The 60948-nt window shown below is 45.8% G+C and overlaps 1 protein-coding gene, 1 long non-coding RNA gene and 1 pseudogene across 4 annotated transcripts; 2 read left to right on the forward strand and 1 right to left on the reverse strand.

Moving 5' to 3' along the window:
- The first annotated feature begins 1421 nt into the window (after positions 1-1421).
- Positions 1422-7070, forward strand: LOC311524211 (fibroleukin-like; annotated as a pseudogene). The gene is made up of 4 exons: positions 1422-1605; positions 4101-4201; positions 5853-5960; positions 6557-7070. The product of its transcript is annotated as a fibroleukin-like (transcript).
- Positions 7071-15245: 8175 nt separating this feature from the next.
- Positions 15246-28662, reverse strand: RPN1 (ribophorin I). The gene is made up of 10 exons (XM_084635352.1): positions 28386-28662; positions 25917-25981; positions 23804-24110; positions 22180-22389; positions 19578-19770; positions 19135-19234; positions 18699-18837; positions 18131-18250; positions 17356-17601; positions 15246-16035 (listed from the first exon to the last, which is right to left on the reverse strand). The coding sequence occupies exons 1-10, from the start codon at positions 28611-28613 to the stop codon at positions 15853-15855; spliced, it is 1791 nt and encodes a 596-aa protein (XP_084491478.1). The 5' UTR covers positions 28614-28662; the 3' UTR covers positions 15246-15852.
- Positions 28663-35266: 6604 nt separating this feature from the next.
- On the forward strand, positions 35267-60249 carry LOC311523089. 2 transcript variants are annotated; one of them, XR_014712259.1, is made up of 4 exons: positions 35267-35755; positions 51423-51543; positions 53664-53769; positions 60048-60249. It is a non-coding gene; the product is annotated as an uncharacterized lncRNA (long non-coding RNA). The 2 variants fall into 2 exon arrangements; XR_014712260.1 differs by lacking the exon at positions 35267-35755 and adding an exon at positions 42519-42656.
- The last annotated feature ends 699 nt before the right edge of the window (positions 60250-60948 follow it).

The following is a 60948-nucleotide window of genomic DNA, read 5'->3' on the forward strand; positions in this document are numbered from 1 at the left end:
TGGGTTGGGTGCTGCTCAGATACGTAGTGAAAAGAGAGTTCCTGTCCCCAAAGAGTTTGCAGTCTTTTGATCTCAGACTGGTTTCAGAGCTGGATGAAGATGGCTCCTGATGTCAGCCTCCCAGCCCTGAGCCTGCCGGACACCAGCCATTGCTGGAGATGCTCTTGGCCCAAGGATGATGGGGACATAAAACCATCGCAATGTTGGGTGGGAAGGGACCTCAAGAGGTCACCTAGTCCATCCCCCCACACTGTGGCATGACCTAGGCATGGAGGTGACCACATTCAGCTTGGAGCCAGCAGCTGAGTTCAGTGGGGGGAAGGAGGTTGCTTTGGGCATGTAGGATAAAGGGCAAGTTTGGGCATGTGCGCAGAAGCCACAAGCATCACCGTGGTAGGCATGGGAATGGCAGCTGCGCTCTGCAAGGAATGGGAGCAGCAGCTGGCATGGGGGTATCCCTGATATGCACTAGACAGAAGCAGCGGCTGGCACAGAAGCAGCAGCCCGTTCGCTTCACAGGACAGAAGCAGCCGCTGACATGGGAAAGGCGGCTTTGCTCCACATGGGATGGAGTGGGAGTGATGGCTGCAGGGCCGGTGGGATGGAAGCCTTGCTCCTGGTGGCGTGGGTGCCTGTGCTGAGGTTGGGGCCAGAGTTCACTGAGAGATCACAGCTCCTCGCACTCAGGCCATGGCTCTTGCGTTTGGATGCCTTCTGTTTTTCTTTACCACTGAGGCAAATTACAGCCCTTTCAAGTCAAGCCCTTCTGGTAGCAAAGTCTGCACGAGAGAAGCACTAATCATAGCAGCCCACTGGGGCTTGGCTCTAATTGCCTGTGAGATGCTAATCTGCTGGAGGGTCTCAAGTGCTCCTTTATCTAAGCCCTTCCTATCCCTCCCCCTTTCCTTCTGCCACTCTGCAATTCCCCTGGTGGATGCCTCCCAACTCCTCTCAGCCTCTTCATGCAATTTCTTTGAGCAGCCTGTAAGTGGAATTCCCAGCCCACAACAGTTTGTGTGCAGACAAGCAGAGACAGAAGGACCCCTGTTGCAGCTCCCACCCCAGTCTTGCAGGTTGTGTGTTTCTGGAGGCAGCAGCAGAAGTAGCAGAATGGAAATCTCTTTCCCCTCTAGCAAGTGCAAACAGCTGGTCTTCCTCCTGCTGCTGTTTCTAGAGCCAGGCAGACTGAGCTCAGGCAGCCCCGAGTGCAGCCAAAGGAAAGAACACCCCTCATTCTTGCAATCTCTGGTGGCCATCCTCCTTCTTGCCCAGAAGTGATGGACTGGGGAGCTGTAGGCTCTACTAGCTTGTGCTTGATGAGCAGCCAGCCCCGGAAGAAGTACAGGATGTCCCAGGGGAGCAGCAGATGGAATTCAGACAGGTCCAGAAGCAAACCAAGCTTGTCCAGGGCTAGGAACCCGATGGACTGGCTTAACTTGGTGGAAGCCAGCGTGGTGTCCATGGCCTCAAGGCTGCAGGAGGCGAGCAGGCTCAACCTGAGCTGCCTGGAGGAGAGACTCGATTCCTTGGTGGTCCTGCTACTGGGGATTCTGTCTAGCTGCAAGCTGTCCTACAGCGATTCTGTCCCAAAGATGTCTCTCCAAGGTGAGTGCATTTGGGCTCTCCACTTCCCCATTAGTTAGCTGCTCTTGTGCAAATAACAGCTAGTGGTATGACTGAGCTTCTGTTCCATTCAGCCAGTGCTGGGAGAGCAAAGATACGGGCACTTTTGGGTCTGATTCTACAAAACCTCATTGGTTTTGTTTGGGTAAAGCCAGTATTAGTCTCTGAACAACAGGAGTACAATCAGAGCAGAAGCTATTGGGACTTCAGACTCCTTCAGCATCCAAAGGCAGTCTGATCAGGAGGCACTGGGCCAGGCAGACCTACTGACCCTCTCCTATTATCTGTGTTCACTTTCGGCCTGCCTTTCTTTCTCCATCTTAATTTTTCCCTTCACTCCCCCTTCCCACTCTTTTTTAATTTTTTTTTTTGCATGACATTTTGCACTCCTCTTGCCTTTGATGTCCTGACATCCCATCACTTCATGTCCCTGGAAGAATTCCAGGTGGTCAGACGCCTTCATGAAGACAAATGTCTGAGAGTTTCACTACTGACATTTATAGCTATCAAGTTTTCTGATTATGTAAAGGGAATAATTCTCTCTCTCTCTAAGCCCCTAGCACAATCTCCCCACTGTTCTGCATTTCCTCAGCTCAGTACTCCACACACTGCCCTTCTCAGCAGACATCCTCACTTTTTATTAACCCAGAGCAAAGAAGAGACAGAGAGAGAGAGGGACAGAGGGGAAGAGGATAAAGGCAAGATGGTGCTATGAGCAATGAACTAGCTGCCCAGGAGGAACTAGACTTTTACTTCAGGAATTATTCTGAGCAAATGCTGGTAAACCCAGAAGAAAGCATTTAGAATAGAAGTAGTCTCTTGTCAGCCAGGTATCTGGAAATGCATGGCACCTACTGCCAGTGCTGGTCACAAATACATTTTCAAGAAGCTCAAATGTGTCAGAGAGGAGTTTTAAGGGGTTCCAGGAAGGATTCTGGGGCTGGACAGGGTCACTTGTGAGGAAAGATTAAATGAGCTGAGTATGACTGGTTGGCTAAGTGACAACCAGGGCAGGGAGTGGAACATAACTGACAGCTGGTATTTGAAGGCTTGAAACTCGAGGATGAAGAGGAATTGTTTAGGATGGGCCACAAAGTTATACCTAGCAGGAAATGGGCTGCAACTCAGCAAAGGAAAATTTCGGTTGAATATGGGGGAAATGACCTACTGGCAAAATCTACTAGGTTGTAAAATGGTCTTGCAAGGGAAGTGGTGGAAGCTCCTTCCCTGGAGACATTTCAAACTAGACTACTTGTGAGCCTGAAAAATGTACCACAGAGGATTCTGCATTGGCCCCTGGGACCTACTAGGGCTTTTTCACCATGAGTCATTTCTCAGATTCTTTGTGGAGGCAGATGTGTCTGTCTCTCTCTAGACACAGATTTGCAATCACTCTCTATGTATATTACACAGACACCTCTTCACTCTGCATGTAAATGATGACTGTAAGTCATCAGACTGGTTTGGTGCTGGGGATAGCTTTTCCTGTGACACATGCTTAAAATGCACAAATCAAAAATACGAACCACTAAAAGATGCCAGGTTCTTCATACAACGAACGCTGTCCATTTCCTTCAGCTCCAGCTGGAACACAGCATGCTGGGATGTATGTCATCTCTGCAGCCTGCACCTTTTCACTAAAGATGAGTAGTTGCCATTTGCCCGTATTAAGCTAGTTAAATGTGACCAGCCCTTGTGTATAGTTTGGTTACATCTGCTCTCGGGTATGGAAAATGAACCTCTTACTAGGTACTTATACCATGCCAAGTTCTCAGAAGATTTCCACTAACGGCTGGTTTTAAATGGCAAGCACAACACACGTGTAGCCAGATTTTTAGAAGTGTTCATCACCCCATCCCCATTGAGCACAATGGAGGTTTCCCCCAACCGCCACCTCCCACTTCATCTGCCCCCTTGCAAATAATGGGAGCAGATGGATGCTGAGCACTTCTGAAAATCTGGTCACTTCATTAGGTGCCTAAATGGGAGTGGAGTTCTTGAAAATCTGGCCCTTAATGCTTCATGTGAAGCGAGTTGGGGGTGTGTGTTGCAGTCCAGTAATGGGCAGGAGTCCATACCCCCCAAACCACCATCCCAGTTGGCATTCATTGGCAGCCCCAGGGGAGGCCAAGGGGGGCATGGATCATGGTCAGAGGGTGAACTCTAGCTCCACATTGCAGAGGCCCATCCAGCTGAGGGTACCCAGCTGGAAAGCATACAGCTGCTGCTGCTTCCCCTGCGTACTTCTGCAGGAGCCCCCAGCAGCTGCCCCCGCAGGCCCGTGCTGGCACACCATTTGCTTTAATAGGGAAAAACTGTCACAAACCAACTTTGCCGATGGTTGGTCAAAGCCCAGCCGGGCGCTGAGCTGCACTTGGACACATTCCCTCAGCCCGTGCAGCTCCGCTGGAGCTTCGGTTGCTGATGTTGAGGGATTTCTCCCTACTCGGCCCTCACTCAGTGGCTCTTGGTTTCAGCAAGCAGACACCGCAAGACACTGGAGACAAAGGAACAGCCACAGTTGGCACTGAAAGGGATGGGGCAGGTGGGAGCCCAAGGTAAGGAGATGATGTGCAAAGTAAGCCCCACGGAGACTCTGGGAACTACACTGCCTACCTAAACTACCCCCCATAATACCAGTTAGCTATGACATCCTCTGCTTCCTGCCCTAAACCACTGTGCAGTGTTCCTGTGTGCTGTTTATCAGCTGTCTCACTACACTCCAGAGGTGGCTGCATTTTAGTGGTGGATTAAATTATTCCTGTGTGTGTACAGTCCTTTGGGATAAAGTGTATCATATTAATTAGCGTTACTGAAACCTTTCTTTCCTGGGCAAGGTGGAGAGATACAGCCAGAGACGTTGCTATGTAAACCTTCCCTTTTATCCCCCAGAAGATATTTCAACTCCCCATTGCAAAACCAATGGGCCTAGCAGTTCATGGAGACTTTAGTCTGGGCATAGAAGACAATCTCCTTCCCTGGATACTCCATGCACCCAGTCCAGTCAGGGTGAGAGGAGAATCAATGGGTATAGTGACACCAGGGCAAATACTAATTCAGGCTATAAATTAAACTGAGTTTGGAGAGGCTTGTCCTAGTCCCCACTTGTCCACAGTAGAAAACCTGTGTGACCCAACTCTTAGTGTCTCTGAAGGAGCAGGCCATGAGCTGGAAGAGCTGGGGATACTGTGGACTGGAATCAAGGTGCATTGGCAGAGCTGTGGGGGGTCCCAGGACCAGAATAGCGAAGAGGGCTGCCGTTCAGGACTGAGGTGCATCAACAGAGCTGGGCTTGCTCCTAGAACTGGAATAGCTCAGTCACTGAAGTGGCCAGGAGGGAACTTAGGAGCTTTCACAAGCCAGGAGAGAGGGGAGGGGAGAAAGAACCGAGGGGTATGAACAGTGGGGTTTTACAGTAAAGTAGATGAGTCCAATGGCTGCTGCTTTTGCAGATTTAGGAAGAGAACGCAAGGCTGAGGAGCCACCAACACCTCTGGGTAAATATAGGGCCAGCCGCTTTGTCCCTCCACCTTGTGTTGAGTGGAGTGAGTGACCTCCTCACAGCACATGTCAGATCTGAGAGCACTTAAACCCAGAAACTACCCCTATGGCTTCAGTCTGAATTGAGCAGAGCAGAGGCCAGGTCTGGTGATCTGAGCGCAAAACTGAAACCAGGAACTTGTGGGTTCCACTCTCAGCTTTGACACTGCCTCCCTTCGCAACCTTAGGCAAGTCACTTCCCCTCTCCGTGCCAGTTTCCCATTTATAAAGTGGGGGTGATAATATTTTTGTGCATCTCAGGGTGTGTGAGGGTAAATTAGTTAACTTTTGCAGAGCCCTGTGGGCCTCATCACCATTTACTGCAGAACTCGCTAAGGGGGAGGGGCTGTAGGGAGGAAATCTCCCTAAGGTTCCTCTTGTGGTGTTACTCCCACATCATTCAGTCATGTGTGGCTGCCCCCAGCGCCTGCAGAGCGGCTCCAACTGTGCCTCCCTGCTGGCTCTGGGGGCTCTGTGTCCCTTTCTGCTCCCTGGCACCATGGCTGAACAGAGACATGATAGAGCCATGTTTCCAGACCTCCCCCACCCCCAGTTCCTCACAGGATCCCCATAGAAACATGAAAGGGCTTTGCCAAAAAGGTAACGCATCAAACACTGTAGCCTTTTCACTGCAAGGCCTTGTGAGTTATTGGTCTCTATGTTGGCTGCTCCTACTGGACTCCTCTAAGAAGTTAGAGCAGACATTCCCTCAGGACTGTGCTGAGACCCACAAGCAAAGGACCCAGGGCAGTGGGATCTGCACCATCCAGCCCATCCCACTCCAGCATCCTTTCGAGGTAAGAGCACCAGCTGCTGGGCTGGGCTGGGTCTCACTGGATTATTGCGATAGTGCCACGCACCCAGGCCGTGCCAGGTGCCCAAAATCACCAGGCTCACAGGGCACAGGATGGATCCTGTGCACAGGGATGCTCCATACTCTCAGCCCTCCCCACCTCTTCTTGTGGGAGCATTTGGTCGTTTGTCCTGAGCTGGAATCCTGCAGCCTCTGCTCTGTCTTTGTGGCATCTCACACTTCGTGTTCAATCGCATTTCATTACACGAGGCCTACACCGGGACACCTGGCAGCTTTGCCCTCCAGAGTGCCGAGCTTCCCAGACTGGGAGCAGCACTGAGGCAGCCGTGAGGTCTGTTCCTGAGGGAGGGAGTTTGGGGATGCAGCCTGCTCTGTGGAGAGAGTGAACCCAGGTTAGGAGCAGTACTCAGGGAAGTGAGCTGCCTTCTGCCAGCCTTAGCGTGAAGGGGATCTCACTGTGTCCTGGGGCCTCTGTGGAGGGATAGCAATCCCAGAGGAAGTGCTTCCCTCCCTGACTGTGATAGGAAGGTGTTAGGCTCCTGCTGCTGCTGCGTAACCTGCCATCCCCTCCCACTGCAGGCGTACTGTGACATGGTGACCGATGGAGATGGCTGGACTGTGTTCCAGTGCCAGCAGGATGGCTCCCTGGACTTTACCCGCACCTGGCAAGAGTACAGGCTGGGATTTGGTAGCTGGCAGGGTGAGTCCTGGCTGGGCAACAAGCAACGGCACAGCCTGACCCTGCTGGGTCAGCATGCCCTGTGTATGGAGCTGGAGGACTGGTTTGGCATCCAGTGCCATGCCACCTACCACAAGTTCAGGGGGGCCAGCAAGGCCAACAAGTACCAGCTGATGGTCTGGGAATGCCAAAGCAAGGCCAGCAACACCCTGAGCTACAGTCGCAGCTACAACCATGACCACAAGTGTTTCATCACCAGGGACAGCAACAACGACAACTACCCGCATAGGCAACTGCAGTGCATACTGTGGGGCCAGCTGGTGGTTCGACTCCTGTCTAGCAGCCAACCTCCATGGGAAGTACCACCGGGGATGGTACAGTGGGGTGACCAGCGGCATCTCCTGGGGCACATAGTGTATTCTGACCAATAAGAAGACCAATCAGAAGAACTTGTTCAAGAAGGCAAAGACAAAAACAAGGCCAGTCAGCTTTAAATGGCACTTACAGTGGGGCATGTGAACTCCTAGGGGGAAAGGAATTGCTGAGTTGGGAATTAGGAGAATGGGATCAAACTGGTCAAAGGGAAATGTCAAAGCTATCAGGGAAAAGTTCCTACTGCTAAGACCTGCTGGACTCCGTGGCTAAGGGAAATGGTGGAAACTCTGTTGCTTAAATTATTTCAAGGAGGAGATGCCTTGGAGAATACAGTTCTGGGAACTTTCCCACACTGAGGCCAGGGCTTTTCCAGCTCTGAGAGATAGTGATGTACACAGTCCTTCTGCAAACCCAGCTTCCTTGGCACCTACCCGTCCTTACTACCCTTCTCCCAGGCCAGGGCTGTCTTCTTATACAATTCCCTCCCCACCCTGGCATTCCTTTCTGTGGCTGGACCTTTAAATTTGGCAGTGACAGACAGCTGCAACCCTAAAGGAGCCATTTTGCACCTGGAGGCTGTTTGCTGCATCTCTGTCTTCCAGCTGGTGAGGATCCTGAACTCTGGGTAGGTTTGTTTTCCTCTCCTCATTTTTGGCCAATTCTTACAAATAGATTTGGTGGGAGCCAAAAGCTGTACTGGACTCTGGTTTGTAAGGAGTCTCTGATGTATTGTGAAGTCTTTATAGCCATGGACTATTGTCAAAGGTCTAAGGAGCCCAGCCACTGCTTTTCTTTGGGGCTTAGCAGGCAGGGGATTGAGCCTTGAGGATCATTCAAGACTCCTGCCTCTTGCTTGTGATAGCCTCCCTGAACTTTGAGAGTCACAGGCCTAGTGTATCCAGCTCTGTCTACCTTGAGCCTGGATATAAAGCCAAAGGTCACTCCTCTGGATGAGACCCACTCTGTGAGGATATGGATCAATATGTGTCTATGGTCTATTTTATACCCGAACTTAAAACCTATCTTATATCAATAGCAGTACTTGCATTAGCAGTGAGTCAGTCTGATACCTCCCCAGAGCTGGGGCCAGGAGCACCAGATGGAGTTATAAAGTTTCCTTTTTGCTCTATATGGGCATCAGATGTCCCAAGAGCACTTTTCTTAAGAGTTGAGATTTCCGTGACCTGCCTAGCCAAAGATTTCCCCTCTCCCCACTAATGTGCTGTGCTCCACTCTGCAGGTGGCTGCATTTTGGGTGGGTGATGTGACTTGGTTTATAAAGTGCACTGGCATTTGCTTACATCCTGACTAGGGAGTGATTTGGGTGGTAGGAAGGGAAAAAGGGTCCTGCTGTAGTCACTTTAATCACCAGCCTATGGAAATGGGTTGGCTCCCCCCAGGAGCCTGTTAGTTACCGCCACCACCCTGCAATCAGCTTGATACTCTGCAGCCACCGCCATGCCTGGCTTCCTGCAGTTCTGCTCCTATTTATAGCTGCCTGTTTGCAGCCAAGGCATCCATTAATGAGCAGAGTCTGAACGCTGCTCAGCAGCCTCAAGTGCTGAACAGTAACCCCTTGGGCTGGAGAGGGAAAGACACAGCATGCACTGTCCCTTCTGCGCGGCTTTGATCTCTTGGACACTGAGAGCTCCACTCTACAGAAACAGTTCCCTCCTGAGAAGGATCTAAGATAGCTGGGGGGAAAAGCCCAGCACAAAGTCAGGGGGCCATGGAGTCTCTTTAGGGGTAGCTAGTCGGTGCAGAGGCAGCACGAAGCGGATCTGCCAGAAGCCCACGCGACAGGGCAACATCTCCAGGGGACAGCATTACAAACCCTGTGCCTGAGGGGGGCAGCTTTCTCCATCTCAGGACCTGCCCCCCTTGTATTACAGGGGAGAGTTCAGATCCCGCATAGTGGCATTGGATGCCCCTCTAATCCAGTCCCTTTCACTCTGCTACCCAGTGCCACTCAAAATCTGATAACCAATGTGTCCTGAACCCTGGCACAGAATATGCCCTATCACCCTGCTTTCCTTCAAAGCCTGCTTGCCTGGGAGTGTTGGTTACAGAATTCTGTACTTTTACTATCTGTAACAGTCCAGTGTGGAATTTTTCAATAGAGGCTCCTAATAATAGCATCTAAACTTGACTCACTGAGGCCAGGAGCTTATATGGGAGCAGGGAGTAGAGCGGGAGGGCAGGTATAGGAAGGAAGTCAGTTCTTATGAGATGAGATAATGTGAACTCAAGGTTTTTGTACTGGCCTGGGAGCCAGGCATCTCCTGGGTTACAAACCCAGCTCCCCCACCCTGTGTCTGTCCCCTCTCTGCAAGAGGAGGAGGAGAACTACCTGCCTTCCAGGGTCTGTGAAGAATTTTTGTAAAGATCAAGGTATTATTATGTCATTTTTTGCACAGACAAAACAGTAAGGGACCATCACACTCTATTTATGGGGTATCCAGCTTGTATTATGATGGAAACAGGCGCTTGTTTGAGTCTGAAATATTGTTTTCCTTCCCCTGGGGGATTCTGCATTCTCAGGTCCTGGCTGGAACATAAGGGCTCTCCTATTTCTCAGACAGAGCCCAGCAAACAGTATGGGTACGGGCAGGGGCTTCTCATGGGCACCTTTCTTTTTGACACCAAGCTCCCTGTTAGTTGGCCTGATTCCCCCTCCTAGGGGCCAGAAATACATTTCCCCACCACCACCACCACCCCCCCCCTCTCTCTCTCTCTATGTTGCAGATGGGCAGCATGGCAGGAGGTCCAACTCAGAGCAGGCTGCTGTATTTCACACCCTTGCCTGGAGGTTGAACTGACTGGGAGGGGAGGTGGCACTGCAGATCCTTCTGATAGAGGGGCCTGGAATGTGGCCTAAGCTAGCAGCCCGTCCTCCCCTTCCCGCACTCCAGGACTCTGGCTATGAGGGGGGACTGAGCTGTGAGTCTGTTTCCCCCTCCCTTTACCTGTCTGGGAGAGGCAGTGCTTTGCACTCCACTCTGCTTGCCATGCAGCCTGAAGAGCACTCCTGTTATTGGCACTGGGTAAGGATCAAAATCAAGGAATCTGAGAACAGGGGCTGTTGTGTTGGGTCCCAGGACTGGAATAGCTGGTGTGGGGCTGTAGGTCAGGACTGAGGTTTGTTAATGTGTGTGGAGTCCTAGGGCTGGAACAGCAGATGGCTTGGCCCATCAGTGTTAACATGCCCTGATGGTGAGTGCCACAGAAAACCCCGAGAGAGGATGCTTATAAACCAGCCTGCCTGCGAGAGGAAAAGAGAGAACTGTGGAGAAAGCTAGGGACAGGCTCTCCAGGGGTTATAAACAACAGAGACTGGAGAAACGATGCAAAAGTGATTCAGGTCCCTTGCCAATGCCCTGTTTATACTGAGCCAAGGAAGCCTCAGATAGCACAGGGACTGCAGCTCCCCTCTGTGCAGGTTGGGGTCAAACTCCAGAGACAAGATCTGACAATCCATGAGCTGGCTGCTGTGCAGTCTGTTTGTCCAGGGTTTTTGGATACAGTCCCAGTTTGGGATACCCACAGGCTACGGCAACACAAGGCAGGGTTATTTGTGAGATTAGGCTCCATGAGATGTGAATATACTGTAATTACAGAGATGATGAACAAGGACTTCAAAGTGAGGTGCAATGGGGCTGGGTGTGGGCTCTGCATAGAAGGTAGTGCTGCAGGGCTGGCCTCCTCCATGCTGCCCTACAGCCCCCCCTCTGCCCATCGATGAGGGCAATAGCTATATGTTGTCTAATTAGCACCGTGAGAAGCCAGCTGGCTGAAGTAAATTATAACCCTTCAGGCATTGATAGGGTGGAGGAGCTATCAGAACTAGCAAAAGAACGAGGAGTCCTTGTGGCACCTTAGAGACTAACAAATTTATATGAGCATAAGCTTTCATGGGCTAAAACCCGCTTTATCGGATGCATGCAGTGGAAAATACAGTAGGAAGAGATATACACACACACAGAGAACATGAAAAAAAATGGGTGTTGCCATACCCACTGTAACGAAAGTGATCAGTTAAGGTGAGCTGCTATTAGCAGGAGAAAAAAACCCTTTTGTCGTGATAATCAGGATTATCACTAAAACTGGGTTCTTTTCTCCGCCTGATAGCAGCTCAGCTTAACTAATCACTCTCGCTATAGTATGACAACACCCATTTTTTTTCATGTTGTGTGTGTGTGTATCTCTTCCTACTGTATTTTCCACTGCATGCATCCGATGAAGTGGGTTTTAGCCCACGAAAGCTTATGCTCAAATTTTTTTAGTCTCTAAGGTGCCACAAGGACTCCTCGTTCTTTTTGCTGATACAGACTTAACACGGCTACCACTCTGAAACCCATCAGAACTAGGAAGCCCTAGCACCACACCTGCTGTTCCTGGTGCAGTTAGGAGAAATCCCTGAGGGAGAACAAAGAGGGCAAAAAGACAGAGGAGAGCATAGCCTCAGGAGGCCTACAGAGGAGAGAAAAGGACACAGAGTTTCCTCCTCTCATTCTAAATCCAGAAGCTCTTGCCCAGTTTCAAAGCAGCAGCCCGCTCTCCTTCTGAATGCTCTCTCTGTCCCTTCCACCTGCAGGAGGCTGGGATATGTTAGGGCACATTTCAGAGAAAAGTGTGTGTCAGAGAATGTCTCCCCTCCTCAGCAGAAAGCTCCTGGCCTGAGGCAGCCTTCCCTTGGTCCACAGTTGCAATATCACCTGCTTCCAAGACAGCAGAAGGGGAGGGATTTTAGAGAAGGTAGAGGGGTGAATAATACACTTTCTATGCAAGTACTAACCCTCTGCCCTTCTCAGACCCTTCTGAGGATCTCAAAGTATTTTATTAAAAAAAAAAAAAAATTAAGCCTCACCATATGTCTGTAAAGTAGATAAGGGATGTGTAGGGTTTGCTACAGCCACCTCTAGGCAGGAACACCGCAGCTATTTAACAGCTCTCTACAACATTTTAGGACCAGAAGTGCAGAAAAATCTCTCAACTACAGCTGCCAAGGAATTCTAGGTAGGCTGAATGGACTAGGTCACTGGGACACTTACTGTAATGCCACAGCATCTTTATTGACTCGAACCTTAATTTTTTCTGTCCCACCTTTCTTCTTTCCAAGTCGGTACTGAATGCCAGCTGAGTCAAGACCATCCTTACCCACAGAGTTTTCTTTAGAACGCTCCCATCCATGTACTGACTGACCCACCCTTCACCTACTTAGCTTGGGAGTAGACAGAATTGCAGCACACAGCTGGAGACCACACCAGAACTCCTGTAAGGATATAATGTACTCTGGGCTTCAGGGGCAGACACCTTGAAGATCCATCAGCAGTTGATTGCTCCCTTGCATTTGATAGGGGGAAAAGGTCACAGATCATCACAGTGGTCCCTTCTGGCCTTATAATCTATTAATCAAAAAATTCAAACTGGACATAGCTCTTTTACCCAAGCTGCTGTCACTCCTTCCCTCCCTAACAGGGACCTGTTTAAAAGCTAATTTCAGTATGATCTAGGATTAAATCTTCAAATACCTTTAAGTATTTATCACTTTTAAACTTGGATTTGGATTCCCTCTTGGTCACCTCAGGAGAACAGGGAGCAGTGTGGAGGGCAAAGACCCAGCTTTTGCAACAGCAGGTGCTGACTCTGGAGGGACAGAGGTTTTCCCTTTACACAGTGCTGTCTAGCTCTCCACATGGGAGATCTACAGAGGAACAGTGAAAGACTCCAGTGGGAACTGCACTGAGCCCCCATACAGGAAAGAGGGCCTAGAGGAACAATTCAGAATACAAGACCTGAGAGGATTATTGCAGCATCCTTAATTTGCAGCAAGGGAGATTTAGGTTAGACATTAGGAAAAACTTCCTAACTGTAAGGGGTAGTTAAGCAGTGGAACAAATTACCTGGGGAGGTTGTGAAATCTCTGTCACTGGAGGTTTTTAAGAACAGGCTAGACAAACACCTATCAGGGAAGGTCTACATATAGTCATGCCTCAGTGCAGGGGACTAGACTAAATGACCTATCAAGGTCCCTTCCAGTCCTACAGTTCTGTGATTTCTATGATGGATCATAACTGATCTGCAATGGCCAGTGATGGGTTGGCCTAGAGAGGAAAGGGGCATTTGTCAGTCCTGTTGCTTTATAAACATGTAGCAAGGTTTCTATTCCCCTGACTGTAATAAGTGAACAAATGACTGCACAGAAACACATATCCAATCACTCAGTATTGTAAATGAATAGAAAACTCTTTGCCTTCTGGGGCTTTCAGGATGTGTGTGCAGACAGTGTGGCACCAGCCTTGAGAACTTTGGTGTGGTACTGGCAGGCAAACTGTCTGCAGCCCACACTTGCATGACTTCCACTGTTGGCCTGTTGTCTGGAACAAAGAAAAATGTGCACACAATAGGGTCTCAGGGTGCAACTTATGAGCAATGCCTGCAGAAGGGAGAGACCTAGAAAGTGGGACAGGAGCTGGGGTATGTGTAAGGTGCACAGAACATGTTTTCTATCTACAGAAGCAGGCCAGTGTGGGGAGAAAGAATATGTTTAAGGCAATTCTCTCTCGCTCTCACCCCCCCCCCCACATTCCTTTCTTAAGGGAAAGTACGTGACTGGTGAGGGAATCTAAAGGCTGACAGGAACCAACATGCTTTTATCGGATCTATCTTTGCAAAGACAGTCTGGGTGCTGGTGCTAGGTGAGGCAGTCAACATGGAAAGGAACAACCTGGAGGGAGGCTCTGGAGGGCAGGAAACTGTCTTTGTGTGCTAGTATTAACGGGCCAGGCAGCTAGTCTCCCTGGGCTCATTGTTCCGGCTGAAAAAGGCCCAATGTTGATTCTGGGCAGGTTGGAGAGCCTGGATTGAGCTGTGGGTAGGCCTGGGCCTCCTGCATGACCCCCCTGCAGTCTGGCTTGGGGGCCTAGGCAAGCTGAGTTAGTGTTTGAACCAAAACAATGGCACCATAAGAGTAGAACTGAACCAGGGTGCGTGGGGCTGCCCTATCCGTTCTCACCCCAACCTCCCATAGGCACTCAGCCCCCTGCAACCCAGAGCCCTGCGCTGTGGGCCTGAGGTGTTGTAACAGCAGTGCCCTCTGGTGGGCAAACTCTGAGTCATGCCTACTCAGCCTAACCCAGAAATGGGGGTGGTGACAGTAAAACCAAGGAACCCAGAACCTTGACACTCCCATACAGGTTAGTTGAGGCTCAAACTGTTCCCCTGTGAAGAGAAGCTGCTGCAGAGCAGTTCTAGGTGAGGAAGGCAAGACGGCCCATAGCTGCCCCTTGCAGTGGTGAGCCAAGCCTGACGGGGTGGCAGGGGAAGCAGAACAGTTTAAGAGGGCCAAGGTAGGAGCTGGAACATGGCTAGGGCTGAGTTTAGTCCCCTATTGGCCATTGGGGGAAAGAAGAGGGGCTGCCCCAGGGGCACCTTCTTTCCCCCAGAGCAGAACTAGATTTACTCCCAGCTCTTGCCCTGCCAGTCGCCACTGTTAAGAATTTAAGAACAGCCATACTGGGTCAGACCTAAGGTCCATCCAGCCCAATCTCCTGTCTTCCGACAGTAGCCAATGCCAGGTGCCCTAGAGGGAATGAACAGAATGGGCACTCGCCAAGTGATCCATCCCCTGCTGCCCACTCCCAGCCTCTGACAAACAGAGGCTAGGGACATCATCCCTGCCCATCCTGGCTAATAGCTATTGATGGACCTATCCTCCATGAACTTATCTAGCTCTTTTTTGAATCTTGGCCTTCACAACATCCTCTGGCAAAGAGGCTGACTGTGTGTTCATTTGGTGACCCCTAGTTCTTGTGTTATGAGAAGGAGTAAAACAACACTTCCTTACTTATTTTCTCCACACCTGTCATGATTTTATAGACCTCAATCATATCCCCCTTAGTCATTTATTTTCCAGGTTTGAAAGTCCCAGTCTTATTGATCTCTCCTGCCCCTGTTAACCTCTCCTCCAGACAACGGATTTTCCTCGAGCCTGCCTCACTGAGTCACCCTAATGCTCTGAGACATGGGGCACAAGAAAAGGGTATACGAGAAAAAACCTCCAATCTGTATATTAGCTGGGCATTCCCATAAGTTACTGCAGGAGCCAGCAAGGTCCTTCAGAAATAGAGAAAGCGCTAAATATCCATCCTCCCTTGCTTATTTCAATTGGGTATTGTCTACATAGTTAAAAAAATACCAGGAACAAACACAGGCTTTCAGGAGATGAAACCCTCTCAGCTGCACTGGCTTTATTTTAAACAGACTCAGGACATTGCCAGCTCAAAAACCTCACTTTTTGTGACAAAAAACAGTACAAATCTCCTTTGCTCGGGTTCCTTATCCCCCAAAATATAAAAGTATAAATTCAAGGGGGAGTGGATTTATTTTAAAGCCTTCAGAAGAACAAAGATGCCTTTATTCTCACTGGCCCCAATGTTCAGATCTGCCATGAGCACGTCTCCATCCAGGCTGTCTGGCTAGTTGTACAGGGACAGTAAGGGCCCTCTTACACAGCAAAATACAGAATGGAGACTGCTTTATAACCTGGTCTTGCCTTGTCTGTGTGGAAGGAACCCTGTTACAACCAAATCCAAATCTTGTTATACCATGGTCCCTCCACAGCAGATTCTGATTGGCAAACAAGCCCTAAAAAAGAGTAAGCCAAAAAAAATTATTTGCAGGCATTTTCCATTTCAAATTTTCTCCCTTCCCCAATTTTACTGACCAAAGAGCATCACTGGTTTGGCTCCGAGCATGTCCACTCAACAGCCTTTAATCTCAACTCACGTTTCTCCCCCCTCCCACCACTTTAACTCTGAAGTTATAGTGCATCGAGGATGTTGTCAATTTTGGTGACCAGCTCCTGGCGCTTGTTGGAATGCAGCTTCTCATTCTCAATGTACGTGTCCTTCTTAAGCTTGCCAGCCACCAACCGCTCTGCCTCAACAGACGATTTCAGAACCAGCTCCTTGACTTGGCTGTCGAGCTTCTGAATCTCGCTCACCTTGTGGGAGTTCAGAATAAAGGAATATTAAAGAGGACTGAACACAAACAGCCCTATGACATGGCAAAGCAGAAAAGCTGGGACCAAGGAAGACACAGCACAGGATATAGAACAGCCTCTCCCACGGGCCTGGCTATAAGTGAACATGGCATTTGGAGGGTTCCTCTCGGGGAGGGGGCAGAGGCTAAATGGACAGAGGAGGTTTAAACGGAACCTCAGAAGCCAGATACTAGCATTGAGAGAGGTGTAATTCTTACTTTCAGTAATGTTTAATGATAAGTTAGAGACTTTCAAATCTAGGTCACCAGTACAAATCCAACTCAGGACCATGGTGGCCAAAAGTAGCTGTTTTCTGATGATTATTGTGGTTGTCAGGGTGAAGTAAGTTTGGCGGATCTCAGTGAAGTTCACAGTGGGATCAGTACCCACAGCACAAAAACTGAACTCCCCACACCTCAAGGTGGGTGGCTGCTTCTGGTCAGAGTTGAGGCATAAAGGTTGGGAATGGTAGTGTGCGCGCCTGGGGTGTGCTGTGCTGCCATGTTGTTGCAGAGAAAGGAATTCAGTCTACTGGACTGTGAAGGCAGCATCTTCCACCAGTGTGAAATTCACACTTGCACAAAAATAAAAGATTAACAAGTAAATGTGTTCAACTCTTGTGGTTTCGTTTTACCATGATACAAGTGAAGCAATGTGATGAGGCACCTTCTATGCAAAAATAAGAGTCCCAGATATGGTCAGCCAAGACAAAACTGGAGTAGCTGAACACCTGTAGGTGCTGTTCTCTTGTTCTCCCAAAGAAGCCATGTAATATGAAGCAAAAGCTTCCCAGGTGGATTCTGGCAACAAACCCAGAAATAGCCCAGGACCCCCAAAATAACTTGTGTTACTGGCTTGGATAGTTTAATAATATACAATCTGTTGCTATGTTTCAACTTAAAAGATCCAAGTTTTCATTCCATTTGACATTACTAGGAGCGTAATGATAAGATAATGCAGTTGTAACATACAATCCTACTTCCAATGCAGCTGGTCTAGGGGATCTTTTGGAGACAGTGAATGCTAGTGGCAAGCAATTTTTCATCTCCACACATTTTATAGAGCAATAAAAGCAAGAGTAAAACTACAGCAGGGGGGGGGAAAAAAACAAACAATACCATCCCCTACATCTTTCTGACAAGAAGCAAGTAATTTTGGAGCGCATGAAAGAGAGAACAGGAGGCAGCAGCTAAGCTAAGCATCAGAAGACATCTAGAATGGAAGCAGAGTAGCCTATAAGGCCAGCAACAAAGCACAGCTAAGACAGGAGAGAGCTCTTACCTTATCACACATGTCAGAGCCTTCTGTCTTCAGCTTGGACTGCAGAGAGGCTACTTCATTGGTCAGGGCCTTATGCTCTGTCTCCAAGGTCTTCTTGCCACTGTTTAGAGTGGAGATGTCCCGTGACTGCTTGTACTTATTCACCGCTTCATCAAAGTGGCGGTACAGGCCCAGTCTCTTGTTCACCAAGGTGAGAACTTGCTCTGTTATGCAGGCCACCTTCATCCTAGCTTCAGCAGCTGGATCCTATAAAGGGCGATAAGGTACATAGACAAGCACATACAAAAAACTTAAACTGAGCCAATGCCTGTCTAGCCACATGTGCTATGCAAAAGCACCTCAGATCTTACAATTTACAATTTAACACCAACAGCTGTCAAAAGAATGCCGAAGTTAGCTTGGTCCGAGCATAGAGGCCTCTGGCTGCCTCTAATCAGCCAGCCTAGCTCTGGGTTAATAAAAACCAAGGGAAAATAGGGAGGAAGGGACTCCCACAGGACAGTCACAAACCAGTTAGATTCAGATGGGCTTGCTGTCCCAGGGCTGGAATATTTTACATGAAAGCTAAAGATGGAGTATCCATCACATACCAAGACAAAACCAATAGGTCTTTAGGTGCTCAGATGCTATGGTGATAAGACACCAAGTACCTAAATAGGAATATTCCAATGGAAAGAACATTTAGTGAGGGGAACTATTTCTACAGGCAATTTCCAACCATTAGGGGAATAAAACTTTCCCCTCAGTCACAAGGCTGCAACTTGCCATATAGTACCTTGGTGATGGAGAAGTCGAGCCTCACATAGAAGATCACTGTGAAGAACAAGATGTAAAAGGCTCCAACCACCAACAGCGGCTCCTGCAGCATCAGAATCTTGTTGAAGGTGTAGTGCACCTGCAAAATAGGATTCAGAGAATGGGATCAATGACTTGCCATTAGTCAAGGGAGAAACTTCAAGCACCTAAATGTTCCTAAAAACCAAGGAAGAATAGTTATGGCACACAGAATGGATCCAGCTCAGATAATGCAAACTGTGTAGTCAAGAACCTAGTCACACTGCTCGTTTTCTATATCTCTTGAGCAACAAGTTTCCCCAGCTGGGCTGTGCATTGGCTATACTGACTTTCCTTAAGAGCTGCAACCCAGCATCTGCATTACAGATTCTCACATCTTCCAGCAGAGAGAACTTCACATAGTAACAGACAAGCAAAGCCACACAATTTGCATTTCATTTTTCAGGAACTCCTCAGCCCCAGACCAGATATTGTTATGATTACAAAGGTGAGTGAGGAGGAGGCATGGCTGCTCATTTAAGTTATTCAAACAAAGGGGTCAAGCCTACCACAATGTCCTGGATGTGCTGCTCTACTAGGTTGTTCTTGTGTGCCACAATAACCGGGCGTCCAAACGTGTCCAAGTAGGTGTAGTGGAGCTCGTCAGTGGCTCGGTTGATTTCATATGGGCTGTCCACATGAATATTCCTGCAGGAATAAACAGACACTCCCACATGATTCTAACATGTCTGAGATGGGATGGCTTTTTGATTGGCCTGTTGTGGCCCAATGCACACTACTCAATTGCACATTGAAAACAAGTTCACTGCAGTTTAAAAAGCAATTTATAATGTATGACAGATTGTGTTCCAAGGTGTCCTCTATGCTCATGTCAGCCGTTATGTTTTCATGGTGCTCCATCCCCAAGAGCAGACAGGAGACTTGGCCATCAATGCACAGGTGAAGCATTTTCAGCAGTAACAGCACAAGAGCAGTGTCACTTACTTGGCACCTTCTGGCAGGATTATCTTTACAGTCAGAGAGTCTGCAACTTGCTCATCAAACACATGGTCAATGAACCTCATCCTCAGGGCATATTGGTCACCTGAGAGAAGGCAGAAAGGACAGAAAAAATTCCAAGTAGTTTAACAAAACAGGCTTCCATGGAAAGGTTTTCCCAGTGTCTGTGAATCTCAGCATGCTGAAGGACAGGGGCTGTATGCACTCCTCAGCAGAGGATCATTTGGCTCCCCTGAAAATGGCAGTTTTTAACAAAAGGTCTAAGGATACAGGAAGAGGCACATGCAAGCAGGAGACTGGCTTGTAAGTTACAGAAGTAACAGCTAGCAATAAACGCTAAAAGGTTACAAGGGCCCCATACTGTACAAATGTCAGATTTTCAACACAGTAAGTCTGGCCTTTTACTACCCCAATCCTGTGACACCCACCAAGGTTATAGAGGTATTCATAGCTAGGCAGGTTGTAGCCAATGATGTAATGGGTCTTCCAACCCCCAAAGAGCGGGAAGCGGGGGCGGATCTCCATCTCCACAGAGTCATCCAGGATGAGAAGGTGGCTGGTAGAGATATTTCCAATTTCATCTCGGTAATATACATCCTGAGCCGCAGCAGGAAGAATGGTCTGCATGAGGGAGAGAAGCAGCACTCAGTGCATTTGCTAGAGAAAGAAAATTTCCACTAGAATAGGCAAAGCAGCTACTGATGACACTTGGTTCAGCTTCAGTCAGGAATAGCACCACTTCTCACAAGCAGCAACAAAATGACTACTTGGCAGCAGCATGTGGCAAAATGGCATTAAAGTAAGTGATTAGCCACAATGTGCTCAGCAAAAGCTATTGCCCATATTCAGAGAAGTTATAGATGACTAAGCCCTATTGGATCATCCAGTCTATGGCCTTGAAGTCAATGTAACATTGTTCCCTACAAAACAGTCAGTGGTACTTTATCCAGTCCAGTTTCCTAAGAAATGAGGGACATGCCTACCACAATGTCCTGGATGTGCTGCTCTACCACTTCCTTCAGGATTTTATTTCACATCCTATCTGATCAGCCTAAAATTCCCATTTCGTTCCATCCCATTGCTCCTAGGGGGCTGAGCTTGTGAATTCATACACTCAACTCAATAACATTTCTCTGTCTGTCTTGATGTCACTTGACACTTTTTGAACACTGCATGCAATCAATTCCAAAATTTCAGGGAATATTCTAGGCATCAATGGGCAGAAGCCCACAGATTCTGGTGAAATATCAGAAAACCGGAAGGGGAAATGGGGGCAGAGCTCCTAGCATCTGATCAGCAGAGCAAGCAGCTTCAACCAGATCTGTAATTGTCTACAAATCAAAGAACTTGTTGATGGCAGCCATTAACACCTTCCAGCATAACAATGGGGATAATCGTACGGGAGGAGGAGGATGGTGGAGTCCCTGCCATAGGGAAGAAGGAGAGGAGTGGGAGGGTGCCACAGAGAGCCCCTTTTATGAGGGAGGTTACAGGGAGTCCCTGAAATAGAAGGAGGTGGGAGGGTGGTGTGATGATTTGGGGAATCTGTCTGTACAATTTGAGTTCTGGTTGATGATGATATGAAGTTGTTACTATAAAAATTGCTCTACCACTGAATGCCTCTATGTAAATGTATCAGGGGGTAGCCGTGTTAATCTGTATCCACAAAAACAACAAGGAGTCCAGTGACACCTTAAAGACTAACAGATTTATTTGAGCCTAAGCTTTCGTGGGTAAAAACCTCACTTCTTCAGATGCATGGAGTGAAAGTTACAGATGCAGACATAAATACATATATTTATGCATCTGAAGAAGTGAGGCTTTTACCCACGAAAGCTTATGCTCAAATAAATCTGTTAGTCTTTAAGGTGCTACCAGACTCCTTGTTGTTTCTATGTAAATGTGGAATCTGCCATTACCAACAGGGCTGAAAACACATCTCCAGACAATGGCTGGTCACTTCAGTTGCTGCCTATTCAGGTGGAAACATATGAAGGACAATGGGTTGGCTAAGTTTAGGAAAACTAGTTTTCTCTAACCCTCAACAAGGTGTTTGGAGAGTGGAAAATTCCTATACAACACAAAGAGAGAGCAGAGGTGACAAAGCAGGAGTTTAGAAGGACTCAAAGTGAAGGAGGGATGGGCCGGTTTAGCAGTCAGAGAAAGCAAGCTGACCTGCCCTGGAAAGGGGCTCCATGTTTCAGAAATCATACCATAAGCTGCAGCAGAGGATCCTGGACACCCCTACAAGACCTTGAGCCCAGCCCAAAGAATGCTCCAGAGTGGTGAGGAAACTGAGGCAAGGAAGTGTATGTAATGTTTATTATTTTTGTATACATCTGTGTATTTCTTGTGCTATCAAGTAAAGAGCAATGGTATTTTACAATTCTGTGCAGTCTGTGTGTGTGTTATGTGACACACCTATCGTGTGTCCCTGAAAAGTTAATCCAGAACATGGCTGGAGTTCTGGGAGAGGGTATGTTTAAGCTACAAGGGAGTCTGGGGCAGGGGGGCCAGCACAAGTCCCAGGGGCTGGGTAGTTGGACCGCAGGGTTACAGCTCTCAGGAGGGGTACTAGACAGAGGATTGGCACCCCAAAAGTGTGCCTAGAGACCCCAAGCTAGAGGCAGTGAATGGACTGTTCAGACTTTGGAGGCTTAAAGCACACAGGGATTCAGAATTTGGATCCCTTCACAGCAGTCTGGTGTGTGCCCAAGAAGGGGCATTCAACTGATCTCTGACAGGTAGCACAAAGGCAGCTTGTGGGGACAGTGTAGGATACATGGAGCACTTGGTTTATGCAGTAAGCCTACAGAAGCAACAAAGTGTGTGACACCTCCCCCACCCCTCCAGTTATACCTTCCTGTACTACCTTGAGTAATTCCTCTTTGGTAATGACATCTTGTAAATATCTGAAAGCTTTTTATGTTTCCCCCTTATCCCTTGTGCACTGTTGCCAAATAAGAGACAAAAGAAAGGGCAAAAGGATTTTCTATAGGAAGGTGGTAAAGGAGGGCACAAAATGCAAACCTTAAAAGATTTGACAGAAGATATTCCACTGTCTGGCTGCCTTTGGTAGTCATATCTGGAGAAAGGCCCTTTGAGCACAGCTCCTGTGTGCTTTAAGTCAACAGTCTCTTCTACAGCAATATTTCCCCAGTGAGACACTTCAATGACCCGTATCATACTGGTGATGGTCAGGAATGGGTTGTTATTTTCATAGTGTACCTTAAGGATGTCCTGAGAAGGAAAGAAAACAAGATATAAATCCCAGAAAAGGAAGTAACAAACCCAGAGGGAGGAGGGGAAAAGGATTCCCCCTCCATCAAATCCCAGAGTGAATCATTCCATTATAGTGACAGCCATTAGCAATGTCCATCCCTGGACCCCCCCTTTTTTTGATTTATAACAGCTGGTCACACAATACAGGGTGAAAAATGCACACAGCTCAAAACTAACACACCTAACCTGAAGCTCAGCTATGACACTTTGAAGATATCAATTAAAGCACTTTAGCAAAATTTCAGCATCCATTCTGGCTGTTTTAACTGATCAAGTGGAAGCAGCTTAATGGATATGCTAGGTTTCACAAGTGACTGCTCACAACAAGGGAAGTTAGCATGGGCAGATAGGAAGCCCCTAGATACTGAGATGTCCCCTGTCATTAATACAACTGACTGCAGGTAGCAGGATTCACTGAGCTAACTGATGAATGCTTTGGACTGGAGGGAATCAGGATCCCAGAGCAAAGGTGTTCTCATACAGACCACTGACAATAAGACAACTTGGATGGGGCATATCTCCTGCTATCAGCACCCCAAGATAAACAAAACCATCTGACCCTTATGTTCCAAGGTGCCATTCCTTTGAGCCCACACCTGTACCATCATGAGAGTAACCAAGTTCCTGACATAAATCCCACTTGAACAACTGGTGATGTATGGGTGAAACTTGACAGGAAAAACAGCCAGATGTTCAGGTGCTTGGCTTAACACTTAAGTGCTAAATCAAACTCTGAATCTTGCAGCGAGAATGCTGATACTGCATATTAAGGACAATATGTACAAAGTAACTAGGTTATATTTCAACAGTCTCTTCTCCATACTATCCCATGAGCTTCCTTAAATAATATACACTCAGAGTAGCAGGTGTTTACCCCTCAGCATGTTACTACAACTATTTCCTTTTAACTTTTTTGGAGTGAATTTAGTGTTGCTGAATTGACACCCTCAAGTCCTCTCTGTGTACTCAAGCAGGTATAGCAAAGGCAGCTACAGTTCAAGCTCTCCCCCACTACCCCAAGACATCCGTGCCCTAGAGAGAGACCCCTCTCTCCAAGGGTTTCTCATTGGCAGTCTCAGTAGAGAGGCGAAGTTCAGAGGCAATTAATGCCAACTGTGGTGGTTTTGTGATACTGACACTTGCCCATTAGGAACTGAACTGAGAAATACCAACTCAATTCACATACGACACCAGTTTTCAGACACTTGCCACCATCCTAATATGTGACCGAGAGGCAAATGTCTCTACATCCCATTCAACGTCTTGAGCCATAATTGACCTATTTATGTGGTGCACTTTGCAGGACAACAACAAGCTACAATTTATTTTCAAGAGCCTTTCAGCCAGGGTTTTGCTAGCCACAAGAATTTACCTGGCTATATGGTGGGATGTCCTTGAAAGGCCCATATTCAATCATGTCCTCTGACCGGGTAGGATTGCCCAGCTTGGTGTAGTTCTCTACGTTCCTGGAGGCCAGTTTCACACGTGTAGTTTGGCTCTTTGTTGGGTATGGAGAGTAGAAATAATGATTCCCTTCAAAGACCACAAACTGTTTCTCTGCCTGTGTGATGTGCGTGGGGTACGGCTGCAGGACATGTGTGAAAACTGTTTCGATGGATAAACGGATCTTGGCACCTGGCGCCAGAGGAGATGGCAACTTCACGGTGAAGAATTTGCCGCTGAAAGGGAGAACAGCAGGAAAACTATAAACACCAAGATCTCCACTGGCCTGACATGCACTCTTAAGCCCCTGCAACACACACTGGTGCAGAGGGGAACCTGGAAGTTTTCTATTTGCTCTTAAAGGACTCCCTCCTTCAACACTGGGAGTGCTGTAAAAGGGCCTTGCAGGATAAGGCCCAAAGTAGATTTCTGCCAGTAGCCTGGTGCTTGTTCCTCAGGAGGAGATTTCTGTTCCACAGTATGGGTACATTTACATATAAATGGTGATGGGGCAGTCTATAATTGGATATCATTTGGCACAGGCCTGAATGGATATTCAAAGGGAATCAAGCTAACATACCACCTGTGTGATGTTGTTGGGGTAGAGATACTGGTGCGTTCCTTTCACCATTTCTCTATAGCTGCACTTCACTGTGGATTTTCCATTATTCTCTAGGTGGAGAGAATAATCTAAAATGGAGCATGGGCAATGATCTGACAGGAAAACAAACATACTAAGTTCCTGCTCCTAAGAGTCTGTTACTCTCAAGTCAGCACTACTTGTTCTCCCATTGGGCTGAAGCTGAATAAGGATGTCTATAGCCAGGGATCCAGCAGGGGTATCCTGCAGACAGTGAAGTCTGGAGGTGTGGGACTAGAGAAAACTTTTCACCTAATCCACAGCAGAGTTCTCTTGCAGCCTTCAAAGAAACAGATACCTCCACAGCAGGTTCACACCACCTAGCAAGAACTGCTGCCCAGACAGTGGAAGGAGAGTAGATAACAGCCCCAATGGATGGACCTTGGCAGTTGCAGGAAGGGAGCAGTCTCTAACTCACTGGTGATGCAGCCCTCCACCTGGATTAGTTGGGGCACCTTCAGCCAGTCATAGCTACGAAGTGGGCACTGTTCTGCCTTGATAATTCAGTGTTTCACTCCATAGCTACGAACCTCTTGAGATCACCAGCAACTAGTGCCGAACCAGTTTAAAAAGCTCACCTTATTTAATAGCTAACATGCACAGCCTCTGAAAGAGCCTTGCACTACAAATTTCTGCTCCCTCAAGCATGCTGCAAATATGGGATACTCCCCAAGTGTGGTAGATGTGGAGCCTCTGGCTAGAAAGAGGGCTCTCTCTCTGGGTTAGGGGCTACAAGCTCATTTTAAGCTGCAGAATCTAACATCCTGCAGCAAAAATATGGTTCAGTATTGCAGCGTAAACAGAGCCAAACCAAATTTGTAACTGTATGTGATGGGCAGTACAGACCCTTAAGAGGCCCATGTGGTTCTAATGCATCTCCATCCCAGTTCCCCTAATACAGAGAGGTGGCAACAGATGTTCTGACAGGAGGGTTTCATAAGATGCTAGGACACAGGGGGAGTTCCCTACATGGCACAGGGGAGCTGAGGAAGACACCTATACTGCATCCCTAATAGAGGGACTTATAAAGAGAGAGCAGTCTCTCTGGGGAGAGGCTGCCAGACAGACTTCTCCATTTCCCCAGGAAACTGAGGGCATCTACTTTTGCTGACCTGGGAATCAGGTCCTACACTGCTACCTGTATTCTCAAATTGTGCTACAGGCTGTGGTGTGAAACGTAAGATGGGCCTCTGAAAGAACAAAGGACACCCAACCACCAGCAAGATTGTTGTAGGGGCTGCGTGATGAAATATTTAAAGTCCTGGACTTGCTCCTTAGACTAACATCTCTCTTGATTCTGCTATTACTCAACTGGGGAAGTCCAATTTGAATGGGTAAGTTACAAATACTGGTCCCTAACAGAACTGCTCCCTGTTATTTGGCATTACAGGGTAAGACTCACCTTTTACCTTTCCCCTTAGTCTCCCGCACCTCCAGGGTGTTCTCCTCCTCTTCCTCACCTTTCACCTGTTCCAAAACAAAACATTACAGCCTGATCACCATGTCACCATTTAGGCTTCCCAGGTGAAGCAGCTGAATTTATCAGGTCAAATACTACACAATTCCTATTCATTTCTTATTGGAGTGCACACAACGCATACTAGTTGACAAAAATATTGTTTATTAAAAACCCTTCACAGTCATTAATACTAGCCAACTCAACAAATTGTGGTCTGTATCCAAGAATAGAAACTGGAGGCTCCTGTTAAATTTTTTGAAGCTTCTGCCAGTGTCCTAGGCCAATTCCCAAGCTGTCAAAGGCATGGAATGGAGTCTGTCAATGGCCGACCCTACTCCTCCAGCAGGTCCTTTTACAGAGCTTCTCTCACTGGAGCTCCTAGGGGAGCGGCCACCAAGTGAAAAAGCAAAGACTGGCACAACAGTCTCATTCTACTGTCATCAGAAAGCAGCACCTGCACAGCTACTCTCTCAAACCTCTTGAGGAAAAGAGTGCTGGATTGATAGCCCTGGAATTGGAGACTCAAGTCTCCTGAGCATCCATAGGACAAACACAGCCTGCAAGACAAAAGCTTCCCCCGTGCATCTCTGGGTCCTGCTCCAACATGTATCCAGACTGCTCTGGAAAGACCACATTTATAGATGTGGTAAATGAGACACACAGATTAGCATCACTCTCCATGTCTCATTCCCTTTTGAGACACCCTAAGCAAGATTACCCAGCCTCCTTGTTTCACAGTCATAATAACGGCCTTTTAGTAGCCTAATTATTTGTAGAGCACCAGCAGCATGCTAGGAACTTTACAAACATCTGATGGTGACAACCCTCAGTCATTACCAAACTGAGCTGGCTTTGAACAGGGGACCTAGAAGTGAAAGTCTCTGTATCCTACCACCAAGCCACTTGAGTGCTATTAAAAGCAGCACACAGAATATGCATGCAAAAGCCTTTGTTTCAGTACCACATTAACACAGTGTGGACCAAAGTCTGCTCTGTTACACCAGTGTAAGCCTGGAGTAACCCTTCTGAAGTTGATCCAGATTTATGCTGGCAAAGGATAATGATTTATTCTTTGTACTACAGTGGTGCCTAAAGTGTGTTAAGCTCTACTCACAGAAGCAGTCTCTGTCCAAGTGTGTACAACTCAAGAACCTGAAAGCAAAATTTAGATCAAAGCAGAACCTGATCCTTTTTGAGTTTCAGTGGAGTTCTACTGATAATCTCTACTATTATTAAATCCCAACTGTATTTTTAAAGCATTAGGCTATTATTCTAATGCGTTGCCCTTTTATGGTATACACCAGGAAATTTCAAAGGCTTAACACTTACATTACAAGCTCTGAGGTAGGGCATTATTATTTATCCTTTATGGTAGGGGAAAATGAGGCAGAGTGGTGAAGTGACTTTGCAGAAGGTGATACAGTAAGTCAGTCGCAGAGCTGGAATCAAAGCCCAAAAATCCTAGCTCCCAGCTCCTTGAACTAACAGCTGCTTTTCAGAATCACTCACCACTAAATACTGTAAGTGGTTCAAGTGCTTGAAGAAGATTATAAGTGGATGAAGGGCTAGGCAGCCATCTGACAGTTGCCCATTCAGACTCAGGGCCCAGCTTGTATTTATATCTTTCACTCTCCCATTTATATGGGATCTCCTTCTAAACTTAAAGCCACACCAAGCTGAACCAAAGAACTGCAAGGAAATGAATGTTAACTGTCAAATCACTCACCAACCTACCCAGGGCATAACAAAACCACCCTCTGCCAAAAATAAAAACTTAAATCTACACTATAAGAGCAGGCGGGGTCCCTACTACTAAAGGCATCCAGAAAGGGCAGAGAAATAATAAGGTTTCAGAAGCTGGATGGATCTCATGCAGGTGGCCTGCAATAGCTAGCATTATGCCTTAGGGAACACCCATGTAGAGGTTCCTACTAAGACACCCCTCGGATTTCTCCCTCTCCCCCACGGTGTGGTTAGTGGTTGCATTGCAACGCCTCCGGCACTTTTGCTTACGTGTCAGTATCTGCCAGGCAGGGAAGTGGCTGTCACGGCACCATCAGGTCAGAGTCAAAAGCAGGAGAAAAATCCACGGCCACCCGAGGGGAAAGAAAGAAGCGCGGGGCTGGGGCTGGCCGGGCGCTGCCCTAGCTTGGCAGGACGGCCCGCAAGGCCGCTTGCCCGCCCCGGAGGTTTCCATGCCTGCAATGAGTGACCCAGCCCCGAACCGCTCACACGCGAGGGGGGCCCATGCAGGGGCGGGGGCCCCGCCGCGCGCAAGGGGGAGCCAGGGGGCTCCCGCCACGCAGAGGCCGCGCCGCGGAACGGGCCAGGCCGAGGGTCGCCGGGGGGATGGGGACGGGGACGGGGCCGCTGCGGAGGAGCGGGCGAAGCGCAGCCGGGGCGCGCACTCACCTGCACCCCGAGGTAGGCCAGGTGGCTCTCCAGGCCGGGGTCCAGCGCCAGCAGGAAGGAGCTGGCGCCCCCGGAGCCCCCCGCCGGGTTAGCCAGGCTCAGCTCGGCCGTCACCTTGGCCAGGTGGGTGCTGAGATCCACCGTCCGCTTCACCTCCTCATTGAGCAGCTCGGGGGCCGCTAGGGCACAGCCCAGGCAGAGAAGCAGGCGGCAGGCGAGGCCCTCCATGGCCGGCCAGGCAGCGGATGAAACCGGATGGACTCTCACAGACAGCGGTGGGGGCGCCCATCCATCGGGGAGGGCACAAGATGGCGGCGCCCAGGCCGAGGGAGGGACAAGATGGCGGCGCCCAATCATGGACCAGGGCACAAGATGGCGGCGCGCACGACAGGCAGGACCCCGTCAGGCTCCGCAACCAAGGGGGCTACGCCGATGCCTAACTAAAAATGCTGTGACCAAAGGCAGCGCTGAGCATGACAATATTCCTGTAGGATCAGAATCCTAAGTTAGTGAGAGCTCAGACCTCATTGCAGAGAGCAGAGATTGTCCATATATTGTGCAGGGGGTGGATACTGAGTCTGTTCTTCACAGCTCCCAGCTTCCTCTGGGAACCTGGATAGATCTGGGCAGAGCCTGGCCATGAGGCTTACAGTGATGCCAACCCTCAGAAACCACAGACCAGGCTCCAGTATCATGAGAGTTCATTCAAACAATACATGTGGGTATTTCCCCATTTACCATCTAGTTTCTGAGCCATCTTTAGGGTACACTGGGGTCAAGCTTTTCAACCATGAGGGCTAGAGACTTTTGTTTAAATTGAAAGATGAGCCTCTCATCATCATGACTCCAAGAACTGGGGTGTCATAAATATAAAGGGAAGGGTAAACCCCTTTGAAATCCCTCCTGGCCAGGGGAAAGCTCCTCTCACCTGTAAAGGGTTAAGAAGCTAAAGGTAACCTCGCTGGCACCTGACCAAAATGACCAATGAGGAGACAAGATACTTTCAAAAGCTGGGAGGAGGGAGAGAAACAAAGGGTCTGTGGCTGTCTGTAGTCGTCTTGGCCGGGGACAGAACAGGAATGGAGTCTTAGAACTTTTAGTAAGTAATCTAGCTAGGTATGTGTTAGATTATGATTTCTTTAAATGGCTGAGAAAAGAATTGTGCTGAATAGAATAACTATTTCTGTCTGTGTATCTTTTTTGTAACTTAAGGTTTTGCCTAGAGGGGTTCTCTATGTTTTTGAATCTAATTACCCTGTAAGATATATACCATCCTGATTTTACAGGGGGGATTTCTTTATTTCTATTTACTTCTATTTTTTATTAAAAGTCTTCTTGTAAAACACTGAATGCTTTTTCATTGTTCTCAGATCCAAGGGTTTGGGTCTGTGGTCACCTATGCAAATTGGTGAGGCTTTTTATCCAACATTTCCCAGGAAAGGGGGAGTGCAAGTGTTGGGAGGATTGTTCATTGTTCTTAAGATCCAAGGGTCTGGGTCTGTAGTCACCTAGGCAAATTGGTGAGGCTTTTTACCAAACCTTGTCCAGGAAGTGGGGTGCAAGGTTTTGGGAAGTATTTTGGGGGGAAGGACGCGTCCAAACAGCTCTTCCCCAGTAACCAGTATTAGTTTGGTGGTGGTAGCGGCCATTCCAAGGATAACGGGGGTAATATTTGTTACCTTGGGGAAGTTTTGACCTAAGCTGGTAAAGATAAGCTTAGGAGGTTTTTCATGCAGGTCCCCACATCTGTACCCTAGAGTTCAGAGTGGGGGAGGAACCTTGACATGGTGGCACAGTGGTGGGATTAACCTGAAATCATTTGAGATCCAGTTGAGATTTTTTGAACTAGAAATACAGATTTTAAAAAGCAAATTTTTTTTTCTTTGGAAAGAAAGTCCAGAAAGCAGCTTTGAAACTGAAAGCAGCTTGGTTTCTCTCTGCTTTGTGGCCAAGCAGAGACAAAAGGGGATTATCTTGTGAATTGCAGGTTTTCTTTGCCTGGAGGCAGGGTACTTAACTCCTGCAGGGAAATTCACAGTCTTCCAACCCAGAGGTTTTTTTTTCTTTTCTCCCTAAAAGTAAATAGGGGGTGTGTGCTCTACCCATTTGCCTGGAGACAAAAGTGGCAGGGTTGTGTTTTTTTAGGATTTTGATTTTTTTTTTGTTTTACAAGGAGCACAGGTTTGAAAAGAAATTTTTTTTTCTTTGGGCTGGGTAAGCAGGTTTCCAAGTAGTTGGAGGTTTTTTGCTTTAATTTGGGCCCAGAGCAGAGACAAGGGAATTGTCTTTTTCTGTAGGCTGACAATCACTATCAGAGAATAGGTATTCTGTTCCAGCACAGCAAAATTTTACAGCCAAGTTTTGTTTGTTTATTTCTAAACCTCGGGTGTAAAGTTAGTTAAAACCAGAGAGGTTAGAATGGCCAAATCCTCAGCTCGACTACAGCTGGAATTAGCCAAATTTCAGGCTGAGGAAAAACAAAGGGAACATGAAAGACAGATAGAACTCATGCAGCTGAAGAAGGAACAAGCAAGGGAGGCAGAACAACACCAAGAGGCTGCCCACAAGAGGGAAATGGAGGCAAGGAAGCATGTGGAGGAGGAGAGGGAAAAAGAGAGGAAGCATGTGGAGGAGATGGAGAGGATAAAGGCCCAGCAGAATATACCAACAAACCCTAGCAATCCTTCTCCAGGTACCACTTCCCATCCCAGAAAGTTCCCTACCTACAAGGCAGGTGATGATACTGAGGCCTTCTTAGAAAACTTCGAAAGGGCCTGCCTTGGGTACAACATCTCTACTGACCAATACATGGTAGAGCTGAGGCCGCAGCTCAGTGGACCCTTAGCTGAGGTGGCAGCTGAAATGCCTAAAGAACACATGAACAAGTATGAACTGTTTAAATCCAAGGCGAAAGTCAGAATGGGGATAACACCCGAGCAGTCTCGTCGGAGGTTCAGAGCCCTAAGGTGGAAACCAGACATGTCATTTACCCGACATGCCTACCACATTGTAAAACATTGGGATGCCTGGATATCAGGAGCAAGTGTTGAATCTCCAGTAAATTTGCCCTTCCTAATGCAAATGGAACAATTCTTAGAGGGTGTTCCTGAGGAAATAGAAAGATACATCCTAGATGGGAAACCCAAAACTGTAATTGAGGCAGGAGAGATTGGAGCCAGATGGGTGGAGGTGGCAGAGAAGAAGAAAACTGGTCGCAGTTGGAGCGGAGACCAGAAGGGACCACCCCAGACCACACCCTATTACCGGGGGCCGCCCAAAGCCCCACCTACCTCCCAAAGAACCCTCCAGACCCCTTATCGTCCCACCACCCCGTTCTCCAGCAACCCTCCTCGCCCCAGTGACCCGTCAGCTGGACGATGTTTTAAATGTAACGAGCTGGGGCATGTAAAGGCCAACTGCCCCAAGAACCCCAACAGATTACAGTTCATTGCACCAGAATCACACCAGAGGTCCACAGGCCCAGATACCTCCCAGATACCCTTGGAGCGGAGGGAAACTGTGAGTGTGGGCGGGAAGAAGGTCACCGCGTGGAGGGACACCGGAGCACAAGTGTCAGCTATCCATGCTTCCTTAGTGGACCCCAATTTAATCAACCCAGAGATCCAAGTGACGATTCAACCCTTCAAGTCCAACTCTTTCAATTTGCCTACAGCCAAGTTGCCTGTCCAGTACAAGGGCTGGTCAGGAATGTGGACTTTTGCACTCTATGATGATTATCCCATCCCCATGCTGTTGGGGGAAGACTTGGCCAATCATGTGAAGCAGGCCAAGAGGGTGGGAATGGTCACCCGCAGCCAGGCTAAACAAGCCGTGAGGCCTAGCTCTGTTCCGGAAACTTCTATCAGGACCCAGTCAGAGGTGATGGACCTGGACCCCAGGCCAATGTCTGCAACAGCAGTAGTGGAACCAGTCCCAGAACCGGAACCAGCCGAACAACCAACACCAGACCCCGTGTCAGCACTGAATCCAGTACTTGCAACCTCAACACCAGAGGGCCCCACCGAACCTGAACTGGCAGCAGCCGATAACCCTACACAAGAGGCTCAGCCGGAGCCTGAATCCCAACATAGTGCACCAGCGGAGAGCGGTTCACAGTCAACAGAAACAGCTCCATCCCCTATATCGCTTCCAGAGGGACCAAGCCTAGGTCCACAATCCCATGAGGAACTGATGTCTCCAGCATCAAGGGAACAGTTCCAGACCGAACAGGAAGCAGATGAAAGCCTCCAGAGAGCTTGGACGGCGGCACGGAGCAACCCACCGCCTCTCAGCTCTTCTAATCGATCCAGGTTTGTTGTAGAAAGAGGACTTTTATACAAGGAAACTCTTTCTGGTGGACACCAGGAAGACTGGCATCCTCAGAGACAGTTGGTAGTTTCAACTAAATACCGGGCCAAGCTCTTGAGCTTAGCCCATGATCACCCTAGTGGCCATGCTGGGGTGAACAGGACCAAAGACCGTTTGGGGGGATCATTCCACTGGGAGGGAATGGGCAAGGATGTTTCTACCTATGTCCAGTCTTGTGAGGTGTGCCAAAGAGTGGGAAAACCCCAAGACCAGGTCAAAGTCCCTCTCCAGCCACTCCCCATCATTGAAGTTCCATTTCAGCGAGTAGCTGTGGATATTCTGGGTCCTTTTCCGAAAAAGACACCCAGAGGAAAGCAGTACATACTGACTTTCATGGATTTTGCCACCCGATGGCCGGAAGCAGTAGCTCTAAGCAACACCAGGGCTAAAAGTGTGTGTCAGGCACTAGCAGACATTTTTGCCAGGGTAGGTTGGCCCTCCAACATCCTCACAGATGCAGGGACTAATTTCCTGGCAGGAACTATGAAAAACCTTTGGGAAGCTCATGGGGTAAATCACTTGGTTGCCACTCCTTACCATCATCAAACAAATGGCATGGTGGAGAAGTTTAATGGAACTTTGGGGGCCATGATACGTAAATTCGTAAATGAGCACTCCAATGATTGGGACCTAGTGTTGCAGCAGTTGCTCTTTGCCTACAGAGCTGTACCACATCCCAGTTTAGGGTTTTCCCCATTTGAACTTGTATATGGCCGTGAGGTTAAGGGGCCATCGCAGTTGGTGAAGCAGCAATGGGAGGGATTTACACCTTCTCCAGGAACTAACATTCTGGACTTTGTAACCAACCTACAAAACACCCTCCAAACCTCTTTAGCCCTTGCTAGAGAAAACTTACAGGATGCTCAAAAAGAGCAAAAAGCCTGGTATGATAAACATGCCAGAGAGCGTTCCTTCAAAGTAGGAGACCAGGTCATGGTCTTAAGGGCGCTCCAGGCCCATAAAATGGAAGCATCGTGGGAAGGGCCATTCACGGTCCAGGAGCGCCTGGGAGCTGTTAATTATCTCATAGCATTCCCCACCTCCAACCGAAAGCCTAAGGTGTACCATATTAATTCTCTAAAGCCCTTTTATTCCAGAGAATTAAAGGTTTGTCAGTTTACAGCCCAGGGAGGAGACGACGCTGAGTGGCCCGAAGGTGTCTACTACGAAGGGAAATGTGGTGGTGGTGTGGAAGAGGTGAACCTCTCCATGACCCTTGGGCGTATGCAGCGACAGCAGATCCAGGAGCTGTGCACTAGCTACGCGCCAACGTTCTCAGCCACCCCAGGACTGATGGAACGGGCATACCACTCCATTGACACAGGTAATGCTCACCCAATTAGGGTCCAGCCTTACCGGGTGTCTCCTCAAGCTAAAACTGCTATAGAACGGGAGATCCAGGATATGTTACAGATGGGTGTAATCCGCCCCTCTGAAAGTGCATGGGCATCTCCAGTGGTTCTAGTTCCCAAACCAGATGGGGAAATACGTTTTTGCGTGGACTACCGTAAGCTAAATGCTGTAACTCGCCCAGACAACTATCCCATGCCACGCACAGATGAACTATTAGAGAAACTGGGACGGGCCCAGTTCATCTCTACCTTGGACTTAACCAAGGGGTACTGGCAGGTACCGCTAGATGAATCTGCCAAGGAAAGGTCAGCCTTCATCACACATCTCGGGCTGTATGAATTTAATGTACTCCCTTTCGGGCTGCGAAATGCACCCGCCACTTTCCAAAGACTTGTAGATGGTCTCCTAGCGGGATTAGGAGAATATGCAGTCGCCTACCTTGACGATGTGGCCATATTTTCGGATTCCTGGGCAGACCACCTGGAACATCTACAAAAAGTCCTTGAGCGCATAAGGGAGGCAGGACTAACTGTTAAGGCTAAGAAGTGTCAAATAGGCCTAAACAGAGTGACTTACCTTGGACACCAGGTGGGTCAAGGAACTATCAGCCCCCTACAGGCCAAAGTGGATGCTATCCAAAAGTGGCCTGTCCCAAAGTCAAAGAAACAGGTTCAATCCTTCTTAGGCTTGGCCGGTTATTACAGACGATTTGTACCGCACTACAGCCAAATCGCTGCCTCACTGACAGACCTAACCAAAAAGAAACAGCCAAATGCTGTTCAGTGGACCGGAAAGTGTCAGAAGGCCTTTAACAAGCTTAAAGCGACACTCATGTCTGACCCTGTACTAAGGGCCCCAGACTTTGACAAACCGTTCCTAGTAACCACAGATGCATCCGAGCGTGGTGTGGGAGCAGTTTTAATGCAGAAAGGACCTGATCAAGAATTCCACCCTGTAGTGTTTCTCAGCAAAAAAACTGTCTGAGAGGGAAAGCAACTGGTCAGTCACTGAAAAAGAATGTTACGCCATTGTCTACGCTCTGGAAAAGCTACGCCCATATGTTTGGGGACGGCGTTTCCACCTGCAAACCGACCATGCTGCACTAAAGTGGCTTCACACCATCAAAGAAACTAACAAAAAACTTCTTCGGTGGAGTTTAGCTCTCCAAGATTTTGATTTCGACATCCAACACATCTCAGGAGCTTCTAACAAAGTGGCTGATGCACTCTCCCGTGAAAGTTTCCCAGAATCAACTGGTTAAAATCGTCCTTGAGATGTGGAATATATTGTTAGTCTTTATGTACTTGGTAGTATATTTAGAGATGCATGTGTCTTATTAACTCTGTTTTCCTAGAGCTCCAGGAAGAAATCCCAGCCAGTGTTTCACCCTAGCTGAGATTTGGGGGGCGTGTCATAAATATAAAGGGAAGGGTAAACCCCTTTGAAATCCCTCCTGGCCAGGGGAAAGCTCCTCTCACCTGTAAAGGGTTAAGAAGCTAAAGGTAACCTCGCTGGCACCTGACCAAAATGACCAATGAGGAGACAAGATACTTTCAAAAGCTGGGAGGAGGGAGAGAAACAAAGGGTCTGTGGCTGTCTGTAGTCGTCTTGGCCGGGGACAGAACAGGAATGGAGTCTTAGAACTTTTAGTAAGTAATCTAGCTAGGTATGTGTTAGATTATGATTTCTTTAAATGGCTGAGAAAAGAATTGTGCTGAATAGAATAACTATTTCTGTCTGTGTATCTTTTTTGTAACTTAAGGTTTTGCCTAGAGGGGTTCTCTATGTTTTTGAATCTAATTACCCTGTAAGATATATACCATCCTGATTTTACAGGGGGGATTTCTTTATTTCTATTTACTTCTATTTTTTATTAAAAGTCTTCTTGTAAAACACTGAATGCTTTTTCATTGTTCTCAGATCCAAGGGTTTGGGTCTGTGGTCACCTATGCAAATTGGTGAGGCTTTTTATCCAACATTTCCCAGGAAAGGGGGAGTGCAAGTGTTGGGAGGATTGTTCATTGTTCTTAAGATCCAAGGGTCTGGGTCTGTAGTCACCTAGGCAAATTGGTGAGGCTTTTTACCAAACCTTGTCCAGGAAGTGGGGTGCAAGGTTTTGGGAAGTATTTTGGGGGGAAGGACGCGTCCAAACAGCTCTTCCCCAGTAACCAGTATTAGTTTGGTGGTGGTAGCGGCCATTCCAAGGATAACGGGGGTAATATTTGTTACCTTGGGGAAGTTTTGACCTAAGCTGGTAAAGATAAGCTTAGGAGGTTTTTCATGCAGGTCCCCACATCTGTACCCTAGAGTTCAGAGTGGGGGAGGAACCTTGACATGGGGCTTTAAGAAAACCACCAAATATCATAAGAGGTATGATAAAATCATAAGAACGGGCAACACTGCTGTCAATATCACTAACCCTTAGCTGCAAATTAATTAGTTGGGCCCAAAAATAAGATTGGCTTTAAAATAATGAGATTTTTAAAATATCTTTTTGTTTTCCAGTTTCTGAGCTATTTTGGATGCCACTGGGTCATGTTTTCAAGCTCTTTTCTCTATAATCATGGGAGCTAGAAACTTGGAAGGACAAGAAAAAGACAGCTGAGATTCTCATGTAATGGCAGGATTCCAGGAGCTGGGGCTTTACGAAAAGCACCAAATAATGCAGGCCTTGTAACAATATTGTGAAAGTTGACAAAAAGCTAAAATAGAATAGCTAAAATAGACTGATGAGCCCAGCTGGAGAGCTGAGACAACTCAACGGCCTTTGCCAGATTTTGGCTGGAAACCGTCCCCAGAGATTTGACCCTAAATCAGCCATGAAGCTGTAAGCATTGTGTTTTAGGGCTGAAGCAGGGGAATGGGCTGTTATGTTTTCCAGGAGTCAGGGAAGATGTGTTTTGGGGCTGGTGCAGGAAATCGGGTGTTTGTTCTGTGGCTATCAGGGAGGGCAAGGAATGGAAAGTAGTGTTGAAGGTGTTTCTGGAGGGCTCTGAGCACTGTTCCCTCTAAGCTGTGAGCGCGCACACAGATCCTAAACCCCGCACGCACAGCGAAACACAGCGCGCACAAAAATTTGCACAGAAGCACAATTTGCCCAGAAGAAATTTTTTGTGCACACAGCCTGTCAAAAATTAGAGGGAACGTTGGCTCTGAGTAGGGGTTTTAGTTGTCGGGTGTGGATATGATTATGATGCTCTTTACATGGGGTTCTGGTGCTTGTTTCACTGTATCTTCCATTCTGAATTTATGAGCTGTACCTGTTGAGAATTGCCTTGTTTTTTTGGCATGTGACATTTTGTTTATCCAGGAGAAAGAGAATACCAAAGGAAAGTTTAAACTGAATCAAAATATATGTTCTTTAAAGGGAGCAAAATTGCCTAGTGCTAGTGCTTAAAAAAGAAGCCAATAACTTAACCAATGGTGAAATAAAGCTGAAGTTTGAAAGATCCAAGACAGTCAAAGACATAGTAACCACAGCTGTCTTAACCCAGGCAAAGAGAAGTTCTAACAGTAAATTTTTTACTGCTTTAACAGTGCACTGGGGTGACTGGCACCTTATATAATAAGCACCTAAAATAGGTAATGGCAAGAGACTAGCATTTTTTACTGTGATTGCAGGATTGGGGCCTTAGACTGCAATTTCTATGGAGCAACAATCATCTTTTTGTTCTGTTGGTACAGCACTAACAGAGTGGGGCCCCTACGTGCTACCATAATACAAATAATAAATCCTAATTTATCTGAGCTGAGACTGCAAAATATGAGAAGGGTGTTAGCTAAAGATAGTCCTAAACTGCAACGTTTAGATCTGGAGGCAACTCTCCCGAAGTTTGGGGGAGATTAGATCAGATCCAGGATTCCAGGTGAGGCCCTTTCTAGTACAGAATAGGAGGGTGAGCCATTTTTAATTCTCCGCCACCTCCATGCTTTTGATCCCTAAACAATGTTTTTTCTTACCAAACATGCTACCTCAATATTTTTACTTTACTTTGATATTAGTGCTGTTGAAACTTATAAGATTGACAGCCTTGGATACTGAATACATTGAACACCAGAACAAGTATAGGATTGGCCAGCTTCCCTCACCCAGGCCAGCCAATGTGCCTCAGACATGCAGCCCGGACAGACCACACCTTTGTCACTGTGTCTCGTGACATTTCTGGACAATACCAGCAACAAAAACGTGACATAATTTGGGTTGGTCTCATATGCAGTCTCAGGCTCCCCTCTTGTGCTCTGGGGAGCAGGCCAGATAAGGAAATACATAAGGTTCCCTAAACAATTCAGATGAGTTTTGCTTACCATGCCCCTGTTCTCCAGAGCCATCCGAGAGCAGTAATTTTGTAAATGGGATCATCCTTCCTACTTTGGGAAAGCAAGAACAGAGCAGGAGGATCATGGGGTGCAGAAATGTGATGTATGGGATCCAAAACAAAGTTGCTGTTGGGTCTAATTTAAGGCCTGTCAGCCTGGCTGATGTTCTTGGGAGTTGCGGATGATTTATGGTGATATTATATGCATGCAGTTTATTTTCCTCTGAAAGTTAATCTGCTCAAGATTCTCATTTCACCTTTCTGGCCCTCAGCCCAAATCTCTGTTTTTTGCTTCCGTTTCAACTGAAATAAATCCGCTCTTAACTGTGGATTCAGTGACTCCAGCTCCAGTCACTATCCACCCGGCTTCCGAGGAACAATTCATCCTTCCAACATAGGACCTTCACTGCTACAAAAGCAAATTAACATTTCTATGTATATTAGAGATGGATGAGCCCAAACAAAACCCCATCTTTAATCTTTGGATCCAGAGCCAAAGTTCTCTCTCTTGAATGGGCACAATCCAAACCCCAGATCAACCCTACTGAATTTGGAGATTCAAATTCCGAATCCAAATTTGAACTATCCCAAAGTCTGACGTGTTCAGAATCAGATGTTACGTACTATAGCTTCAAGGTGCTACTCAGATCGGACTCCATTGTTCGGATCCTGGCCTTTGGCCCATCTCTAATTTAAATCACTAAGTCACACTTTAATATTAGTATTAATGCTGCCTCTGATGCAAATTAAAAAGATTAAATCCTGCCGATATGGACCTAATTCATTCTTAGTGTGACCGAGTTGTTTTCAGAGATCTTGCATCAAGGATCAGTGTGGCCCTGTCGGCCCAATTCACTATTGCTCTGCACTTTGTGTAGTCATTTACACCTGTGCAGCATTGACTTAAAATGACACCTTTCTGGCATTGGAACCTCTTGCACATATGTAAATTAATACACAAAATGCAGGGCATCAGAGAATGGGGTTTACTCACTGTGTCTGTGAGTAATTTACATACTGCACTTGCACAGGAAGGGAGAGGCTGTTTTTTTAAAATAAAAAACATTATACGTCACTTGCCAAATAGTGCATCAGATAAGTTTTCCTTGCTAGAGCATGTTTGCATAGTTGCAGATTTCTCAGCCTTACTATCCCTGACCAGACACTGCCCTGCTTCCCCCTCTTTCTTTCTTGTACTATGGGAGTCACCTTAAAATCATCTGTTTTGGATTAAAATTTATGAAATAAAGTCAAGGAGCAAAGAAAAGAGTCCCAGCAGATGTGCTGATAATATGCACTGAGTGGGAGGTTAGTTGCTTGTTAAAAGTGCTTTGAAAATCAGATGGCTGGTGACAAAGCATTACAGAAAGGCCAGGCGCAGGCATGCATCGTCAGTGCTGTCCTCTCTCTGAGTGATGTTAGATTAATAAGGGGGTTTTGGCTGTACTTCTGAGTGACCCTAGGACCCAAGTCTCCCCCCAAGGGACTTGAATGGAAGCAGGATTAATCCCTAAGAATAAATCTCCTCCATGTTACCATAGCAAAAATTCCAATTTTATTCATGGACTAGAGACAGCAGCTGTACCCTGCTGTCACGAGGGAGCCTTTCAGAAGCCTGTGTACTACAAGTGGCCTGTGGCCAGAATTATAAATCCTGCATGCAGCCAGAAGAGTGCCAGAGTTTAGCAAACGACTTCAGAGTCCACACATCAGAATCAGGACAAGACACTATCTCGTTGTGGATGTCACATCCTAATCCCCTTTGAGCCCCTGACTGGCCTTTCTTTGGCCAGAGAAATGCCCAGTGGCAAGGCATCACTACACTTTAAATGCTGAATATTGAGCACTCTGTCCCTCTCATCTCCAGGTGTGTGCGTAGCCTGGATCACTCTGGATCTCCCACCTGTCCTGGAATTATGTCAGTTCATTGTTTTTAAAGTTTTGTTTCATTCAAAATAGGAGCTGGATTTTGTAAAAACAATGCAACGCATAAGAAGTGTCTTGTCCAAAAACCCCAACGCTGATGACAATGTAGCGATGATGCTAATACTCTGCCCTTCTCTGGCACCTTTTAGCCAAGGCTCTCAAACTGCTCTGTAGTAACTATACTTGACTACACCACAGAAGATCCAATAGGTCCACATGCTATTGAAATAAAGGCAACCCTAGGGTAGAATAAGGCACTTGTTTAACAGTCACACAAGAGTGCTACAAAGGTATTGGACAGGAAGTGAAGAAGAATCCTGTATCCCGATGAAACTGCAGGGGGAATTTTGATCAGCCCATAGTAATTACCTGAGATGGAGTATGATTAGGATGTATAATAATACAGCTACTCCTTAGCACTTCTAGATCAGTAACATTTTACAGCTGCATAAACGAATTCTCACAATGCTTTTCTGCAGTAGGTAGGATCCCTTATTTTACAGAATCTGTTTTGAAGAGATGCAGCGACTTGTCCAAGATCACGCAGGAAGTGAGTGACAGCCAGGATTAGACCCTTGGATATCCAGCGTTATAACAGTTAATGCTAACAAAGTAGCAGCAAGCAGATAAAACCTCCTCTTTCAGGATTTCACTCAGACTATTAGGGATTAGGATGAGACCTTGTGGGGGTCAGAAACCCCTCATCTGCCTATGGTGGGATTTCTTGCAACTTGCTCTGAAGATTGATTCTGCCCACTGTCAGAGACAGGTTACTGGATTAAATGGGCCATGGGTGTGATTGGGCATGGCAGTTCCTATATTCATGTAGCTTCTCTATAGTTAACACCCATATTTTGGTGCAAAATGACATGAGAGCTTAGTGACTATCACAAGACTTGACATTTTTAAGCTTCAAAAGTCAGTACAAGCATTAGCTCATTGATCCTCCCAAAGCCCCTGAGAGAGAGAGAGAGAGAGTTTAGAGAATAAGTGGCCTGGCTTCTCTTTCATATCATATTTGCATAGATGATGACCAATCTAGCAATACAGTGGTCCCTCACACCAGGCTGGGGCATCAGTTTCTTGCAGAGATGGAAGAGCACCACGTGGTGTGTTACCCATATTACTTCAAAGTGCTCCTGGGCTATCCTTGGAAATCTCCCATCTAAGTGATAAAATTTCTTAGATTGTGGCATGTGATCAATAATCCTGGGTGGTGGGGCGCAGGTGCTGTGATATACTGAGAAAAAATGAATTGATGGACTTAGCATTATCATGGGCCTCATTTTATTCCCATTGGCGACAAATAATCCTGCTGGTGATGAAATTGGACTAAGTACTACCCCATCCAGAATATTAAAGAACCAAAATCGTACTGTACCCCCAGTGTAACTGTGCCCTTTACCCTTTTAGGAGAGATGACTCAAAAACTGGAGGACTGTGTTGAAGTCCACAAATATTAAACATACAGGACCAAATTTGTCCCTTGTGTAAGCCCACTGACTGCAGTGAAGTTACACCAGAAATACCCATGGCTCGTTGCATAATGTTTTGTTCTTTCAACAGTCTAGGTAAGGAGGACACACTAAATAGTAGCACAGTATACTGGATCAGTGGTGATCAACATTTTAAAACTGGGCCCAATCCTACACCTAAGAAGTCATTGGGAGTGTTGCTATTGGTTTGCTACTTGTGAATGGCACTTTGAAATATTTTTTACTCTGTGATGTTGGCAATACCAGTAATTGTATTGCTCTCTGAGCTAATAATATAGTCTGCTTTAGACTTTAATAGTTTACTGTATGTACAGTGTTATACTGCAAAGCAGCCTTTGGGATCTGTCAGTAGCAGTTAGCAATAAACATCTCCTTGCTTCTAGCCCATATTAAGGCCTTCTGAGGTTTTGAAATATCCACCAATGAGAATGTAGGTAAGACTTGGTCAACCAATGGCAAAGTTTGTTTGGTAACTTACTGAAAATCAACAGGAAGGCAAGACCTTTGAAAAGCTGCTGAAAACCCCAGTCTCTGAGTTTCAATATTTTCACAGCCCTAGTTTTCAGCCAGTCAGCAAATCCAGTTGTCGAGTCTTAGCCAATCAAAACATCATGTAGGTTTTTGGTTTGGCTTAGTCACTGATTTTCATGAGAAATGCACAGGAGTGGCAGGCATGGAGTGTGATTGTTGAGGATTTCATATACAGTGCTTTCTTCTGTATCCTGAAAATTCATGCTGAAATCACACAAGGATATTGTTAAAGGGACATCATCAACTTGAGCTCTAGTCAGTTTCAAAACAAAACAAAAAAGGTAAAGTTGATTCAGGTACCTATCCCCGAGTCTCCCTCACAATTTTTGTAGTTTTAAAAGCACATTTTCCTGGAGTATTTAAAAATGTTTTTCCCTCCCCGTTGCTATGTGAAAAATCCAAACTGAAGGGGGGGGGGATTATTTTTCTGTAATCTTTTTCTGTCGCAGTACTAGGCACAAACAATATTTTACAGGGACTATAACAATGGTAGGTAAAAACTTACAGCAAGAAGTGTGGGGTTTATGTTGACAGTATCCTTTTAACTCACTGTATAGACTAGAGCTCAGGGAACTGCCATTTATGCAGTGGAAAGAGCTCTAGAGAGACATTGCCTGGGATGTTGCTGTTGGAAGCATGAGGAGGGTGGTGAAGCACTGGAATGGGTTACCTAGGGAGGTGGTGGAATCTCCATCTTTAGAGGTTTTTAAGACCTGGCTTGACAAAACCCTGGCTGGGATGATTTAGTTGGTGTTGGTCCTGCTTTGAGCAGGGGATTGGACTAAATGACCTCCTGAGGTCTCTTCCAACCCTAATATTCTATGATTATATATATAATACAGTTAAAACACTGGCACCAATCCTGCAATTTGATCTGCATAGCATTGTGCATGCAAGGAGCCCCACTTCAGTTAAAGCTAGGAGGAATCCAATTGTAGAATCAGGCCAAAGTTTATTTTTTCTGGGTAGAGGGGCCTGAATAGAGTTCTGATTGTGTCATGGGATTACAACAGGCTGCAGCACTGAGGGGTGAGGAAGGGAGCATAGTGGGACCACTTTTTGGCTGGGCCAAACCAGAGTAGTGTGGCAACACTGTGCACTAGATTGCAACACCACTCACTCAAATTTGGAGGGGAAAGGTGTAGGGGCTCATGGGCTCTGTATGTGTGTGTGTCAGACTGCTACTATGTGTATGTTGAGGGGTGCCTGAGAGGGGAAGAGGAGTGTCAGGTGTTTGGGGGTCAAATCTTTGGCCACCTCATTCTTTTGTAGCGTGAATAGCGTAGCTGCAGGAAGGAGGCTGTGATTATTACTGGCACTTTGACACCTGAAAATACTCTGCAAACAATCACTGTCACATCACACATTCCATTTTACAGAAGGGGGAACTGAAGCAGAGAGAGATGCAGAGCAGGGGCATAGCCACCTATATCCTAGCCAGAGGGTATGTCAGAGAGATACTCCTGCTAGCTCACTAAAAATAGAATGTGGCCCTGGCAGTGCCTGTGGCTAGCCACACTGAATGCATGCCCAGCAAGGACACTAGGTACATACTCAGGGCGGTACACTAGGTATATGCTGCCGTGGCTACAATTCTGATTTTAGGCACCAGCTTAAGCAGAACTAGCATGGGTATGTCTACACAAGCTGGGGATCACACCCTTGCAGCTCAAATGCAAACATACCCAAGGGCATGTCTACACTGCACCTGGGAGTGTGCTTCCCAAGCTTAGGGAGACAGACACATCCCTGAGCTAGCCTGCCTGAGAGTAGCATGGGCAGCAGTTCGGGCTAGCCACCTGAGTACCTACCAGGGGGTCTGAGTGGGTTTGTACTCAGGAGGAGGTTGCCCAAGCTGCCATCTGGGCTACTCCAGGCTATAGTGCACGGCTGTTTTTATAGCACTAGCTGGAGCAGAGCTAGCGTGTCTGTTTATTCCCATAGGGAAGCAGAATCACACTTCCAGCTACAGTGTAGACATACCCCAGGGCTCTGGTCCCGTCCTAGTGCCAGACTCCCGCCGTGGCAGATGTCCCTGCCCTGCTCTGCAGTATGGCTGGAGGGGAAGATGTGGAGCAAAGACAGGAAGGAACATCTGTCCGACTTCTGGGACTGAACGGATCCTACGACTAGCTCCTGAGTGAGTCCTGTCCATGAGTTTGGGGGTGGGAGAAAAGGGCAACATCCTCTTAACCACAACGTGCAGGGTGCAGCCTGGCCAGGGTGTCAGTCTGCACGTCCCCAGACTTGCCCCAGGGACAGAGCAGGGATTTACTCCGGGACAGACACTTCCCAGCCATTTCCAGAAACAGTAATGCCACCCAGAACATGTCCCTTCCCCATGTCCACCCCATTCCCCTCCCCTCCCCACTTCCCACCAAGATGCACCACCTCATGCAGGACTTGTTCGGTCTCCCCCACATCTACAGATAGGTCATTGCCTTTTCACCATACTTTGGGGCCCACCCACATTTCCACCCCTCTCTGGCCCTGCTGCAGAGCCTTGCCCAAAACGCACAGGACTCGGGTTGGAGCAGGAGCATGCCTGGCTCCCGAGTGCTCAGCCTGCCCAGCACAGACCCATGTCCCCTGCCCATGGGGCCCACTTGTGTCACCCACAGATCTCTCTGCCAGGAGCCTCTGCCCCCTGGGCTGTGGGGCTGCCAGTTGCCGAGCGCCACCACCAGCGGCAGCAGGGCTCCCTTGCAGCCTGGCCGGCAGTTGCTGCCTGGCTCAGCCCCTAGCCCAGGAGGGCAGAGAGAAGCTGTGATGCCAGATAATGGATCCTGGCATACACCAGCCTCTTGGGCCCCCTCCCTGCCAGGAATTCAGTGGCCCCAGGCTGGTTCCCCTGCCCTAGGCAAGGACACTTGGGCTGCCCCTGGTGCATCTCAAACCCCCCACATCCCTGCCAGCTATGCTAAGCAGTGACTCACCCCTGCTCCTGTGGAATAACAAGCCCTGAGGGCCAGGGCACCAGCCCTATCTCCGCTGGAGGCCAGGCTCCAATTTGGCAGGGGACCAAACTCAAACTCTGGGTCCAAGTTGGCCTGGCAAACTCATCTCTGTAACGAGCCCAGCCCAAGAACCTCTGCACTCCAGGCTGGGGCTGGCTTTAGAGCCAGTTCCTGTGATCTGAGTTGAGAGCCAAGTTTCGGTTTGGGCTCCTCGGAAGCTCAAATCCTCACTCAAGCTGTAAGTGAAAATGTGTCGGGGATGCATTGCTAAATCACTGCATGGGTTGCCCTGGACTGGGCTAGCTGAAGGGCTGCAGATCAGGGTTGAGGGGCATCCACAGAACTGAATGAGGGTTCCAAGACTGGCATAGCAGGGAGTGCTGCAGGTCTGGCCTCAGGTGCATTGGCTAAGCTGGGGTCTAGGAGTGGAATAATCAGAGGTGATGCACATCAGGATTGTGCTGAAAGCTTGCTCAGTACCAATCCAGTCCACTGCTATTTAGTCCTTCGCTTTTATAAATTAATGCAAAAAAGAGAAATTATTAATCATGGTTCACTTCTAATATCTGGCTTCAATTTCATCCTCGTTTTGTCAGATCTATAAATATCAGATGCTGAAGATGGACAAGGGGGGTGAGGTAATATCTTCATAGAATCTTAGGACTGGAAGGGACTTGAGATGTCATCTAGTCCAGTCCCTTGCACATGTGGCAGGACTAAGTATTAGACCATCCCTGGCAGGTGTTTGTCTAACCAACTCTTAAAAATCTCCAGTGATGGAGATTCCAAAACCTCCCTAGTCAATTTATTCCAGTGATTAACTACCTTAACAGTTAGGAAGATTTTCCTAATGTCCAACTTAAACCACCCTTGCTGCAATTTAAGCCCATTGCTTCTTGTCCTATTAAGAAGAACAATTTTTCTCCCTCCTCCTTGTAACAACCTTTTACGTATTTGAAAACTGTTATGTCCCCCCTTAATCTTCTCTTTTCCAGACTAAAGAAACCCATTTTTTTCAATTTTCCCTCATAGGTCATGTTTTCTAGACCTTAACTCATTTTTGTTGCTCTTTCTCCAGTTTTGCACATCTTTCCTGAAATGTGGTGCCCAGAACTGGATACAATATTCCAGTTGAAGCCTAATCAGCGCAGAGTAGAGCGGAAGAATTACTTCTCATGTCTTGCTTACTACACTCCTGCTAATACATCCCAGAATGATGTTCAGTTTTTTTGCAACAGTGTTACACTGTTGACTCATATTTAGCTTCTGATCCACTGTGACCCCCAGAATCCCTTTCCACAGTACTCCTTCCTATGTGTGTATGTGTGCAGCTAATTGTTCCTTCCTAAGTGGAGTACTTTTCATTTGTCCTTATTGAATTTCATCCTATTTACTTCTGACCATTTCTCCAGTTTGTCCAGATCGTTTTGAATTTTAATCCTATACTCCAAACCACTTGTAACCCCTCCTAGCTTGGTATCATCTGCAAACTTTATAAGTGTACTCTTTATGCCATTATCTAAATCATTGATGCAGATATTGAACAGAACCAGATCCAGAACTGACCCCTGTGAGACCCCACTCATTATGCCCTTCCAGCATGACTGTGAACCACTGATAACTACTCTCTGGGAACATCTCTGGGAACGGTTTTCCAGTTATGCATCCATCTTATAGTAGCTCCATCTAGATTGCATTTCCCTAGTTTGTTTATGAGAAGATCATGTGAGACAGTATCAGAAGCCTTTCTAAAGTCAAGATATACCACTTCTACTGCTTCCCCCCATCCACAAGGCTTGTTATCGTATCAAAGAAAGCTATTAAGTTGGTTTGATGTGATTTGTTCTTGACAAATCCATGGTGACTGTTACTTATCACCTTGTTATCTTCTAGATGTTTGCAAATTGATTGGTTAATTATTTGCTCCATTATCTTTTCAGGTACTGAAGTTAAGATGACTGGTCTGTAATTCCCTGGGTTGTCCTTATTTCCCTTTTTAGAGATTGGCACTATATTTCCCCTTTTCCAGTCCTCTGAATCTCTCCTGTCTTCCATGACTTTTTGAAAATAATCGCTAATGGATCAGATATCTCCTCAGTCTGCTCCTTGAGTATTTTAGGATGTATTTCATCAGGCCCTGGTGACAAAGACATCTAACTTGACTAAGTAATTTTAACTAGTTTTTTCCCTATTTTAGCCTCTGATTCTACCTCATTTCCACTGACATTCACTATGTTAGACGTCCAATTGCTACTAAACTTTTTGGTGAAAAACTAAACAAAAAAATCATGTAGTACTTCTGACATTTCCACATTTGTTTCCCCGCCTCATTGAGTAATGGGCCTACCCTGTCCCTGATTTTCCTCTTGCTTCTAATGTAGTTGTAGAATGTTTTCTTGTTACCCTTTATGTCTCTGGCTAGTTTAATCTGGTTTTGTGTCTTGGCTTTTCTAATTTTGTCCCTACATGCCGTGTTATTTGTTTATATTCATCCTTTATAATTTGACCTAGTTTGCACTTTTTGTAGGACTCTTTTTTGAGTTTCAGATAATTGAAGATCTCCTGGTTAAGCCAGGCCATACTTCCTATCTTTCCTACGCAGTGGGATAGTTTGCTCTTGTGCCCTTAATAATGTCTCTTTGAAAAACTGACAATTCTCTTGAACTGTTTTTCCCTTTAGACTTGCTTCCCATGGGATCTTACCTACCAACTCTCTGAGTTTGCTAAAGTCTGCCTTCTTGAGATCCATTATCTTTATTGTGCTGTTTTTCCTTCTACTATTCCTTAGAATTATGAATTCTAATATTTCATGATCACTTTCACCTAAAGCTGCCTTGCACTTTCAAATTCTCAACAAGTTACTCCCTATTTGTCAAAATCAAATCTAGAAAAGCCTCTCCCCTAGTCGCTTTCTCCACCTTCTGACATAAAAAATGGTCTCCAATACATTTCAAGAACTTGTTGTCATAGGCGCTGATTCCATGAGTGCTCTGAGGCTGGAGCACCCATGGAAAAAAATAGTGGATGTTCAGAACCTACCCCCCACAACTGTTTGGCAGCACTCCTGGTCAGCTAATTGGGGGCACTGCCAAACAGCCCTTCCGCAACACTGCCAAACAGCTGATCGGTGGCTTGGGAGGGAGTTTGAGGGAGGGCAGAGGGCAGTGAGCAGGCAGGGGCCTCGGGGAGTGGGTGGAGCGGGAGTGGGAAGAGGTGGAGTGAGGGTGGGACTTTGGGGATGGAGCAGGCGCAGGAATTGGTGGAGCAAGTACAGGGCCTTGGGGGGAGGGGGTGGATCACCCCCTGGGAAAACGAAAAGTTGGCACATAGGCTTGTTGGACCATCTGTGCCCTGCTGTATTATTTTCCCAACAGATGTCTGGGTACTTGAGGTCCCCCATCACCACCAAGTCCTTTTATTGGACCAATTTCTCTTGGTGAAAGAAACAAGCTTTTGAGTTACACAGAGCTCTTCTTCAGGTCTGGTGCTGAAGGGTAAGCTGTTCTAAGCCTTCTGTAATTAGAAATGAAAACTAAAGTCTTTTAAAGCCAACAAAAGTCACACTTAAACCGCTACAGTCACACAGTTGCACTGCTGCAGCACTGTAGTGTTTCAATGTAGACACTACCTGTGCCGACGGGAGGGGTGCTCCCACTGATGTAAGTAATCCACCTTCCCAAGAGTCAGTAGCTAGGCTGACGGAATAATTTTTCCGTCGAGCTAGCACTGTCTACACCAGGGGGATGTAAGTTTCCAGTGTAGACCAGCCCTTAGTCTGATAAGGTTGATTCCCCGCCTTTCGCTCCTCCCATCCTTATGGTTTACAAATCTCAATACAATCTAACCCTCAATTGCCCACTTCATTTTTAAGTGGTTTCCTACAGCACGTTTGAACCCTTTATGCTTAACAATGTGTCCCAGTTTGTCATTAGCTTGGACACTCTGGCTCGTAGTTACCTACCCTCCCCAGACCTGAAGAAGAGCTCTGTGGCGCTTGAAAGCTTGTCCTTTCCCCCAACCAAAGTTGGTCCAAAAAAATAGTGTTAGCACACCTACTTTGTCTTTCTCATATCCTGTGGCCAACTGGCTACAGCAACACTGCAAACACTAATTACTATTGTGCTTTTGAAAAGTTGAGGTGAACTGCAGGTATTTTGTTCTAAACAAGTGGTATGTGAATTACCAGTTTTCAGTGCATTCACTCATAAATTATAATATGTATATACACATAGTCAATCTGGCTCTAAACATACGCAACTTCCCACTACACATGCAAAACAGGAGCAGGAAATTGGGCTGGGCAGGGGAACTATTTACTTCCTAAATACACACCCCTTGCTCATTAAATGGTTCAAATTTTGGGTCCAAGTACACTGTTCTGAATTTTGCAGAGCAGTACTGATTTCACAGGTCTTCGGAACAGCCAGACTTTCAGGATGTTTGGAGAGCCCAATGTGACTTCAGGTTAGATTCAACATCATTGTGTTACAACATTGCAAGGGAAAGATTTTGGCTCAGATCCTCAGAGATATTAGGCTCCTAACTTCCACTGAAATCAATCAAGTTAGATGGCCAAATATATTTTGAAGATTTGGGCCCTTGTTCCTTAGAGAAAGGGCAGAGCAAAAATGCCTCTATCAAGAGGAGAAGTAATGAGGGTTGCCACTTTTCCCTGCTTGACAAGACAAACTCCTGTATAACAACATGACAACTTAATGTAAGAATGTGGTGCGCCAAACATTGCTGTGTTTATTTTGCTTGATGGCTCAAATTGGTTATTTTCTGATCCTTTAACATCCTGCAAATTAGGATGCCAGATCACAGTTCACAGCTAATGCAGTCCCAGAAATGCAACCCTTCCTTGTTAGTAAAGCCTGTGGAACAATTGCTACACTATTCTGTTTTTCTGTGGAATATGTGAGTTTCCATTTTCTAATGGAATCTTTTTCATTGAGAGAACAACTCTCATCTGTCATAGTTTTATATTTGTTGAAGGACAAGAGGTTGCTGTTGTATTTACCTTGGAACACAGCATATGCATGTAAAGCAGTGGTTTTCAAAGTTTTGTACTTTCACACAGCAAGCCTCTGAGTGCAACTCCCCCTTATAAATTAAAAACACTTTTTTATATATTTAACACTATTGTAAATACTGGAGGCAAAGCAAGATTTGGAGTGGAGGCTGACAGCTCGTGACCCCCCATGTAATAACCTCGCGACCGCCTGTGGGGTCCCGATCCCCAGTTTGATAACCCCTGATATAAAGAGGGTGGCAAACCTGTGCTGTTAATGCATTACAGTAGGCTATAGTTGTTGGCAAGGACTGTGCCTAACCAGAATGTTGTAAGGGATGCTCAAGCTTGCAAAACCTACTCTGGACTGCATAGAAAGTTGTGGGTTTCTTTACAGCAGGAAAGAGAGGGTGTAGTTAACTCACTTACAGTTATTGACTTGCTTTGGGTCTCATTAAGGAAAATTGTGGCTGTACTGTTTTAAGTCTGACTGAGATAATGTGAAATTCATGCCAGATTATTAAGTAGTGTGTTGTTCGTTATTTGGAAGCAACAAACAGTGGATTTATTAGATAGTACCATTCAAATTATTTATATTTCGCTAGGAAAGGGAGACCTAGTTCCTATGAAGGTATACAATTAAAACCTCTGGACTGAGCCTGGCTATTTGCCAAGAAGACCTCTTCATGGTCCTATCAATATGTTTGTCCTTCGTGATCTGCAATAACCCTTCTCCTGGGGGAGACTTGGCTGAGTCATGTCAAATGTCTGATAAGGATTCCATAGAGACTATCAAACAGGAGAGCAAAAAGAAAAGGAGTACTTGTGGCACCTTAGAGACTAACCAATTTATTTGAGCATAAGCTTTCGTGAGCTACAGCTCACTTCGTCGGATGCATACTGTGGAAAGTTACTCTGAAACAGGAGAGTGTTAACTCTCTGTGTACACAAGCCACCTTTCAGTGTTGTCTGGCACTGGCAGAGTGTCGTATACCATTTCCTGATTACAGAAACTGTTGATGGGCTGTGAAAATCAAAACTGAGTGCCAGAAAAAGGTCTTCTTTTTTTGTCTTTGCAGGTGTGGAGATCATCATGGACAACTCACCTATACCACTGCCACATTGATAACAGATGTATTTCGTGAAGTTTGTGTTGTCCTTTTCTGAAGCATTTGGTATTGGTCAATGGACTGATCCAAGGTAACAGAAGGGCTGTTAGGATAACCCCATTGTTTGCAACAATGAGACAGTAGGCAGGACTCCACAGAAGATGCTCCCATGTGGCATGTTCCCCATATTCTGCATTCTTTGGGCTGTCCTTTGGGCGATGTGGGCTGGATGTGGCACTTTTCAGAGCCTAATTGCTCTTGGATTGACAGCAGGAAAGGAAAGGAAAACAAGGAGAAAATCCCAGGGGATATCTTTCCACCCAAACAAACAGGGAGAACAAAGAAGTATAATTTTCAATGTATTTTATTGATTTTGTCAGCAATTTGGAACCATAAACTACAGTTTTGACATGTAGTAACTGAAGCCTTACAGATCACCTTTAACAGATATGTTTAATAAGTCAGCAGCTTTTCAAAGAGCATCACTTCAACTTGGTAGATCAGTGTTTCTGAAGCAGTGGGTCATGACCTCAAAGAGGGATAGAAAAGGCAATCAGGGAGCAATAAGGCACTGAAAAATGTATTACAAACTAAAGCAAAGAATATCTCACCCACACCCCCACAGTCCCCGTACACTCTTGAGTTACCTTCAATACTGAGTTACCTTCAAGACCAAGTAATCTCTTTCAACCGTTCGAAACACACACACAAATAAATGACACAAGCGTATCATTATTACCACCGACACCTTATTTGCTCTTACTTTTATAGCAAATGTAAGGGGGTTGTGAACATTTTTGACTTCGTATAAGTAGTCAACAACCTGAAAAGGTTGAGAAACACTGCAGTGTAACAATGGCAGATAGGTATTGGACACGTATGCATGGCCAATGGCATGTAATTGCAGCCTCTCTCTCCTTGCTGAACCTGTCAGGAAGGTATTTTGAGTATGGGAGGTTAAATTGTGCCTTCAGATTTGCTAGCAATTCCCACTGACTTCAACAGGACTTGCATGTGTGTATCTAAGGACAGAGTTTGTTCCATATAGTGCACCTCTGGGAATCTCCAAGGTACTTTTTTTCAGCTCATAGTCTCTGAAAGGATGCCTTTCAGCACTGAGACTGTGATCTCACATGACAAAATCAATACTGTTATTAAGGAATAGCAACATGACAAAGTCCACCTGTCCCATGAAAGATTCAATTTACAGTGGTCACATAGCACAATGCACCTGTCACATGAAGCATTCTGGGTATAACAGCACCATGACACAATCCACCTGGTTCAGGAAACATTCCAATTAAGAGTGGTGATGCGACTATTCCACCTGCCACACAAAACATTTTGGGTGCAATAGCAACATGACACAATCCACCCATCACACAAAGCATTCCAGTTACAATGGCCACATGCTTTTCTTATTTTCCAGTATGTACTATCTAACCATATTACCTTGGGCTGTCTTGTACCCATTTGAGCTGTTGGACTGTAAGTTATTTGGGGCAAGGACTTGGTACATTATCTCTGTGTTATCTGTCTACTTATCTGGCCCCCATCATGTAGAATTTGAACAAATATGTACACCCCTACCTTGTAAATATCATGTCTGCTTACAGTGCTATATAACAATAACAGGCAGAATCTACTACATAGGTTACCTGCGGCAATAGCAAACACTTTACTGAAAAAGAATGCCCTTTACTATGTTTATAAAAGCATCACCTACTTACATGTTTATTGCATACACATTTGGTAATAATGTCTACAAATACACCATATCAAATACCTGTGTACTTATCTGGATGACTTCCTGTATTCATATACAAGTTTTTCAAAGTGTCTATATTTAGACAGATGTGGCCTAGGAACTCCAAGGTTCTAATTCTGACTTTGCCACTGACTCACTGTGTGACCTCAGGCAAGTTACTTCACCTCTCTGTGACTTTGTTTCCCCATTTGTAAAGTAGCTCCTAGGCACTTGTAAAGATTAATTATCTAATATTCAGCATGGGGTGTAAAGGAAGGGTGTAATTCTTTCACCCTAATTTGCTGTATTACTAAAACCTCTGGCACACAAGAGAGTGTAAGACAGGAAACCATCACAATGTGTTGCACTGGGAAATCTAAACCTAATAATTTCACTATATGCTGATGTATATATATATGATCTATATGATGATAGACTCTTATATGTTAAATGCTCTCTTTTAGATACTACACATACTCCTAAAAATCATTTACTCCAGTCAGTGGTGACTCTTCTATGTAAATGTGTCTCAAAAACCTTTGGAGAGACTTCCACTGAGATGAATGTCAGGTAAGTATAACTGTTTGGGTATTTGGTTTGCTCAGAGAAATTTAGAGTTGACAGGCAAGATCTTCAAAAGGAGGAGCCTAAATTTAGGTTTCTAAGTCCATATTTAGGGCCCTGAATAAGTAGCCTGATTTTGATACACTGAGCAGCCAGCAGCTCCCCTTAGGAAAGTATGTTCTTTCCCCTTTCTATCAGCTAATAATTGCTTCCTCACCCTATCACACTTCCACTACATTAACAGAAACATGAATAAAAGATCTGACATGAGATAAGGTGATTAGAACTGCTGTCAGTATTTGGTGTCAAGTGCTCAAGCACTATACATTATTAATAATATAATACAATTTTCTCAAATTTTCCAGGGAAATTTTTTTAGACAGTGGAAAGATTTTAGGATTCAAACTTTGTCAATGTAATGTTATTGGAGAACAATTTAATATCCCCAAAACTCACTTCTTTAAGTTCTTTCTGTTAGGACATTTCCTAGAAGAAGAAACTAAATTGAGAATGTCTGATGTGCCAAATTTTCAATCTTTTGGAGTAGATACTCTCCAGAGTAACCATCACCCAGCAGTAATTCATTTCTGATAGGGAAACATTAAGGGTTAGGATGAAAAAATATTAAGTGAGTGAGGGATTTAAGAACAGTATATACTTATTCGCAAAAAGAAAAGGAGTACTTGTGGCACCTTAGAGACTTTTTACTTGGATTTAAACTTGGAGAGTGGTCAGTTTGGATGAGCTATTACCAGCAGGAGAGTGAGTTTGTGTGTGTATGGGGGTGGGGGGTGTGTGAGAAAACCTGGATTTGTGCTGGAAATGGCCCACCTTGATTATCATGCACATTGTAGGGAGAGTGGTCACTTTGGATGAGCTATTACCAGCAGGATAGTGAGTTTGTGTGTGTGGTTTTTGGGAGGGGGGTGAGGGGGTGAGAGAACCTGGATTTGTGCAGGAAATGGCCCAACTTGATTATCATGCACATTGTGTAAAGAGTTGTCACTTTGGATGGGCTATCACCAGCAGGAGAGTGAATTTGTGTGGGGGAGTGGAGGGTGAGAAAACCTGGATTTGTGCTGGAAATGGCCCAACCTGATGATCACTTTAGATAAGCTATTACCAGCAGGACAGTGGGGTGGGAGGAGGTATTGTTTCATATTCTCTGTGTGTATATAAAGTCTGCTGCAGTTTCCACGGTATGCATCCGATGAAGTGAACTGTAGCTCACGAAAGCTCATGCTCAAATAAATTGGTTAGTCTCTTAAAAAAAAATAATAAGATGCTCAAATAAATTGGTTAGTCTCTAAGGTGCCACAAGTACTCCTTTTCTTTTTGCGAATACAGACTAACACGGCTGTTACTCTGAAACCTATATACTTATTACAAGTGGTCAGATACCTATGAACAAGTCCAGAGATCTTCCATGAATAAAGGATACGTGTATTAACAGAACATATGACACAAACAATAAAGACCGCAATGAGAAATGTAACAAGCATCAAGCTGAGACCAGAAGGGAGGATATTCTGTTATTATTAGTATCCGTACAGCAGGATAGATGGTCATGACTTTTACAGACAAATCGAGAAGACAGGAACTGAGGTGTACAGGTTGTAAGGAGCCCCTATGAGGTACTCAGAACTCTCACTGCTATAGAAGTCAATTGGAATTGAGGGCATTGTACACCTTGCAATAAGTACTCAAAACCACACTAGCCCAGATCCTAAAACCTTATGTCCACAGGCATTTCACTTAAATCTGCCATTGTTGTTGTAGCCCAGTGTAGATCCATTGATGGTAGCCACACTGAAAGCACTAGTGCTGACTACTAGCTCTGCATTCATACGGCAAGCAGGGATTGGACAATATGGTGGTGAAAAGGAAGGTGACGAACCTACAGTAGGTTCCACCAGTGGAATTGCATAAGTGGTAATGCAACATTGGAAGATTTTTAAGAAATATGCTAGTGAGGTCACAGCTTCGATTAGCCAAAATGAATCAAAGGATGACAAATAAAGGATTGTGTTGGGAGAAAACTAGACGACTCCAGAGTTACAAAAGTAAGAGATCTTGTGTTCATATCTTGTTGGTTCCTCTTTTTTTTTTTTAGAAAGTTAAAATATTATAATGTTAGTTTGAGGAAGTCAGTCAGAGGGTAGAGGTTGTGGAATTGAGATTAGCATTGGAAAGCTAGTCAAGAGAAGTGAGTCGTGAGGAGGGATTTGGAGGAGGGGAGTGAGGTTTCATTGAGAAAGGTTAAATCTTTTTTTAGCTGGTGCTGAATATTTCCAATAGTCACAATCCACAAGTCTGTCTCTTCCTTCTCGGTGGGTCAGGCTAAACATCCAGGGAAGTTCTTGAGAAGCTATTCAGTGATGTACTGAAGCAAAGGATTGCAGCCATCTGAAGGAAGGCGGATTAGTGTGTTCTGGAGAAAAAAAATGAAAATGAGCAGAATTAATCCAGTCTTTTGATAAAATATGTAGCATGTGCCCAGACATGGGCTAACTGTAGGCCAGCATCTTTGTAATCCTCAGAATTTTGTACATTCAGACTGTGTTATAGAACTAGGGTCCAGAATTGGACTCTTAATCTGCACTCCCTGTTTAAGGTCAGATCTTAACTGTGGAATGCCCCTAAACTGTAGCTTCATGCTATCTAGCATTGCCTGAGTATCTAGTTGTAGTTTTTTGTAGAGATCTATTTTAAAGTTAATAAACAATTTATACAAACAATAATTATTTAGTATTTGTAAAGTGAATATTATGATGAAAAGTGCATTATAAATATTAGGGGGCTTATTCCTTCACCCACTTACTTCCCTGGTCCTTCTCGCATGAACAGAGAGCAACAATACCCAAAGTCCAAAGGTGCAAACAATTCAATGTTTATTGGGGTGAACTTCCAGCAAGCATGATTCCAGTTTCCTTCCTTAGTGTCCCCCTTCCCAGCTCTGACACCACAGAGCCTTACACCTGTGTCCCTGTTCCCATTCCTGCCCTTAGCCAAACATGATTCTAATTTCCTTGCTCCCATTCCCTGTTCCCATCACCCCACCCCGCCCCCACCCACTTCCTGATTGACTGCAGACTATATAGTAAAACTTGAGTTCTGCTTAGCTATACCTTAACCAATCATTTTCCTGAAATTTAACTAACCAATCCTAACATATTGTAACATGATTATGTAACCAATTATATCTCACCACCTTAATTAGTTTACACCCAGCAAAATTAATTATACAGCAGACAGAAACAATCACAGAACCAGACAGAGATTATACAGACAAACAATAGCAAAGTGACAAAACAATACAGAAGTGAGGATTTCACATCCCAGCTATTGATAACTGCGTTCTTGCCAGACAGGATGCTATCAAACTAAGTTTCCTTTTACATTTTCTAGGCACTTCCCTTTCTCTGGAGGTGAAAGGCACTATCAGGACAGTATTGTATTCCTAACAGCCCAATAGCACCTTATTTCAATGTGACTAGTTTGGAATGTGAGGATGTGACTGGTCGCTTCCCAGTTTATGGCTGCCTCAGTTGCTTAGCCAAAGGCCTTAGCCTAAGAACAGGGCCGCAGACTGTCACAGTAAGAGAAGGCCCTTACACCGGCAGACAGTGATTTTGATTCTTTCTTTTATATCTCTATAACTAGCCAAGTGATAAGAATACATCTAAATTCTTAGAGTACAGGCCTTTACAGACAGGCCTGAATATCTATATCCTAACACTAAATGCAGGCACCACTGAGAATTTAACAGATTTACAGCCAAAAGCACCAACTGAATGTCTAATACCATGTCATGAATTGGAATTCAAGATACAACAGGGACTGGTCCATTATATTGAGATAAGATTAGATTTAGATGGACTTTTCTTCTGATTCTTCTATTAAAACATTGAATATGTTCTAATATGCTATGACATTCCAGGGTGCAATCCAGACCAGTGGGGGGGGGGGGGCTGTCACCATCTGCCCTGTAACCTGTGGTGCCTCACAATGCTTTACTGCAGTAGATCCCACCTGGGTAGCTCATAAACAGCCTGCCAGCATGCAGGTAATACTCTGAGTGTCTATCTATAGTTGCAGCCTGTCCAATACATGCCCATCACACTCTGGCTTTCACCAGTCTCGATTACCACCTGCAGGATGACCCCAACACACTCCCAGTCCTGGATTTTCCCCAAAAAACATATGTTCTGCACTGTCCAGACCTGTGGTGGACAGAGCATATATATTCTGTCTCTTGCTCCTCTACAAGGATCAAGATACAACTTGCTCTTTTAAATGGACTTACCTACACAGTTCACAACACTGGAATTGTTTTGATTAAAGAATAAAATAAGTTTATTTAACAAAAGAAGATAAGATTTTAAGTGAGTACAAGTAATGAGGCTTTGAGGTCAGAAATGGTTACAAGAAAAATACAGATAAAATACTTCCTATTACTAAACTTAACAAACTAGACTTGGGTCAGGGTGGCATTCTTACCACAAGTTTTTCAGTAGCATTGATGACCAAATTTTACGTCTGGATCTACTCCCAAGGCCCAATGGCTGTTTCTTTTGTCTTCTTAGTTGCAAAAAGAGAAATGGACAGGGAGAAATAACTCAAGGTGTTTTTGCCCTTCACTTTTATAGTTCAGTCACCCTTTGAAAATGCATTTTCCTGAGAGTGACCCCTAGATAAAATTCTTTTCAGCTGAGAGCAAGGAGATATGGAGTCTGGTGGGAGAAGAGATGTTATGCAGTTGCTGTTCACCTCTGTTTGCTAAGCTGCAGATCTGTTTGTCTCTTGCCTTACCCCCCTTAAATGCCAAAGAATGGCCACTTGATAGGTGACGGCCCATAAGCTTTGATGACATCCAACTAGACAAACTTGTCCTTTGTCTTTGAGAAACAGGTGAACCTACTTCCCAGACTTGTCTGGTAAACACACTTCAGTCGTGATTTCATCTTATGTTCATAACTTTACATGTAATGTTGTTACATACATTTTGCCATATTATTGACCAACAAGTTATTCAGTTTTCAAAGTATACTTTACAAGGCATATTTTGTACAAAGATTAGTGTGCAGGGTGTGAATACATGGTGCATTCCATCACATATGCATTCCTCCAAGAAAAAATAGCACATTGTCTACATTGTCTGGTTTACATAAATTGGATTGTATTGATACATTTACTCTTATTTGCATTGCTAAAATGGAGAGAATGAACTATCTTGTATAGCATGAAAAAGGAGGAGCCATATTGAAACAAAAGGCATGGAAGGAGGCATTATAAGGGATCTCACATACTATTATATTTAGTTGGAGTAGGAAGTTGGATTGTTTGTCACATGAGGAACAGGACAATGGTGGAGGAATTCTTATTTCCTAATGTGGAGGGATTTAGTGTATGGAGTGTGTTGATGTGTGAAATTGACAACCAGATGTCAGGCAATTATTAAAAGGGACACAAATCCACTAACCCCTGTGAGACCACTGATTTCCCCAATAACATTTTTACCTGGAAACAACTGACATTTGGTTTCAAAATGATCCACTTTTTAAGGTTTTGATTTTGTTTATTCTCAAACAAACTGGTCTGTCAAGAAACACTGACTTCCTAATAGGCTATGAAAACTATTTGTGCTGACCAGTCACCTTATCAGGATTTCCACTGCATTGCACTTTTTATTTTAACCTACACTTGTTTTCATTTTCATTGACAGGTGGTGTCAATATGATGCACATAGAATAATCATGAGGCTTCAATCCATACCTGCATCTGACTTTATAGTTGCATCTTTCTTCTTTGATTTTTCTATCTTTCAATGTAACTGTGATGTTTGCAGCAAGCTGTGGCCCTTACATATACAGCTCCATATCCTACTCAATGACAAAATTCCCATTCACTTCAATGGGAGCAGGATTGGGCCATGTTAGTCTGATGAGGGAAAGCATTACCTGCAGGGATTAGCAAAACATGATAAGAGAATATTGCATGGCAGAGCTGCTGATCATACAAAGGAAGAAATAAAGCAACATCCCAGCCTTGTGTTAGGTTTTCTCTAACGATGCATAAGAAAAATATCCCATTTAAAATAAATGTGTTGCACTTTTGCCAGAACTCTTGTGCTCCACAGAAGGCAGAATTTTCAAACACTGAATCTAGCTCCTCTGAGTACTGTATAGAAAAAAAGGAACCTTTAGAACTGGGCGAGCAGCACCTTATAGCCTGTCAGTAATGTCTGTTCTTTGCACACCCAGCATTTTATGGTCTTTTTTCAGGAAACATACAGGTGGAGATGTTGAATGCTGTGCCCCAGTTTAATGCTGTAGCCACTGCATGTCTGGACTCTGTGATAATTCGGCTGCACAGAGAGGATGGCACGAGTACCACAGCCAAAGCAGTGATGCACCTTCATGAGTTCTGTCCTTGAGCTTTTCCCTAAGTCTTTCTTCTTTTGTTCTATGAAGCATCATCATAATAAACAACACATTGTCCAGCACTTTCCATCCAATAATTTCAATGCAGTTTATAAGCATGAATAAATTAAACAATGCAATCCCCCTGTGTGAAGGGTCAGTATAATTAATACCATTCAATAGATGGAGAAATTGAGGCACAGAGGAGGTGAAGATCTTGCACAATCTCACACGTCAGGGATAGAACCTAGTGTCCTGACTCCCCATCCTCTGCTCTAAAAAGCTGATCCAGCTCCTGTTGCAGTCAACATTAAGACTTGCATAAACTGCAGTGGGCTAGATCAGGCTGTGAGATCCCATTCTCACATAAACCTAGATCTGAGCCTATATAGAGAACTGCATACAAATGATGAGAGATGGGATGTAATGAAAAGCAAGTGATCACAGTGACATTTTGCACATATCTTGTTAGTTGTATGATTTTTGTTTGGATGAGATTTTGAAGGGGATAATTCTCAATTACCCAACTTGTTCACACTTCCCTGAAAAAAGTGAGATTTGAGGAGACTGAATGTGGTTGCATGCAGGCTTGGAGGAGTTTCAGTAGTTGGGGGCCCCTGTGGAGGAAAGCCTAGAGCTGATGAGGGTGGGAGACAAGCATAATGATGAGAGATGGTCATGTGGCTTGGGTGGAGTGAAAAGGGTAAAAAGGGAACAAAAAGAGCAAGTGATAGAATGAGGGGCATGCAATGTATTATTGCAG

This window comes from Lepidochelys olivacea (assembly GCF_965140295.1).
Source record: "Lepidochelys olivacea isolate rLepOli2 genome assembly, chromosome: 7".
Lineage (NCBI taxonomy): Eukaryota > Metazoa > Chordata > Testudines > Cheloniidae > Lepidochelys > Lepidochelys olivacea.

Excerpts from the sequence above, each read along its gene's own strand:
- RPN1 (XM_084635352.1), bottom strand. The coding sequence starts at position 28,613 with ATGGAGGGCCTCGCCTGCCGCCTGCTTCTCTGCCTGGGCTGTGCCCTA. Across the intron at positions 25,982-28,385 it reads TGGCCTACCTCGGGGTGCAG|GTGAAAGGTGAGGAAGAGGA; the intron begins GTGAGTGCGCGC and ends GTTTTGGAACAG. Across the intron at positions 22,390-23,803 it reads ACATCCCACCATATAGCCAG|GACATCCTTAAGGTACACTA; the intron begins GTAAATTCTTGT and ends TTTCCTTCTCAG.